We start from the raw sequence: 60,948 nt of genomic DNA, 5'->3' as shown, positions 1-60,948 counted from the left end.
AACGTACTCCGGACGTATATCAAATAGTACGCTTTTTGCAATAAAAATCGTCAGGAATGAAAAATGCAAAATGTTTTTTTAACGGGACCAATCGGGAGACATACTCTAGAAGATGCAAAAGGTTTCGGTCCGATTGTACCATTCGTCTCGGCGTAATCGGTTAACATACATAGAAAAAAGAAAATATACACATCGAATTGAGTGTCCTCCTCCTTTTCGAAGTCGGATAAAAAAACTACTGAGTGTCTGCCCCTATAATGGTATATATTCGTAAACAGGAGTAATCTATAAGTGTGTAAAGGTTCAACGAAATCGGTGAGACGAAGGCGTTGCACTTTCCTTGTCAGTCGCTTACCAGATCGGGACTATTATAGCGCCCACTACCCACTAAAAACAACCTCAACACTAGGCCACCGACAGCTTTTCGACCGGTATGATCATAACGTGCATCAAAGCGTGCCAACGTAGCTGTGATGATGCTTCTCGAAAGTACGCAACTTAATCTCAGATAACCTAAAGGCGTTCAGTTATCTGAGAGGCTGCGTATCCATATTATCGCGCATCCAATCAAGTAGTAGGATCATTTCAATTTCCGGCAATGCTTCTAATTTAGCCGCATTTTAATCACAGGTGACCTAAAGGCGTTCAGTCACCTGCGAGGGTTGTGCGTCCACACGAAAGTTCGGACATCGGTGGGTGGATTGATCAGATTACAGTCATTCCTCCGAAATTGCGATTGTGGTCAGAATCGAAATGTTGCAATGACAGAAGAGGAGACCAGTGATGCCAGAACCGTGAGTAGTGGGCCAAATCTTTACCCTCTCCACGACGTCCCAGTAACTCCCCTACTTTAGTTATTTCATCTAACACAAGCGTGTTGTCCCACGTGTCCGTGTGAGCTCTCCTTTCGGTTGCTCTCGTCATTTCTACGTTATCGGCTCGATGCTCAAGCCGCCTAAGCATCATCGGCGGTGGCAGCGGCATCAACGAGTCGATAAAATAATATAATCTCGTCCATAGCAATATGATAGAAGTGAGAATCCAGGTGATTCAGTTCGAATCCCGATTCTACGGTTTCAGATCTGATTCTTAATACATTAACATTTTTTTAATACATAACAATACATTTTTAATACATTAATATTTTGAAATACTGTATCATCTTTTTGTCGCTTTCTGAAGGTGTTCGTGTATCAGTGTTTCCAAGAATTCTCGATACGCGGAGACCTGCAGCAACTATTTCTCAAGAAGTGAGTTTGAGCTTTAGGAATTATCAAAGACGGAAAATGGGACGCTAGCAAGAATCCAAGGCATATTTAGAAAAATAAGAATTTATCACAGTATTTATTCAGTTGAACGGAGCATAGACATAACATTAATTCGGAATGATTTTAATCAGTTGCTAACAAGAAATTTCCAGAAATAGATCGTTCGAATTCGACTCGTAGAAGAAACAAAAATTTATTACAGACAGTTGTTGGAGATAGAAAAACCGCAGGTAAACACCTGACTGTGTCGCGATGTAGCACGGCGCGTGGTCTTAGAAAAACAAAGTCACAGCTCGCATATAAGATAGATTTTAACAATGACGGAATTTGAATTTGAAATTTATGATTTATAAAATACGCATGTAGACGGTGTCCTTTTGATTCCACTCGCTCGTGTATCTTATTGTTGGTACTTGTAAAAATAATTCGTGGATACGCGGTCCGGCCAATTATATACAATCCTTCAAATTAAGATGTAAGATCATGTAAAAATATAATTCAGGAGGCAATGACTCACAGGAATATTTCCACGTCTTGAACGTGTGATTCGTAAGGGCGCTGACTAGATCAGTAATAAATTGTTGTATAAATGAAACGGAGGAAAGACCTGTGTGGGGGGCTGTGTTCCGCTAACAGATTACACCGTTGTCATATACCAACAATTTTGATGAATAGTAAAAGGAACAATGAATAATATATATATATACAGTAATGCTTCGAAATAAGCAAGTGGTCTCTACTTCGAAATAAGCAACTCGCTATCCCCTCTTCTTTGTTTGAAGTCGCCCGCAAAGTGAGAGGTACGAGAAATGAGTGAGAGGTCCTTGAAAGCGCGAAGCCGATGTTTAGGGTAATAAATTTCACGCTTGACTGAGCAGTGACAGCGGTTAGTAAAAGAAGGATAGAATATATATAATGCTTTCTCAGTCGGGTATATTTGCTTCGAAATAAAGCATAGTGCGAGAATGAGAGGGCATGCTATATTCTATCCTTGTTCAAAAAATAACATCGCTGCTCGGCCGATCACTTTATGATTTGCCGCTACCTCGGATCTCTCACTCGTTTCTCGCGTTCTCTATCGTCCCGTTTCGAGAACAAAGTCAAGCCGAATAGCAACCTGCTTCGAAATAAGCAACGGTTCGGTCCCGAGTCACTTGCTTATTTCGAAGCATTACTGTATTTACAGATATATATAACGTAAATGATTTTAAATATAATACCGAATTCTTTATCCTTAAATTTGATTAAACTTTAACTTCATAAAACTTTAATTTGACGAATATATATATATTTATAATATCTTTACCAAAGTGACTTTGTCTTTCCGACTTTCAAGAATTCGTTAAAGGGTATAGCCGGATAAGATGGTCAAAAGTGCCCCCAAACCAAATTCGACTTGCTATGAACCATTCGATAGGTGATAAAAAAAAACCAGTCTGTGCCAAGTTTTAACCCTGTATCTCATTTGGGAGGGTAGTTACGGGTAAAAATGTAATTGCGAGGTTTTTGGCCAATTTCTCCCATTTAATGACATTCAAAAATTCTGAAAAAAATCAGAGACATTTCTATTTGTGAGGCACATATTACAGAATTTTTTCAGATTTGAAGATTGAAAACTGAAGCCGTGAAAAATCAAAAACTTCAAAAAATGCTGAAAAATGGCGATTTTATATTGAAGGAGATGAGGTCCTACGATCATATTTTTTTTATAAGTGTATATTATTGATACTATCATCCTCAATTTTTCTCAGATTTTTTGGAGAGGTGCGCCATAGTTAAAAAAATTAAAAACCGATTTTTTCGCTATTTTTTGCGTGTTAGAGTTACTTATTCGACGAATTTTCGTCTGTTATTTATCAAATACATGGTATATACACTGTTCAATGTTTTTACATGCAGTGGAATAGAATAGGAATTAAACTAAATAAACCTAATTGATAAAAGTACGTTACGTCCGGTATATTTCAAAAGATTAAAGGTATTTTCAACGGCGCACAGTGGCGAATTTGCCCGAATTCGTGGCCAAAAGTGAAAAAATTTTTTTTGCAAATTTGAAAAATCTTTGTAGCGTATTTCATTTATGAATTATCAGAGCATATTTCCCCCCTATTGCCAATCTTTTATATGTAATTCTGTTAGAGATATACGAGTTCAAAGTTGGCATTTTTGTAACGTCAGTTTTTTCGACCATAATTAAAAGTAGCTTAGTGATTTATTATCGGGCCATGATGCTAGTTTATCAGTATTGATGTAAACTAGCATGTTCTTAGTTAATATACATCCCAGTGTTATTACGTTTTCTTAATTATTAAAGGTACGATAGATAAGAATACAAGACCTATACATTTTTCTACTTGATTAATGAAAAAGTTGTCCATCGACCAAGATCGACCGGTAATTTTTTTTTAAAATGAAACCTTGAAGATTACTGAACAAGTATCTGCTTCATTTAGCTGCGACTTTTTGCGACCTTATGAGTTATTATCATTTGTTTACTGGCCGCACGGTTCGTGGAGCGGGTCGTTTATACCATAGGATGGCGAGTACGCTGCTTTACCTGCTTGATGTTCTTATTCCTACGGTTAAAAGGTCCTAGCAATTTGATGAGTAGGGCATGTTTATAACACAGGCGATGAATACAGTCTGTTACCTGTTTTGTATTTTCAATCCTACGGTTGCATAGTTCTGGCAATATGACGAAGGGTACATTTATGGCATTGGAGTTCTTTTCCACATTTAGCATTTCTTTTTGTACCTGTTTACAGAAAGTCCCTTTTTTCTCCTTTCACTGAAATTTTCAGTTTAGGAAAATTAGACACACCCCCATAAGCCAATTAGCACGTCAGTACACCACCTCCACAACATTAATTGAACCAATAGAAAAAAGTCAAAGTTACTGTAATATTATTTCATTCTGGAGACATAATTAAACACGCAATCCTTCCAATCGGACAACTAGGTGAAGAAGCTCAAGAGTCCCGGAATAAAGATATTAAGAAGTTTCGGGAGCATCATTCTAGAAAATTTTCTAGAATAAAAACTATGGAGGACATTTATCACAATTTATTGGTATCGTTAGATCCATATATAAGCAGCACGAGGAAAGTATGGCCGAAAAAAGGAAAAACATATCCTCCGGATGTTATTCATTTCTTCGACATTCCAAATATTCTAGAATTTGAAGAAGAAGAAGAAGAAATAGAAGAAGAAGAACGGGAATGATGTTTAGAACAATTTAGAATAAATTTTTTTAGAATATTTTGGAACAATCTATATATATATATATGTATGTTTATCTGTAAATATTATTTGTTTCATGTATATTAATGTATATATGTATTATATTGTACATTTTTCCTTCTTCTAATATTGAAATTTAACACTTCATCATGTGGAATGCACTAAAAAATCAATCCATGTAAAAAGAAAAGATATGCTACTCAATCTAATAATTTAAACATGATTTTAAAGTCATATTGTATAAGAAATTAATATTTTTTATTAAAAAAGTACATTATTATCATTCTAGAACCATAATACTGTAAGTTATTTCATTAATTTGCATCAGATACCAAAATATTAATTTTGGCCACGAATTCGGGCAAATTCGCCATTGTGCGGCGTCGGTGGTCCAGCGGTAAAGCGTCTGACTGCTAAACCGCTGGAAGCTTTTTATCGTACGTTCGAGTCCACTCAAGACTTAATCTTTTTTTTTTTTGGAAATACATTTTTTCAAACTTCTACCTACATGGTAATCGTTAATATACTTGTTTACAAATGTTTCAATAATATTTTTTAAATATTTTTATCTGTAATGTACATAAATACCATTTTGAAGTACTTTCTATTCTACCGTTCCTCTTGTCATGTATTTTGTCAGTTACAGTATTGTTTAATATTTTTCATTATCTTTAACAATTCTGGATAAGTAGTGTGAAAAAACTGGATAAGTTTGAAAAAATGTATCTCCAAAAAAAAAAAAAAAGATTCTGACTGGACTCGAACCTACGAAAAGAAGCCTCCAGCGGTTTAACAGTCAGACGCTTTACCGCTGGACCACCGACGCCGTTGAAAATACCTTTAATCTTTTGAAATATACCGGACGTAACGTACTTTTATCAATTAGGTTTATTTAGTTTAATTCCTATTCTATTCCACTGCATGTAAAAACATTGAACAGTGTATATACCATGTATTTGATAAATAACAGACGAAAATTCGTCGAATAAGTAACTCTAACACGCAAAAAATAGCGAAAAAATCGGTTTTTAATTTTTTTAACTATGGCGCACCTCTCCAAAAAATCTGAGAAAAATTGAGGATGATAGTATCAATAATATACACTTATAAAAAAAATATGATCGTAGGACCCCATCTCCTTCAATATAAAATCGCCATTTTTCAGCATTTTTTGAAGTTTTTGATTTTTCACGGCTTCAGTTTTCAATCTTCAAATCTGAAAAAATTCTGTAATATGTGCCTCACAAATAGAAATGTCTCTGATTTTTTTCAGAATTTTTGAATGTCATTAAATGGGAGAAATTGGCCAAAAACCTCGCAATTACATTTTTACCTGTAACTACCCTCCCAAATGAGATACAGGGTTAAAACTTGACACAGACTGGTTTTTTTTTATCACCTATCGAATGGTTCATAGCAAGTCGAATTTGGTTTGGGGGCATTTTTGACCATCTTATCCGGCTATACCCTTTCTATCTTCTCTCTTTCTTTTTAATCCGTTTGATCGCGTAATTTTCGTATTAAATTCATTCACATTAATTATTCTATTTTTCCGAAAATTGTAATCGTCTTGTGTTACGTCTTATTTAATTTCTTATTTGCACATTAACCAGTTCCATTATTTCTTTCGATAAACATACTTAAGAATCATTTTCCATTTTTAAATCCACGCACGCCAACACAACGTTTCAAGGAGGGACCCGTATGGGACTCAGAGCACTGACAAACCCAACGGAAATAAATTCTATCTAATGTTGCGTGTCCGTTCGCGGAAAATAGGGATATTTGGGGAATTAAAGGCGTAGGTACGATAATCCGTGGAGCGCGGAGGCGCTCCGCTCGCAAGGCGCGGAAATGAAAATAATAAACTGTTATTACTATTTACTGTGCTTTTATATTTCAACTCTTTATTTGGACGGATTTGTAACTTTGACTTTAAAATGCGTTGAATATAGCGCGTGAGAAGGATCTTTTTATTTTGACTGACAAAATCATTCTGAACGTTCTACGCTTGGCGGAGGAAATCTTCGCGCGTTGTCCGTCGATGCCCCTTCCTTCAAGGATCCTGGATCCTCCCTCAGGATCATCCCTCGTCCAATGGTGGAGGAGTCCACCCCGTCTCGTGTGGGCCCCTTCTCCTGGCTGTGGTCCACCCTCAGGCGCGTGGAAGTGGAGGCGCTCCGCCAAGACGCTAGAACGTTGCAGCGTACATGTGCTACGAGAAAGCGTGGGACCCAGAGAAATTAGGAAACAACAAGACCTTGTACTTGCCAAAGCAACTCTTGAGGAAATTTACGACCCTCTTACAGTGCATGAAAAAAACAGGATATCGAAAAAGACTTCGTAGCTTTTAAGGACCGTTCGTGACTTGGTCGAAAACAACGAATTGGCTATGGTCTATCATAAATTAGTCTTTTAGGAATTTTCGAAGTGAAACTATTCCATTCTCTGGACTTCCGGTCTTCCCTCAGCTCGATCACCCACGTCGAGGGGTTTACAATTTAATCTTTGTCTATTTATATAAGTGTACGCACAGATGATGTTTGAATTTCGCTCTTAATTTATGACCATCGATACAAAAGGTCCTCGAAGAACATTCAAGACATATCGATACAACAGACTATCGATAAATATTCCCATGGCAGTGTCGCCACACCACTTTGAACATATTCACGTGCTAACGTTTCACGTTACACTAAATTTCCGTCTTTTAATTTGTTCTGACCGTAGAGGACGCTTCCGCGTCATACGCGGTCAGAACTGGTGGCAGCGATACCTTTCTCATCGCCCAGAAATAAGAAGAATAAATTTATATTTTTAATTTAATTCTTTTTTTCTTTTCTCTTTCTTCTTTTTACGTTGTGCGCTCGCCTCGCGCGGCACATAGACCTCAAGAAACGGTATAATTTTTATTTCAACTATTTTTTGATATCTTTTGTTGTTTACGATTTATAAGCACGTATATAGAAAGGGCGGTTCGGATAAAAGGGTTGATATCTCCCTTAAGGGCACAGACTCCTTGTGCCATGACCAGTATGCGTGCACTCACACAATCAACGGAAAGCATGCACGTACACGCCATGTTTGTGAGAGACACTCGATTTCGTAAATTTTCGCGGGTACAGCACACATGGGTAGACTTCGCTACAGGTCGATCTGCTCGGCTTTAACGTGACAGTTTTCTCATCTCTTCTTTGACTTCCAGATTTCTAGACACCACCAGCGACTGTTAAGCGAATATAAAATTCTATCATATACGATAATACATCGAGCTTGGTAAGTTGTCCATTTCATTTCTATCCAATACGACGAATCTGGATTTAGTGAGGCAAAACGGGCGATCTACGGAACCGGGTGTTCTCGAAAATATCCCACTAGATCGTGCCGCTCAACACCGCGATTTAAGGTATCGAACATTAATATTCTCGAATAAGATTCCGATTCGCATTCAAAGGAGACGGTCCCACGAAACCGTCGTTTTGGTAATTTCCCCCTGGGACCGTTCTCTCTTTTTCTTTTCGCGTATAAGCGTTCACAGAACATCGTCGCTCTAATCGTCGAATCATCGAATCACCGAATCAAAATCTTAATTAACCAATAATCAATAGTTTTATTTTTTTTATATAACTTTATACTTCTCTTTGTAATGTAACGTCGCGGAGTTCTCTCTCTCACTGAGTCCTCGGCGTACTTTATGTAATTTAATCTGCGTTGTCGGGTAGATAGAGGTTCTCACTTACCTTTTGCTGGATGAGTAGAACCTATCTATGGACGGAACCTGTGGTAGTGTGTCGTCCAGGTGTTGGAACGGTAGGGTAGATGTTCGAATGAAGATCACGCACTTCCGATCACAATGTATGTTTATTCGTTTACTAGTACAGTTCTTGATTCGCGCACGTTTACAATTGAGTCTTACAGAATCTTGCTCTGTCGGAGCCCTGAGCTTCGTAGCAGAGTCATAAACGCTAGACGTGATTAATTTATTGATATTACCGAAATCTTGCTCTGTCGGAGTCCTGAGCTTCGTAGCAGAGTCGTGTAGATTCTAGAGTATCGAACTCTGAGCGGTACTTCGCGGATTATCTTCGCGGATTTAACGATTTACGGATGGTCGGAATGATCTAGTCTGATTGCGATACTTTCGGTTCCGTATTATATTGATAAGTCGATGAACCGTTTTGATGTACTGATAAGAACTGCGCCTGTTATACTAATGAGAACTGCCTATGAGAACTTCTTATGAGAACTACTGGTAAAAACTGACTGCGTGCAAGCGGGCCCGGTCGCGTTATTTTATATTGATGAGCGAGGTCGACATTTGATTTGGCAATTCGGGTGAACCACCTCGTTCGGATCGTCAGCGTTCTCGCCGTACGACGACCCGGCTGAGTTGCTCACTCAGAATTTGCGGAACGATGAATTTGGATGGTGCAATAGAAGTTTAAAGAATTTGGGTGATGAAATAGAAGTTTCAAGAATGCGTCACAGGATGTGACACCTGGCCGCCTAGATTGTTGCATATCGGTACGATATCAACAAATAGATTTGAAGAAAAAAAATTCTTTTTTGAGCAGTTATATTTGTCCAAATTCATAGTTTCTACCTTTATGAGTTAGATGAGGTTTTACAAATTTGAGATGAGTGTAATTACAATATTTTATTAGTTGGTGTGAATTTGTTGCGCTGGGTAATTTTGTTTGCTAGTGCTTCTTTGCGTTCGCGGATCGGTGTATTACAAAGAGTAAATGGTTTTCGGCTGACCATTTACTTCCCTCCCCGCTGAGATTGAGGCGGTAGGGGTGCGTAACGTAGCTATAGTGCTTGTACTGAATAATCTTGTAGACCGACACTTCTGGGCTTCTTTTATTAATTTTAAATTTACGGTTTCTAGAATGAAATTGGTAATTCTTGGATTTTCTATTGTGGCGGGTACGCGCTGAGACAGCAAGTGTCTTGCATGCGCTGATTCCTAGTATTATCGATGCTTAAATTCCTTTTATCGTACATTTATCGTATAGTGAATCATAAATTTTTATTTTATTCTGAATTTGCATGTGTTTATTTATGCGTATTCCCTGACTTCCTTATTTTTAGTTCGATTATTCCAACGTAAACACCTGTATCTGTTTCTGCGTTATTGGTTGCGGTACAGGTGGTTTAATTGCAGGTGGTCGTAGTGGAACGGGTGGTAGCGTTCTCCAATTGAAGGTGTTTGGTCGTTCTATTTTTATTTCGTTCAATTCGATGTCCTCGTTTCTAGCTAGGTTTCTTTTCTTTGGAAGCTTTTTGATGTTTTTGTTGTTTTTTAGTGTCACTAGTAAGTATGTAATTGAGCTGAAGATGGCTGCCAATAGATGTAGGGACCATCCATATAGTGTATGTAGTGTATATCCCCTTATGATCGTGTCAATTATTAGCTTGTAGATATGAATGATTATGAGAATCATTATTACTGCAGAGCTAATAGAGCCAAAGTTGATGAATTTTTCCACGAATTTATTCCACGTATTTTCTGCGATATGGGATAGCGTGTTCTCTGTAAAAAGATTGTTGATTAGTCCTCCTTGTACGCTTTCTTCTCCTAGCATACCCCTCGCTATTGTGTTCAGCAAGGCTGATTTTTCTAGGGGGAACATAATGTGCTGTTGGAGTTCTTGGAGGTCTTCTTGTGAATAAATTCCGCTTGATGCTAATGAATTTATTTCCTTATATTCCCAGGAAATGTTCGTATTTGGCTTTAGAATTCCTGGGTTTTGCACTTTCCTTGGTGTTGGTGTTAGTGCTATCCAATTGTTGTTCAATTTGTAATATTGTGGAATAATTGTATTGCATTCTATCTGCGTTCCTGATTTCATTAGTATGTGTGTTTTGGGTGTTAGAAATCGTGTTTGGTTCCTGGAGGTTACTGGTAACTGCGTGTAGCACTTGTCTGTGTGAAGTAGTTGTACTTCCTTTGGTGTGCATTTTATAATGTGCACCACTTATCCTGCAACCCTAGCAATGTATCCTGGTTTTTCCATTAAATTGTACGCGAATTCGTCTGGTGAAATAGAGGCTATGGATAGGGAATTATAGATTGTTCTTTTCTCTAGTTTGCATCTTTCGCTTAAAATGTCTAGGTATAAATTTTGTATTTGAGCCCTGAAGTGTTTTTCTACGTATACGAATTTTGAGTTAGTGTATGTAAGAATGTCTAGGTTTAATATTTCTTTTGACGGTTGTACGTCGTTATCGAATAGTATATTGTTTTGTGTTCTTTCGTATATAATTAATTTTGGGTGTTCGGTTTTCGTTAGTATTCTATTGCAAGTTTTGGTGTCTCCTTTCGCTGCTAGCGCGAATGAGGTGTCGGTTGTTTCTATTGTGTATAATGTTTCGCGATTGTTAGATGTTAGTTTTGTTACCGGACCTCGGTATAATACGTCGTATTTAGTTTTAAAACAGTCTTCTCTCGGTAGCGCTGACCAGAAGGTGTGTCCTCCTTCCATGTCGATACAATGTTCATCCGAAAATTTACAAACTGTTCCTGATGCTAAGCGTAATTTATCGTTGTTAAGACTAACTTGCGCGGTGTATTCTATTAACGTGATTTTTATGAGACCTTGTACATATACTTTATTCCATATTCCGTAGCTATCGAAATAGGACGCTCCTGTACATGAGCTTTCTATTGCGTTTCCCGCGAGACTTATTCCTACGGATTTTGTGGAGTTTACTTTTAAATTTGCGATTGTATGAAAGTTGTCGTATCTAAATATTCCGGTATTATGTATGGATTTACAGTTTTCATGGCTTATGTCTAAAAGGTATTCTTGTATCGCGTTTTCTACTGGTGCTAAGTGGCTGAACATTCCGCATCGAAAAATTGTGCGTTGAATTTCTATTTTGCATTGTATGATTGGGACCGTTCTGAATTCCGCTAATTGTAGTAGCCGTATTGTGGTGTTGGTTATGCTAACGTCTGCATGGTGGAAGTCGCATTCCCCAGTGTCCAGTAAAGAGTATGTCGATACGATCGGGTTGGTTGCGCCGCAATCGAATCCGATTATTGCTTGGCTAATTTTGAATGTACTGATATAAATTAATAGAATTAACTTCATTGTCGGCTCTTTTCCTAGAAAGAAGGCTTATGTTATTTCCTGTGCTGCTAAATGCTTAGTTTGTTCGCATGAACTGTTTTTGGCTTTCCTTTGTAATCGATTGTTATGTTATTGTTATCCCCTATTTTTAGTATTTCGTATGGCCCTAAATACCAATCTTTTTCTAATTTTCCCAGTTTGGGTTCCTTGAGTAACCATACTTTGTCTCCGGTTTTAAATTCTACCGATTTAATGAATCTATCGTAGTATTCTTTTGATTTCATTTTTGAGTCTATTAGATTTTCGCGTGCCATACTAGCTATATCTCGAATGTTTTTTATTAAGTTTTCCAAATAGTCGTTGAGTGTGGGTAATTGTTCTGATTTCTTTAGAGGTTCAGTCGAAGGTAGCCTAGCTGGATAAGCGAAAACCAGTTCATGTGGTGTGAATTTATGACTGGAATGAATGCTTGTGTTATAATTGAATTGTGCTAGCTCTAGAAGTTCATCCCATTCACATTTTTTTGTTGAAAAGTTTTTTAAATATTCACAAAGTGGATGATGTGCTCTTTCTAATGATCCATTTGATTGAGGTGAAAAAGCTGTTGTTTCGATTTTTGAGAATTTAAATCTTTTTGCAACTTGTTTCATAATTTTGCTAGTGAGATTTGTTCCTCTATCTGTAAGTACTATTTTAGGTGAGCCAAAAGTGCATATAAATTTTTTTACAAAAGCGTCTGCGACTAATTCTGCTGTCTGATCTTTTAAAGGTACTGCTACTAAAAATTTCGATAATTGGTCTTGTATGGTTAAGATGTATTTATTATTATTTCTTGTAACGTTGAGTGGACCGACTATGTCCATCGCGATTTTATCGAAAGTTTTCATTAGTGTGTCTGTTATAACCATCGGTTGTCTAGTTTTAACTCTTTTTAATTTATTTCTTTGACATTCCTCGCACTTTTTTATTTTGTTTTGAATGTCTTGTTTTAGATTTTCCCAAAAGAATTTGTCTTTTATTCTACTATATGTTCTATTTACGCCTGAATGATCTCCTAGTTTTGTAGAGTGGAATTGGTCAAATATTTTATCTCTGTTTTCAGGTTTTACGTATTCGATACTGTTTAAGCATATTATTATTTTAATGTTTGTTTTATTGAAGGTGTTTTTTAATATTTCCTTTATTTCGTGCCAGTTTATATTTAATATTTTAATGTCTTTTGAAATGCTGAAGATTTTTATATTTTTCCGTATAAGTAAGTCTTTTAATGTATTAAATAATTTTATCAAATTTTGTTTTATTATCTCCGATGATGCTGCTACGTTTAAGCATAAGATAAAGAGTTTTTTATTATTTACTTCTATTAATTCAATTTCGTTTTCGGACAGATTGGGGTTTATTTTTATATTCTTGATTTCCATTAACGCGTTGGTGTTTTTGTCTAGAGGTATGCCTTGTTGAGTAATTATTTTTACGATGTTATCGTTTCTAAATTGAATCGAGTTTTTCGTGTAAATTATGTTTCCTTGTTCTTGTTTTTCTACGTTGTCTTTTTTGTTTTTATTGTTTTCTTCATTGTGCCCAGGCGTTCTTTCATTAGTGCTGTTGTTTGGGGTTGTTTCTTGACCTGGTGGTTCTTGAACCTTTTTTCTTGGTCTACCTCTTTTCCTTTTGACCTTGATATGGTTGTCGTTTAATGCTTCTACTTTATTTTTACTTGGAATTTTTACGGGTGTCGAGGTTTCGCTGATTTCTTTTTTTCCTTGCGCTCTTGTTGTAACGGAAACATGTACGTTGTCCACAGGATTTCTCGATAATGCATCAGCGTTCACGTTTTGCTTACCCGATTTATATACTATATTGTATTCGTAATCCGATAATTTTAGTCTCCATTTTTGTACTCTGGTATTATTGTCAGCTGTTTTTAGCCAAAGTAATGGTTTATGATCTGTGACTATTGTAAATTTATTCCCGTAAATGTAGTTTCGGAATGTTTTTATCGCGAACATTATTGCCAGAGCTTCTTTTTCGTAGGCGTCGTATTTAATTTCGGCTTCAGCTTTCACTATACGTTGAGAAAAATGGAATTTTCGAAACTGTACGATTGAGACAGACGCTGTTGTAAGCAAACAACATGGCTGCCGAATGCTGCGTTCGGCTACATTTTAGCGAATATTGGACGATTTAATAGCTTTTTCACTGATAACAGAGCAGACCAACCTTCCTTGAACTAGCACAATATCACTGAAATTCGATTTTTCACAATTTATCACTTCTGGAAGATGTAAAATGGAATCTACGATTTGCATGCATCAGACGTAAAATAGACATAAGAATAGTTGACTGATTCTCCGTCAGTGGCATTGATGTTATATTTGATCACGTTATCATCAGGGTCGATAAAAACACAAATCAGTCTGTGACGGGTTACCGCCGGGGGTTTGCCGGCTCAGCCGGTAAGTCCGGGGTTCAGGCGAACGAATGAATAGAAGTCGGTGGTTAGTGGGTAAAAGAAGAAATATATTTCCTTAGCCTATGTACAAACTAACTTATAACTACGGCCCTGGGGTCCTATCAGTCTACGGTACTTAAGAGCTACGGCGGCGCGGTACTTACGGCTAGTATTTCTACGGTTACGGCGCGGTACTTAGTTCTATGGGCGCTTACATCTACGGTCGCGGGACGGTTACGGCGCGGTATGGTTGCGGTCGCGAGACGGTCACGGCGCGGCCCGGTCGCGGTCGCGAGACGGGATGTTGGCCGTCGGTTCTAGCGCAGCGTTGCGGAGCGGCGGAGATAGCGGGAATGTCGGGAGCAGCGGTTCGATGCCTTCATGGGCGGACGGCCGTAGACACAACCCGTCCTCACCCAGGCAGTAAGAAGACCGTGATCCGGTGGACGCCGTAGAGACGTATACGCCCGGTCCGGCGGTCGGGAAGCCGCCGAGAGAGAACTCTCTCGGCCGTGGCCAAGGAGACAGCGGACAGTATCGGAGGACGGCCGTAGACACAACCCGTCCTGCCGAACGCTGCTGGAGGAATTAGCAGGAGCCCAAAAATCGTAGTTGATCGCCTCTTTATCGCTCATCAAAGTGACTCGCTTCCGAGTGTCGATCTGCCGGCTGTTGCGTCGCGGCCCGGTATATCAATACTTCGCGGTGCGTGCGGACGCCACCTATCGGCGGCGTCGGCACTGGCGCGCCGGCGGGGCCCGCGGTTTCGCGGCCTCGTACTCCTTACAAGTCGATAAATGTAAATTCTAATTTGACACCACAAACGGCTACGCGAATATAGCCACAAGTAAGGCATAGCTGCCGAAACGTATTAAAACTTCTGTCACGCTGTTCACACCTGTTACAATTCTAATCATCAGCACTGTAAGATCAGATTAAACGGAGCGGATTGTGAGTTGGTGTGGAAATGAATATCAAATAAAACACTGTGGGCGTTAGCTAGAATTGACTCTGCTCTGCGATGCTCAGTACAAAGCAACGGTCAGAACAAGAATGCTCTGCCGTCCCAAAAATCCTCCGTCGTGAGAATGCCTTCGACAGTATGCCCTTTTTGTTTATGACACCCCCAAGTTAAAGGACTTCCCCTTAAGGAGGAGAAACGCGCTGACAGAACGCAGATGGCCTGCCTCAACCGTTCGTTTACTTCAAATTTTCTAACAGCACAATGAATCAGCTCGGGCCGATAAAGAGGTCTGAGAATGAAACAATACATGTGTGGCAAACCATAAAACTTTTTTATTCATATTTATAATCATGTTTTTTTATCAATGAAATTATAGAGATATGCCAGAGAAATGAATTATAAAACTTGCACATTTCGCAATATTTCGCATATTCTATATGCAAAAAGATATAGAAGGCGATATAAATGTGCTATTTGTGTTCCTATTTACATATGTATCTATCATTTACTGACAAGATTTTGATTCCTGCCGGACATACAAAAGGACAGCGCGAATGAAAGAGAGGTAGCAAGAACGAAATAATACACATAACATACGCGACCATTAAACTTATAGGAACGAAAACTACAAGACATTATTAATTTCAAGAAGGTGAATCGGAGGGAGTGAGGATGCAACAGTTTTATACTAATTTTAAACGCGTCTATAAATAGAAAACAAAGAATCGGCGGCCGATGCTCGCCGGCGACAGCTGATCACGCGGACGGCGTAATGCGTACGAGTGCGAGTGAGAAAGCAAGATGGCGATACCGATGGCTTTGCGAGACGGACTATGTTTTGTCGCACGGAGCAGCATTGGTTTTGTCATCTTGCTTCCTCACTCGCACTCGTACGAATTCCTCGTCGCGATTATTCGCCGGAGATTCGCAACAAAGGGAATAATAAATAAAGAAATACGTACTAATTTATCATATATTGTTTTTATTTTTCATTATTTTTCAATAATAATTCACCGTTACTGTCTTGATTTTCCTAAAGCTATTATAAATTTGTAACGGGGTCGGTCGGTTCGGTGCGCACGGCGTTGCGCACCGCGACGGTTTCCCCGTGCCAGGGTTCGCATGGGAACAGGGTCGAGAAATAACGAGGCAGTGTTACTAGAAAAATAGAAGTATTTTATTCAGGAACTTGTACAGCACGGCGTTACCCCCGCCGGGCTGGCTGGACGGCGGTGTTCTCCGGCCTCGGCAGCTACAAGCAGAATATCATCTGGTGGTTAGACGCGTGGAGCCAATCTTAAATCTACTGTACATGACTTAGGAACTACGGTCGGAACCCGGTCCGTCACAAAAAATACGCGGCCTTAATTCTAGCGCAGGTCGTAGCCGTCGCTACGCGGTCTTACAAGCTAACGGCGCGATGTCGGAGCGCGGAGTGCAAGCGCTGAGCGGAGTGCGAACGCAAACAAACGCAAACGTACGCAAATGCAAGAGGAGGTAAAGTTGGGATAGAATTGGCCCGGTTGGGCCGACGGTGTTTATTCAATCGCGCTGTGGTGGAGTTGCTGCCCGCTTGCCTCACGCGGCTCGTCTTCTCGTACGCCGAGGTAGAACCGAACAGCGAACGAGTCGACGACCAATCCTGGCCAGCCTGGGTAGCGCCACAAAGCTGAACGAAATCGGCTGCCAAAGGCAAATTGCGGTGCCGAGTAAGCTAGCGTTCGGAATCCCCGCGGAAGCACCAGCAGAGATTATGAACGCGCACTAGCTTGGTCACCCCGGGTCAACCACGGGACTGACGAGGCTAGGCGCCTACGGCCGCTGGACCTATGGGAGCTGCCAGGTCGTAGCGTAGTGCGATGCTACGGCCCGTTGGCCAGAGATCTCTTCGCCAGGTCAGCCATGGCGTCGAGAGCTCTGGTGCTCCGGTCCGGACCAGTGTTGCCAGAACCGTGGGACGTGGGACAAATCTTTACCCTCTCCACGACGTCCCACGACGTCCCAGTGACTCCCCTACCGCAGTTGTTTCATCTAACACAAGCGCGTTGTCCCACGTGTCCGTGTGAGCTCTCTGCGGGTTTGGCAGAGTTCGGCTGCTCTCGTCATTTCTACGTTATCGGCTCGATGCTCAAGCCGCTAAAGCACGAGGCAGCAGCATCGACGAATCGACAAAATAATATAATTTCGTGCATGGCAATATGGCTGAATTAAGAAACCAGGAGAATCAGTTCGAATCCCGAATTTACGGTTTCAGTTCTGATTCTTAATACATTAACGTTTTTCTAATACATAAAAATACATTTTTGATACATTAATACTATGAAATACATTAACTTGGAAAGCAGTTAAAAAAAGGAGTTGAACTGCATCTTTCTTTGATATTTTTTTTAATATTTAAGTTTTATATATATACATATGTATGTACGTACATATGATAAAAGTACGTGATACAGAAGTAATTTCTTCAATTAGATATTACTGTTATTCTAACTATTACAATACGTAAATTCGAAGACATACGAGGAAAATTGGTTAGGTTAAATTGTAAGGATATAAAGAAATTTCAATCTTTAACGGTTTGTCAGTTTTATTTCTTATTCCTTACAACTATTATAATTTTATTCTCTGAATGGTCATTACAATGAGAGATGGATTAGATACAATTTGATTCCTCATTTAATTTGTTATATACATATCAGGTTTCTTGCAACTGTTGCACCTGGTCCACGCTTACACGATATTGCATATTTTACTTTCCTATAATACAACAAGGAAACAAAATTATTATATAATGATTACCATAATACAATAGAAAATGTTAAGCTTGGTATAAACCTTCTTTTTTTTGTGTACTTAATCTGCAGTTACGCTTCGTTGCTTTATAATGACTGATTTTTCTTTTGAATGAAACTTCCACTAGCGTATTGATGAAATTTTTCGATTAAAACAAGATCGAACACGACGTAATTTGAATTATAGTTACTTTATATATTTGCATTAGGTTTTAAATAAATAAGTAAATATAATGCAAATTATGTCGTGTTTGGTCTTATTTTGATCAGAAGAACCTTCCAATTACATTGGTAAAAGTTTCATTTAGCAAAAATGAAAAATAAAAAAGTTATGGTTAAATTAATATTGTCTCACTCAAATGTTTTTTCTCGGGCCCTTTAATTCTCGGACCTCCTTCTCTTTCGCTATTTGTCTTTTTCTACGTTCGCCAGCATTCAAGAACTCGCTCGAGCTGTGTCGTTCTGCCAGCCTCGCACACTTTTAGGAGAATCGGGAAAATCCAGCATAATAACACGTTCTATGCTGAAAGAATATACTAACTTATCTGTTTAATAAAATTTTAATAAATCTGGCAATAGATTTATTTTCTGACTGCTTTTCTTAAGTAATCAGAATTTCACCATTCTCCTGTACAGATCGTGTGTAGCAGTTTGTAGCAAACTCAACATGTTTTCGATATTATGTCTAATATACAACCGATCGAAAAATATTAAAAATCCAGGATATTTTGTGCCGTTTTTTATATGTCAAGGGCCATCGAATTGAAATAAATGACCAACAATGAATAGTATAATAAAGGTGATCGCTGTTCATCTATTTCCTTTCTACGATGTACAGGATTGCCTCGAAATAAGCAAGTGGTCTCTGCTTCGAAATAAGCAACTGTTAGGTCTCGAGCCACTTGCTTATTTCGAGGCAATCCTGTACATCGTAGAAAGGAAATAGATGAACAGCGATCACCTTTATTATACTATTCATTGTTGGTCATTTATTTCAATTCGAAGGATTGCCTCGAAATAAGCAAGTGGCTCGAGACCTAACAGTTGCTTATTTCGAAGCAGAGACCACTTGCTTATTTCGAGGCAATCCTGTACATCGTAGAAAGGAAATAGATGAACAGCGATCACCTTTATTATACTATTCATTGTTGGTCATTTATTTCAATTCGATGGCCCTTGACATATAAAAAACGGCACAAAATATCCTGGATTTTTAATATTTTTCGATCGGTTGTATATTAGACATAATATCGAAAACATGTTGAGTTTGCTACAAACTGCTACACACGATCTGTACAGGAGAATGGTGAAATTCTGATTACTTAAGGGCACAGACTCCTTCTGCCATGACCTGTATGCGTGCGCTCACACAATCAACGGAAAGCATGCATGTATATGCCATGCGTGAGAGAGACACTCGATTTCGTAGATTTCGTTTTTCGTCTCGATAATTGCACAAATGAAATTTTCGCGGGTACAGCACCCACGGGTGGACTTCACCACAGGGTGGTCTGGTCCGTTTGAACGCTAATAAACACCATACGTTGAGAAAAATGATATTTTCGACACTGTAAGATTGAGACAGACGATGTTGTAGGCAAACAACATGGCTGCCGAATGCTGCGTTCGGCTGCATTTTAGCAAATATTGGACGATTTAACGGTTTTTTCACCCATAGCACACCAGACCACCCTTCCTTGAACTAGCACAATGTCACTGAAATTCGACTTTTCACAATTTATCACTTCTGGAAGACGTAAAACGAAATTTACGATTTGCACGCATCAGACGTCAAATAGACGGAAGAATAGTTCACTGATTTTCCGTCAGAGGCATTGATGGTATATTTGACCACGTTATCATCAGGGTCGATAAAAGCAGAAATCAGTCGATAAATGTAAATTCTAATTTACCATCACAAACGGCTACGTAAATATAGCCACAAGTAAGGCATAGTTGCCGCAACGTATTAGACTTCTGTCACGCTGTTCACACCTGTTACAATTGTAACCATCAACACAATGAATCGGCTCGAGCCGAGAAAGAAGTCCGAGAATAAAACAATACATATATTAATGTGTGCAACCATAAATCTTTTTTATTCATATGTATAATCATCTTTTTTTATCAATGAAATTACAGAGATATGCCAGATAAATGAATTATACAACTTGTACATTTTTTAATATTTAGCATATTCTATATGCGAAAAGACATAGAAGGCGATATAAATGTGCTGTTTGTATTCCTATTTATGTATCTATCATTTACTGACGAGATTTTGATTCCTGCCGGGCATACAAAAGAACAGCGCGAACGAAAGAGAGACAGCAAGAACGAAATAATACACATAACGTATAATGAAAACTACAGGACATTAATAATGTCAACAGTTTCACTTGAAACTAATTTATTGACTAACTCTTACAGTACACTTATACATTACAGTTATACCAACCCCAAACGCGTCTATAAATACAGAACAAAGAATCAGCGGCCGATGTTCGCCGGTGACAGCTGATCGCGCGGACGGCGTAATGCGTGCAAGTGCGAGTGAGAAAACAAGCTGACGATACCGATGGCTTGGCGAGACGGACTGTGTTTTGTCGCACGGAACATCGCTTTTGACTTTCGCGAATATTCTCGCCCGCGGGTTCATCGCGAACATTCGCCGAAGATTCGGTACAAAGGGAAAAAGAAATAAGCAGATATGTAATAATTTACATTGTTTATTATAGCAATAAATTAAATAATGAAAAATATAAAATATTTATTAAAAAATATTAAAAATCACAGGGCGATTGCCGCCTCTTCCGCCGCCCCGGCGTCCTCCTCTCCCGCCACGACGGCCGCCCCATCGCCCACCTCTTCCTCCGTGGCGGCCGCCACGGCGTCCTCCATATATCATTTTTTTTACCATTTTTTTAATCTGAAATATAATAAATTTTATTACAATTGTGACATTATTAAAAAACAAAAAATAATCGTGGAAATTCATTTGCTACTATTGTAGAAATGATTTCCGTTTCACGTGAATGTAATTGTGCGACATGTATTACATAGAAAAATTACGTTTTTACTTACTTTTGATGCCGATAATTGTTCCTCCTGTCGCTTCGGCACTTCTTCCTTCTTTGTGTTCTCTTGTTTGTTTTCTGCTTCTTTCTCCTCAACTTCTACTTTCTTTTCTCTTTCTTCTTTCTTTTCTTCGATTTGTTTATCTACATCCATCTGTAATGAAAGTAATATCTGTGTAAAGAACGTAATATTATGAAACATTCTGCTTGCCGATTATACGCACCTTGTCTTCAGCCATGTTGAAGCTCGACTGTCTTTTGTCATGGATGCTGAAAGCACTCGCATGGCATGGTGGTGGGGATCAGGACCGTGGTCACTGACTTATAACATAGACCCTTTTCTAATTTCTAATTTTACAGATTGAATTTTTATTTTCATGTTATATTTTTTCCTTACAATCTGAAATTATAATCTTATAAATGAATCCAACCTCAAAACTTTTTTTTTATAATAAATATCGACGTCATTGTTCTTTTTTTTTCGTAGTCCTTAGAAACACTCCCCACCGCGGTACCCTCTGTTTCTCGGTACTGTGTTTTACGTCTTCGCGACAGTTTTCACGATAGTTGCATTCGAAGCAAGGAATAGATTACATCATAGAATTTATTTCAAAGCTTTGAAAGTGTGAAGTGAAGTGAGAGGTGAATATTGTTGTGGGATAGTGACAATGAGTGATAGTGAAAATATTGTCATGGTTGAAGATATAAGAAATCAGTATGAAGATCAGTGTTTAATAAAAAATAAAAGTCGTCGGCCAAAATTACCAATTAGTACGAAAAGATATTCAAAAAAAAGAGCATGTCGCGAAAGAAGACGGCGTTTAGCCCTTCAGAATATTTCCGAGCCGTCAACATCCGATGGACAAACATACACTCCCGAGAAAATTTACTTGCCATTGGATGAAGAAACAGAACCGACAAATTGTACAGAAATGTTAGAAGAAACGACGGAAGAATTGTTTGAAATTGAAGAAACGGACAATACAGAAGATGGATTAAATATAGAAGGAACAACTTCCGAAAATGAAGAATTGATCATAGAGAAAACTGTAACGAACGAGCCTGAAGAACAATTCTGTCTACCCAGTGGCTTGAGTATCGTGGACATGCAGCACATCTTTGCCGAATTTCAAAAAATAGGTGACCATGCTAAAAACAGGGAAGACTGTGGAATTAGACACCTGAAAATAACCGGCATGAAACGGTCGGGTCTGAGGACCACCCTCAGTGTAATATGCGATATGTGCAAATATAAAGGTGAAATCCACGGTGAACCTGACAAAAGCAATAAAATGGAAACATACCAGTGTGCAGTTGCTGGAACAATTGTGAATGGAGGCAGTTATACCCAAATGGAGGAGTTCCTTGCAGCGATGAACATACCCTCCATGTCGAAAAAAGAATTTAGAAAGCATCACGATAAAATCGTGAAAGCACTAATTGTTGCTGCAGAAGAAGAGATGGTAGCAGCGGCAGAGGATGAAAAACGCGTGGCCATTGAAAGAGGCGATATTGTTCCTGCATTTGGAATCCCTCACATCCCCGTTATGGCCGATGGAAGCTGGATGAAACGATCATACCGAACTGGAACCTACGATTCCGCGTCTGGAGCCGGCGTTAAAATTGGATACCATACGAAGAAAGTTTTATTTATCGGCGTGAGAAACAAGGTGTGCAGGATTTGTCGATGTGCTGCGAAAAAGAAAGAAGAGCCACGAAGACACACCTGTTTCAAAAATTGAAGCGCAAGCCAAGCATCAACGGCTATGGAAAGTGACGCTATAGTCGAAGGCTTCAAGACCAGCGTAGAAAGACGTGGGCTGATTTATTCAACACTGATTGCTGATGGGGACAGCAGCGTTTATAAAAAAATTATAGATGCGGATCCATGTAGAACGCAGATTCGTGTAAAAAAAATTGAATACACGAATCATTTGTTGCGAAACTTTTGCAAAAAAATGATAGAAGTTGTAAAGATGAGAACACCTGGTCCATTGAGAAGAATCGTTGAAAGCAGCATTCGGCGAATGCGTGCGGACATAGTAAAAGCCGCAGAGTTCAGATACAATCAGCAAGTAACAATGGCTGAGAAAATTAAGAATTTGTATGCCGACATACACAATGTTCCTAGCCACGTTTTTGGTGAACACGCAGATTGTTCAAAACTACAATACTTCTGCTATGGAACGAGTAAAAAAGATGAAAAGAACATTGTTCCCGAATTGGTGAAGATGGGAGTGTACGAACACATCAAAGAAATACTTCGACCTCTGTTGGCGCATGCTGAGAGTTTGCTGTATAACGGCATCAATAATGCCGTCGAAAGTTTCAACGGAATCATCGCAAAATATACAGCAGGAAAAAGATTGAATTTCGGCGAGAGGGGATCTTACACGGGAAGATGTACTGCTGCTGTCCTACAGTATAACAGAAAACAAGTGTTGTCGCGTCTGAATACGGCGATGAACAAGAAACCGCCCGTTATTTTACGCAAAATAGAAAATAGAAGGAAGAAAGAAAATGGAACAAATACACTGAAAACACAAAGGAAAAAAAATTACGAAGCACGTGCGGAAACAATTCCATTCTGAAAAGGATTCCAATTACGGACCAAATGCTGAAAAGCCGGATATGGCTAACAATATTTATGAATTAGAGCAAAAAAAACATATGGAAATGTTACAGAATTGGCAAAATAGAAGAGATGCCATTGAAGAAGAAACCATCGGTCAAGCGAAAAGTCCGAGATGGTTGAATTATAAATCCAAATTATTGACGGCCTCTAATTTTGGACGAATATGCCGTCGTCGAATTGGCACGCTCTGTGGAAATTCAGTGAAGTCGTTAGTGTATCCACGACTGATTAGTGCACCTGCAGTACAATATGGACAGGAATGCGCGTAAACAACCAAGTGTGTGCATTGGTGTTGAAATTAAAGAATGTGGATTATTTATTGATACTGCCATTCCGTTCTTAGGAGCTTCGCCAGATGGACTTATAGACGAAGAGGGCATTGTGGAAATTAAATGTCCGAAAACGGCAGAGAATTTATTGCCGGAGGAGGCAATCAAAAGTGTTGCAGTTATTCGGCGAATATTTGCAGATGGAAATGCATTGATCAGGAAACCACTATTATTACTACCAAGTATAAGGACAATTACATGTCACAGGTAGAAAATATTGCTTATTTTGTATTTGGACCCGAAAAGGGTTAAAGTGTATTAGAGTTGATAGAGATGATAACTTTTGGCAAAACAATATGGAGCCAAAGTTAATTCAATTTTATTTATTTTGCATGTTACCGGAATTAATAGATAGCCGGTACAATAGGGGAATGCCCATTCGGGAGCCTCAATTTATAACAGAGGAGAGAGCAGGCTTAGAAAAGCGCAAAAGGTCTCTCTCAGAAAGTAGCACGAATACTGCTACTGTCCTGCGTCGCACTGCACTATAAGTGCAGCACCGCTAACTGTGTTGATGGTTCACAATTGCATGAAATAGCAATTGTACTCGCGGATCATACGACCTCGCGTTTTGCTCGACGCTGATATACACATTTCAAAATAGTGACCTTTGTAAAGTCAAAAAAGGTCTTATGCGGACAGTAATAAAAAATACTGCTACTGTCCGACGTCGCACTGCACTGTCAAGTGCAGCACCACTAATTCTGTTGGTGGTTCACAATTGCATGAAATAGTAATTGTTCTCGCGGATCATACGATCTTGTGAGTTACGCGACGCCATACTATATTTCTTTGTTTTGTTTAAAAAATTTGTTACAGATTTTCGAAGAAAGGAATCCCGAGAAGAGGTTTTTGGAGCAAAGCAAGCGTAGAACTCAAAATTTATTTTTTCAACTGAAATAATTTTTTTCTTATTCCCTTCTGGAAATTATTAATGTCCTGCAGTTTTCATTCCTATTGTTACGTGCGGAGTAGGCGTAATGGTAGGTGACTAGTCTGCGGATTGATATGATCCGACGCAACGCTTAAGGGCACAGACTCCTTCGAGGCCTCCTCCGAATCGATGTAAGCGCCATTGGAAAGAATCGGGCAATCGTGAAAACACATAATTGAGAAATTCGACATTTGACGGTGTGACATCTAACGGCATTATGCAGAATAAGAAACGAAAGTGAGGTGGCATAGTTGCCAAATCACATCATTTGAGAGTTCTATCGCGGTGTTGCCGCATCTGTGACCATCTAGCAAAATGAATTTGCTCGAGCCGAGCGAGATTTTGATTCCTGGCGGACATAGAAAAGGACAGCGCGAGAGAGAGAGAAGGAGTATCATGAATGAAACAACGTAGGGCCGATCGGCGTAAATATAGTCACACGCTACGACAGATTCGATGAGACTCTGTAATACACATAACGTACGCGACTATAAGACTTATAGGAATAAAAACTATATGGCATTAATAATTTCAGGAAAGGAATGAAAAATAAAGACATGTAAATTGATCTATAATATACAATATTTATTGATTGAAATATAATCAATAAATATAAAAAATGCCTCTTCTTTCTCCGCGCCGCACAGTAGGACAAAACGGCTTTCGGCGATCAAAAGTCGATTTTCGTGTATTCGAAAATTGAAAAACTATTTACATACATCGATAGAGAATAAACTGTAGTTTAACGTGGTGTAATCCGTTTTTTCATATTTGCTTTCGTTTTGCCGTGGTTCGCACTCAAAGTCAGTAGAAATTTGTCAAAACGAAACGCTGATGATATTATCCGTAACTTCAATGTACGATTCTAATAACTTTTACTCGGAAAGATAAAATTCTAATGAATTACAAAGTTTACTAGATTAGTATAGATTCTATTCAATGCATAAAATAAGTTAAAATGTTAACAACTTTTTAAATAATAGGATCTGATTGAAACGAAATACATTTAACTAAAATCTCCACTTTGCGTTTGATTTTAAAAAAATGTGCACATTTGTGCAGGGTGTGATTACTACTGTAGTAAAGAGTGAACCTTCCTCTATCAGAATCAGAAAAAAACGGCTGCCCCAACCTGCCACTGCTCAAAAAAATGGCGATTGAAATAAATTACACCCATCTTGGCCGCAGCGCACGATGATGGAAAAGCAGCACCAGATACGATTATTATCCAGTTAACTGCATTCAACGTGTATATTCGTCATCTAAAACTTTATTTCGGCCTTGCAATATGCTATAATAAATTTTCATAATTATCGAAACTATTTTCACGAATGATTTGGTATAGATCATAATAAATATAAATGAATATATTATAATAACACATGTCTTGTCATTTTTTAATTATTATATCCGTTTTCATTATAGTTATTAACAGTTTTAAGTTAAACTTTTGTTAAATTAACATAAACTATGTCTAACAAGTGAAGGATATTGAACACGTTACAGTTTATACGTGAATATCTTGACACCCTGTAGTTCAATATGATTTATATTAATACAACTCAAGTATTATAATGTAGGCAAAAACTTCCCAAAATTTCATTAAAATATTTCCAATAGAACCGAAGTTACAGAATTTTGATCGCCAAAAGCAGTTTTGTCCCACTGTGCGCCGTCTACATCGTCGATTCCCATGACAGCCACTCCAGCCACGTGTTATTGAAATCTTTTTCATTTGAATTATAATAATGAATTTTAATATAATTGTACCTGTCTAAATGTGACATTAAATGTTGACCGATTTATATTGTGTTTAGCTTCATTTTAATCAGAAAAATCTTCTCCACATGATAGTGAAATTTTTATTAACAAAAAGTACAAAATAAAAAACTTTATTCTGTGCATTAGTATGGTCACATTGACACGGGGCATTTAAATGAAGGCAATAAATCCCGGTTTTAGTCCCTCTTTCGTCTTTAGCTACTGACTCTTTCTAATCAGTGTTTACTGACTAGGCAATCAAATTTGAAAAATGATTCTCCTATTCCATAACAGTTGCGGAGTGGACCGGCAATAATTATGTACATTTATCGAGTTTTCACTGTATATGGTGCAAGTTTTATAATTCATTTTTCTGGCATACCATTTCAAGTAATTTAATTGATGAAAAAAACATGATTATAAATATGAATAAAAAAGTTTGATGGTTGCACACATTAGTACATGTATTGTTTCATTCTCGAACCTCTTTTTCTCTCGAGCGCCCTATTCTTTTCTATGTCTGGCAGGAATCAAAATCGGCTCGAGCCTGTTGCAATTGTAACAGATGTGGCAACAGCGTGACAGAAGTCTTAATACGTTGCGGCAACTATGCCATACTTCTGACTATATTCGCGTAGCTGTTTGTGGTGTCAAATTAGAATTAATTATATTTTTTTCTAAAAAAATTTATAAATATATATATTTAAATTTAATTATTCTATAAAAATATATAATTATATATAAATAATTGCTTTTCTATTTATATTCTAATCAACTATTTGATAGCATTTGATATTAATAAATTTATATTAAATTAAATTTTTAAATTAATAAAATAGATTTATTTATATATTATATTAAATAAAATATTTATTAATTAATAATTAAAATTAAATAAATGTATATTTATTATTTAAAATAAAGTTAAATAAATAATTATATAAAATTAATATTGAATGAATTTTATTCGTGCCCTTTCGGGATACAAAGGCCCTTTTTCCAGGAGCGTTCCCCAACCTGTCACAATTCTTTTCCTTGTCTCCTTTTACACTTGCCGTTGCTCCGCTGATTTCCCTTACCCCTCCCTCTTTTCCCTATACCTTCTCTTATTTCCTACGCACCAAATGGCCCTTAAAATTAATTATACAGTTTCCTTACACTAGATTATATAATATAATATAATAATATATAATAATAAAATAACCTACATAGCACAGAATATAACAAAAGGTATAACATAAAATATAAAACTTCTTACAGTCTTTCTTCACTGCTTCAATGGAACCATAATAATAATAATAATACTGCTGATAATAATACTTATGTACGAAAAAACCAAATCAATATCAAAATCTCCATGAGGGTACACTATGCGGAGCCCTATAAAATAACCCTATTTTCCTATTGTTATAAAATACAACTCAAACTCTCAACTGCTCCCATAGTCAGACCTCTATCCCTTCTAACTCCTATACAATATAAAAATTTTTTGCTTTTTGCCCTCCCTTCTACCTCCCTAACCACGTTGCTTGCGCCTCATTTAACCTACTATAATCAGTCTCTCTCCCCTTTGTTTTTGTTTTCTTCCCTTCTCTTCAGTCTTTTTTCTCTTCTCTCCCTTCTATCTTTGTCTTTTCTTCCTTTGGTCTTCTTCCCTGGTTTCCTTGTCTTTCTTCTCCCTCTTCCCTTCTTCCTCTCTGATCTTCTTCTACTTCGTTGCCCTTTCCAGCCTTTCCCTCAGTGTTATCCTTTGCCATCTTCTTTCATCCTCATTCCATTTTAGTTCTGCTCCCTCCACCCAAATTCTTCTACTATTGTACATCACGTTTCTGCCTGCCTCCCTTTCTTTTTTTGCTTTTTCTTTTATCAACCTCCTTTTTTCCTTGCTTAGGTCTTCGCCTACTTCCACCCTCCATCTTTCCCATACCCCATTTCTCATCCACACCATCTCTTTTCTATTATCTTCATCCCCCAACTCCGTGATTACTATTATCCTTCCCCCTTCTCCTTCTCTTTCCGTTGCACTTTTTATTGACACTCTTTCCCCTAATTCTTTTTCTAATATTATTTTAATGTGTTTTAGCCTCTCCTCTAGGCTCCCTCCCTCTACACCTTTCCATACTAGGCTTTTTCCTCTTCTTATACTTTTCCTTCTTTCTTCTTCTCTTATCCATCTCTCTCTTCTTTCTTCTATTTCCTTTGTCATCATGTTTGTGCCCCATCCTCCTCCCCTTTCTTTAGTTGCCTTCGCTCCTTCTTCTGTGACTTTTCTGCTTTCCCCCTTTTCTTCTATCTCCTTCTCTGGCTCTTCTTGCTCTTCTTCTTTTATGTTCTTTACCCTCCTTCCTTCCCTGTTTCCTTTTTCTTTGTTGTCCTGCTCCTCATTTTCTTTTTTCTTCCCGTCTGTCTTTTCCCCTGCTGCTTCTTCTTCATCATCCTCCCTTTCTTTGGCTCGCCTGTCTTTTTCCTTTTCCTTTGTTCTTTTCTCTTCTAACCTCCAACTCCTCAATTCTTCTCTCAGGTTTTCTATCTCCTCTCTCAGTCTCCTTATTTCTTTTCCCATTTCAATTATATTCTCCATTTCGCTTCTTTCTTTCCTTTTTCTAGAATTTCCATTTTGCTTTTTTATCACTTTTTCTCTCTTGCGTCCCTTCTCTCAATCCTAATAACGCCTTGTCCGTGCATGTGCTCACTAACCTTTCTCTTGCCTCGTGGCGTGTCTCTTCTGTGGCGCCCTCTGTCGCTGCTCTTCCTACTCTTACTCTATGTTCCCCCCTCCTCTTCTCCCCTGCATTTCTGTATCTCTTTCATCCATTCCTCTCCTTCCCCATCTCCCCCTAGCATCTTCCGTGCCTTCTCTTGCCATCCCCCCGTTCTTTTTTCATCTGCGGCGTATCTTTCCCAAATGTGTTCCCAAGTTTCTTCCTCCCATCCACATATCCTGCACTTCCTTTTTTCTTCCTTTTCCCAGTATTTTGCCTTTTTCACTTCATTTCCTAGCCTGAATCTGGCCACTCTTCTCCACCTTTCCTCCCTCCACCCTTTCTCTAGGTATTTCGGTATCCCCGGCTCCTTTATGACTTTGTACCATCTGTTGTACTTTGAGTCCACTATCTTTTCCCTTCTCTCTTCTTCCTGCATCTGTTTATCTCTCTCCTCAAACTCTTCGTATCCCATTTCGCCGCTGCTCCTTTTTTCTTCTAGCCTCCCTGTTCCCCCTCCCCTTTCCTCGAAAAACTTCTCTCTTTCCTCCTCCCATTTGCTTTTCTCTCCCCTCTCTGTTTCACCCCTTATTATCTGTTCCCAACAGATCCTGACCAGCTCCCCCCCTCTTCCTTCCCACAGTTTCCTCTCATACCCCCATGCCAACCTTCCCGTTCTTATTCTCATTTTCCATCTTTGTAGCTCTTCTCTCAGCAGGTATCCTGGTGTGCACCAGTCCACGCCTAGCGTCCACCTTAGGGCTCTCTCGTGCATTCCCTCTACTTCTCTCCATTCCCTCCATCCCCACACCTCTGCTCCGTATGATAGAACCGTCCATACTAACTTGTCCCATAACCATATTCTTCTCTTCCAGTTTTTCCCACATACCTGTCTCATCACTATCCCTGCCTTGTTGATCCTGTCTTTTATCTGCAATTCACTCCCTCCGTTTCTTTTAAACATATATCCTAGGTATTTAAACTGGTTTACCTCCTCTATTTTCTTCCCTTTCCACCACCAGTTCGTCTTTTTCCATCTTTCTGCTCCTTTTCTAAACCTCATTATTTTTGATTTGTCCTGGTTCAGCTCTAGCCTCTTCTCATCCAGGTATCTTTCTAGTCTTCCTAGCAATACCTTCATATCCTCTTCCTCCTCCGCTAGTACCACCACATCATCTGCGTAGGCCAGTGTGTAGATTTTCCTCCCTCCCACCTTTATCCCACCTCCCCCACCCTTACCCATCTTCTCCTCCATATCTGCTGTCAATAGGTTGTACAGCAGCGGGCTTAGCGGGCATCCTTGTCTTACCCCTCTCGCTGTCCAGAATGGTTCTGTTAACCCCTCACTTGTTCTTATCCTGCTTCTCGTCTCTCTTAGTATCTCTTTTATCCTACTCCTTAGCCCTTCTCTTACCCCTCTTTGCTTTAGCGTCTCCAACAACACTCCCCTATCCACTGAGTCGAAGGCTGCTCTCAAATCTATGAAAAATGCTATTACTTTTCCCTTTGTCCTCTTTATCTGTCTATTTACCAGGTAATTTAGCACATAGATATTATCAATTGTTCCCATTCCTCTTCTGAAGCCTGTCTGATTTGCCGGTATCATTCCCTTTTCTTCCACTTCCTCTCGCAGCCTTTCCGTCAGTACCGCTGCATATATCTTATAGAGGGTGGGCATTAGCGTCACCCCCCTGTAGTCCGCTGCCCTTGTCCCATCCCCTTTTTTCTTTATGGGCGCTATTATCCCTTCCTTCCACCCCTCCGGCCATCCCTCCCCTCTCCATATTCTATTGCATACCTCCCATGCCCAGTTCGTTACCTCTTCCCCTCCGTATTTCCAGACCTCGTTGGGTATTTCATCGCCCCCTGACGCCTTCCCATCCTTCAGCTTCGCCACCACTTTCCTTATTTCTTCCTTGCTTATGTCCGTTTCCTTGTCTCCTTCTCTCTCTTTCCCTCCCCCCAGCACTACTTTTCCCTCTGATCCCCCCAGTAGTTTTACGAAGTGCTTCCTCCACTCCTCTTCTTTTATTCTGGTTATTATCCTCCTTCTTCCCTTTCTCTCCTTGTTTATTATTCTCCATACGTCACTTTCTGTCCTTGCCTCTTCTACTTCCCTCTCGAATTTCTCATTTGCTTTTTCCTTCTTGTCTTTGCATAGTCTGTTGTATTCCCTTTTCTCCTCCCTATATCTCTCCCCCCCTACTCTTCCCTTCCTCCATTCTCTTAGTACTTTTCTCACTTCTTTCTTCCTCCCCCTGCACTCTTCATCCCACCATCCTTTCCTCCTACGTTTTTCATTTTCCTCCCCTCCTCTTTTCAGAGCTTTTCTGAATTCTTCTGCCATTCCTTCCATATCCTCTTCTATTTGTCCCCTCCTCCCCTCCCTCCACCTAATTCCCTTTTTAAACCTTTCTCTTCCTTGTTCTGACCAATCCCCTCTTGCATTTGGTTTTTTTCCTTCCCTGCCTTCTTCCTTCCCCACTCTCCCCCCTTCTAATTTCAGTATCATTGGATGGTGGTCCGAATCTATCCTATCCCCTATCTCCATCCTTTTAATCCTTCTCTTTCCCTCTTCCTCCGCCAGCACATAATCTATCACTGTGTTCCCTCTTGCTCCCGTATAAGTGTATTCTCCCTCCTCGTCCCCGCTGATGTTCCCATTCAGTATCTCCCACCCCGTTCCCCTTAGGGCCTCCAGCATCGCCCTCCCTTCCGTATTGCATTTTTTATCCTTCGATTTTCTTTTACCCTCTTCTTCTTCCCCCTCCCTCCGCTCTCCCCACCCGCCATCCTCCCCCGTCCTCGCGTTGAAGTCCCCTCCTATAATTGTTATTCTTTCATCTCTTATGTCCTCCATCCTTGTCCTGAGTTCCCTCATTTTTTCTTTTATGTCCGCGTTCACATACACCCCCACTATTCTCCACTTCTCTTCTCCCTTCGTAAATTCCGCCGTCATCATTCCCCCCTTTTCCTCTTCTTTTATTATCTTCCCTTCCTTCTCCATTAGGGCCTCCTTCACCCCCATCAGCATTCCTCCCATTGCCCTTCCTTTCTTGTTTTTTCTTTCTGCCATTTGTGCTTCCCACCTATACGCTTTTGGTAACCTTCCCACTATCTTCTCCCACCCTTTCTGCTCCAGCCACGTCTCCATTAGCACTATTACGTCCGATTGCGTAATCGTTCTCCAGAAGTCCTCATCCTTGTTTCTTACCCCGGCGCAGTTCCAGAACCCTATTTCCCACCCTTCCTTTTCTTCCTCGCTCCCGGTGCCCTTATCCTTTTCGCTCTCTTCTTTCTCCTCTCCTGTCCCCTCTCCTGCTTTCCCCTTTTTCTTCTTCTTCTGTTTTTCCTCTTTCTCTTTCTCCCCCTTCCTCCTTCTTCTCCACCATCTGTTTCTTTCTTCCCCTTCTTCTTGCCCTTCCACTCCTTCCCCTTTGTCCCTCACTTTTCTTCCCCCGACCCACTCGTATCTTTCTGTTTTTCGTGCCACTCTTTCCCTCCCTAGTCCTTCAGTGTCTCTCTCTCCTCGTCCCACCACCACCATTTTCCGTCTATTCTTAATCTCCCATAGTCCACCCAAACACTTCTTCCTTTTTCTCTTTCTTCTTTCGCTATCCTCCTTACCTTCCATTGCAACCGCCTCTCTTTCCATGTCAGGTCCTCCTCTATTCTTTCGTCTTTCCCCCTCAGCGCTTTCTTCTTCGTCATCACTTCTCTCTTTATTTCCATAGACTTAAGTTTTACTTGCACCATGTTCACTTCTTTTCCCCCTTCCGCCACCCCTACTACTTTCACCTCCTCTATCGCATCCCTCACTCCAATTGTTTCCATTATCTCTTCTGTCTTCTCCCTCGTCTCTTCTCTTTTCGCTTTCAGTCCTCTGATTATTATATTTCTCCTCTTTTCTTCCTTTTCCTTTCGCTCCCACTTGCTCTCTAACTCTCTCAGTTTTTCTTTTATTGCCTCGTCCTCATTCTTCGTCTTTCTTTTCTCTCTTATTCCCTGCTCCATACTTTGTATTTTCTCTTCTATTTTACTCCATTTGACCTTTTCTTTTTCCCCCCTTTCTAGCTCCTCTACCTTTTTCTTTAATAGCTCCATTTTCTCCTGTAATTCTCTCTTTTGCGCTATCCATTTGTCCTCTCTTTTTTTAATTTCTTCTTTTAGGTTTCCTATTTCTTTTTCTATTTCCTTTTTTACTCCCGCTATCTCCTCCCTTATCTCCTTCCCCTGGTTCTTTGCACTTATGTCTATTTTCTTACTCAAATCTTCTCCCAATTCTCTAATCATCCTCTTTATTTCCCCCAGCCCTTCCCCGTCTTCCATTCTCTCTTTTTTCTTTTCCGGCGACCTCTCCACTAGGCTGCTTCCTCTGAACATCCATCTCTCTGCTTGCGGGCTGTATCTTCCCCCACTCCCTCTCTCTCCTTCTTCTTCGGCCTCCGTATCTCTTTTTCTTTTCCATATTTCTTCTATACTTGTCATGTTTCCCATACTCTGGCTCTTTTCTTTTTTCAGCGCCTCCACGTTGGTCGGCCTTCCCCTTTTGGTCCCTTTGTCCCCTCTCCCCATGTCTTCTTTGCCTTCCCCCATTTTCTTTCTTCTCCTTTGCTTCCTCCACCTTGTCCGCCATGTTTCTCTCTTCTCGAACATCCTGCTCTTCTTTACCTGCCGGGGCTTCCTCTGTGCAAGAACTCCGTCTCCTCCTCCCAGGTGTCGCTTGCAACTCCCGGCTTCGCGCTCTTTCTGCCGCTTTGCGGACCTAACCTCACACCTTTGGGCCCACTTGTCTTCTATTTTCTTCTTATTTTCACTGCTTTGCTTTTCTCCAACTCTGTCCCTCCTTCCCTTCTTTAACCGTTCCCCTTTTCTATAACCCTTGCACCTTTCTCCCCCACTTTTCTATCTCCTTTACAACTCTATTGCTCCGTCTGACTCGACACACGTCCTTCTACGCCCGTTACCACAGCGGAACTCCTATAAAATTAATAAATGTATATATATTATAAAAATTAAATATTAATTTATAAATAAATATATATTTATAATAAATTTATAAATTACTATTTATTAATATAATTTTTTATATTATTAAATCCTTGTATATAAATTTATAAATAATTATATATAATATAAATATATATTATATATATATATAAATATATATTAATAATCAATATATAAATTAATATTTTTATATATAATTTTATATTTTATAAAATCCTTATATATAAATATAATATAAATAATTTATATATTATTAAATATTTATTAATATTATTTATTAATTTATAAATTATTAATTATATTTTTTTCTAAAAAAATTTATAAATATATATATTTAAATTTAATTATTCTATAAAAATATATAATTATATATAAATAATTGCTTTTCTATTTATATTCTAATCAACTATTTGATAGCTGTTGGGTTATATTGATTAATTTAGTAATCTGTAACTTTATATATATAACGTTTAATGTAAGTACATCTCTTCTCGCGACGCACACGTCTTGGCAACTGAAAACGTAAAGGGACGAACGATCTCGTGAAGCGCCGCAAAACAAAAAAAACGCAACCAGCCAAAATTAGCTGTCGATAACATCTGTAACCGTCGATAACGGAGGTGCCCATGTATATCGATTATCTATCAATAGCATTTGATATTAATAAATTTATATTAAATTAAATTTTTAAATTAATAAAATAGATTTATTTATATATTATATTAAATAAAATATTTATTAATTAATAATTAAAATTAAATAAATGTATATTTATTATTGGGAGCCGCCCTCACAAGTAGGCGTAATGGGCCCCGGCGGGGAACATAACACGCCTACTCCTACCAAGCGAGACCGAACCACGTCTGACACCAACAAGGTGTCAGATGGTACTAGGTTCTCGCAGATCAATTTGCAACATTGCAAGGCGGCAACAGACATTCTTCTGCGCCGCCTAGCGATGGGGCAGACAGATATAGCCCTCGTACAAGAACCTTGGATTCACAAGGAACGTGTAGGAGGGCTTAACACGGGGTGTGGCTCACTATATTATGACACCACATCCACAAGGCCTAGGGCCTGCATCTTTGTCAAGAAGAAGATAGCGGCCCTGAAACTTAACGAATTCTGTACAGCTGATCTTTCAGCGGTTAAGGTTAAACTTAACCTCGGTGGGAATACGTCAGAGCTGGTGGTGTGCTCGGCGTACCTGCCGTATGACTCCGAGGAACCTCCACCTACGAGGGAACTCAGGGCTCTGATAGATCACTGTGCTGTCAACGGTCTGCACCTGGTGATCGGTTGCGACGCTAACTCGCATCACACCGTATGGGGCAGCACAAACATCAACGGCAGAGGCACAGCTTTGCTGGAGTACCTCGCCACCACGGGCCTGGAGATCCTCAACAAAGGCTCCTCACCCACATTTGTTACCTCCCGCAGACAGGAGGTGATTGATATGACCCTGGGCTCCGCCAAGGTGACACAGGTCGTAAAACACTGGCAGGTACGGGACGAGAACACACTCTCGGACCACCGCCTTATTACCTTCGAATTAACAGGTGACAGGGACGGTGGTACTGGGGAGGCTTACAGGAACCCAAAGACCACCAACTGGGCACTCTATAAAGAGGGCCTAGAAGGGAGGCTGAAGGGGAACTGTCAGCGTCCCAGGACCATAGGAGAAATTGAGCAAGCGGTGGAGCATCTGAGCTCCGCCATCACTCAAGCCTATGAAGCAGCCTGCCCAGTCAGAATCAGAAACAGTAGTAAGAGGGTCCCCTGGTGGAACAAGAAATTGGACCAAGCCAGGAAAGTTACCCGTAAACTACTGAACAAAGCCATGAAGGCAAATACGGAGCCAGCTTGGGACAAATACAAAAAGTCCCAGCAAGCTTACAAAAAGTTGATAAGAAGTAGCAAGAGGACGGCCTGGAAGACCTTCTGCAAAGAAACCGAAGCACTACCTGTAGTTGCCAGGTTAAGGAAGGTCTTCACGATAGGCCCCTCACCGAAGTTGGATTGTCTTAGACTCCCAAACGGAGGGCTAACGAACAACCACAAGGAAACATTAGAGCACCTCATTCAGACACACTTCCCGGGCTCAGTAGCAGAGGATCGGGAGCAGCGCCGTAATGATACGGCGCGCACCGACCCCGCTCCAGCAGACTGGGGAATAGCTGAAAAGGTGATTAACACGGACAGGGTGAGGTGGGCCATCGGCTCCTTCAAAAGATTCAAGAGCCCAGGAACTGACGGGATCTTCCCAGCACTCCTACAAGAGGGCGGGGAGGACCTGTACAGGCGCCTGGGCCAGATCTTCAAATCCTGCCTAGCGAAGGGCCACGTGTCCAAAGCCTGGAGATACTGGAGTATCTTGGAAGGTAGTGTTCATCCCGAAGCCAGGGAAGGACAACTATGACCTTGCTAAGTCGTACAGACCCATCAGCCTCACCTCTTTCTTGCTCAAAACGCTGGAGAGGCTGGTTGATAGGTACATCAGAGATGAGGTTCTGGCCAGCAAACCGCTGCACCCCTCACAACACGCCTACCAAAATGGCAAATCCACCGAGACGGCACTTCACAACCTGGTAGGTTCCATCGAAGATGCTCTGTCGAACGGTGAATCTGCTCTCTGCGTCTTCCTCGACATCGAGGGGGCGTTTGATAACACCCCCCACGATGCTATACAGGAAGCCGCGGTGAGATACAATATTAAGGATTCCGTCGTAAGATGGATCCACAATATGCTGACGAATAGAACAGTCACAGCAAGCCTGGGAGAGGAGACGGTGAGGGCCGACGTTGCGAGGGGCTGCCCACAGGGAGGAGTCCTGTCCCCCCTGCTGTGGACCCTCGTGGTTGATGAACTCATACGTATACTCACCACAGAAGGATTTGCGGTTCAGGGGTATGCCGACGACCTTACGATCACGGTCAGAGGCAGACACCCGTTGGAATTAGCGAGGAGGTTGCAAAAGGCTATCACACTTGTGGAATCCTGGTGTCGATCACACTCGCTCTCGGCAAACCCGAGCAAAACGGAGTTGGTCCTATTCACAAGGAGAAGAAGATTCTATTTTAAGGCTCCTCATCTCTTTGGGACGCAACTACAACTTACAGATGAGGTAAAATATCTTGGTGTCACACTAGATAAAAAACTCACCTGGAAGAACCACGTAAACAGACAGACCCAGAAAGCAATCAGCACCTACTGGGCCTGCCGCAGGCTGTTTAGCCCCACATGGGGACTCAAACCAAGGATGGTCAGGTGGATATACCAGGCCATCCTTGAACCAATTATAACATACGCCTCAATTGTGTGGTGGACCTCCATGAAGAGGGGAGCACACAGAAGGACAATAGAAAGAATATACCGATTAGCGTTGCTGGGGATAACAGGTGCGCTTCCCACTACGCCCACTATGGCTCTGGGTGCGCTGCTCGACATCAAGCCACCCCACTTAACAGTAATGGCAACGGCTTGGAGAGCGGCCATCCGCCTATACCAAGCTGAAGAATGGTGCTCGGCGAGCGGCGGGCACACCGAGATCCTAAGGGATCGGGGATCGGAGCTAATTCTGGCCCACGGTGGTGACCGCTGCAAGACGGTGTACCTCTTCAGACGGGAATATGACGTGATTATCCCAGAAAGGGAGAAATGGCTAGAGGACCCTAGCGGCATCCTGACTCCGGGGGGGCTAGTCTGGTTTACAGACGGCTCCAAGACCGGGTCTGGCACCGGAGCCGGGATAGCGGGGGAGAGCCCAAAGGTTGAAATGACCTATAAACTGGGCCACCACGTTACGGTCTTCCAAGCAGAAGTGTTTGCCATATGGGCCTGCGCCAAATATAACTTGGAAAAAGACCATTCGGGCAAACACATCTACATTTGCAGTGACAGTATTGCTGCGCTTGGAGCCATCCATAAAGTGGAGGTAGGGTCTAAGCTAGTCAAGGACTGTATACTGACTTTGAGACAGCTATCTCTGAACAACAGAGTCAAGCTGCTATGGGTACCAGGTCACGCTGGCATCCCAGGTAACGAGAGGGCTAACGAATTGGCACGACAGGGGGCGACAAGCTCCCAGCCATGCCATGAGTACCCCATTGGTGTCTCAACCTATGCGTTGAAAGGCCTGGCTAAGGACTGGTTAAACCAGGAATTCACCAGGCTCTGGAATAACGCTAATGGCATGAGACACGCGAGGGCCCTTTTTGAGGGACCGTCACAGAAGCTGGGTGACACCCTAATTCACCTGGACAGGGCGCGACTGCGCATGCTCGTGGGCCTAGTGACAGGACACTGGTACACGAGGAAACACCTCGCACGCATGAGACTCACAGAAGAGACATTATGCCCGAGGTGTGAGGAAGAGGACGAAACACCTCTTCACACACTTCTAAGATGCAGAGAACTAAGGGCCCTAAGAGGATCAATCCTGGGGACCTTGGAACTCTCATCATTAAGCATCTCGGATGGCCTGGTGCCGGTGCTTCTAAACTTTGCTACAGAAGCCCAGCTGCCAAGGTACAGCCAGTAAAGAGGCTGCCTAACGGCCCGGGTACAATGGTCCCCAAGGACTGAGTGCCCGGCGAGCCTCAACTAGGTTAATAATAATAATAATAATAATAATATATAATAAATATATTAGTTTATGGGAAAGAATTTATATTGATTAATTAAAAATATTTCTATAGTTTAAAAAATTTCTATAGTTTATTTAAAACATTAAATTGCAAATTTAAAAATATTTTTTAAAATTAGAAATTTATAATTTAAATTTATTTACATTTATTTTATATATATATATATAATTTTATTCTCATCTTTAATTTTTATCAATATATAATTTATAAAAATTAAATTATTTAATTTATTATTCTTTATTATTAAATTAAAAATTTAATTTTTATAAAATATATAATTAATTTAAAAAATATTAAGATTATAATATATATATTATATTATAATCCTTTATTTCATTTTTAAATAATTTTAATTTTTTATTTTAATCAATTTATTAATAAAATCAAATTATTTAATTATTCCCTCTTTAATTATTAAATAAAAAATTTAATTTTAATAAACAAAAATTAAAGAACGTTTGGATTATATATTTAAAATATATAATCCTTTATTTCCTTATTTTAAAATTTAATTTTTATTTAAATATATAACTTAAAATCAAATTACTTAATTATTATCCTTTTTCAATTATAAAATTTAAAATAATTTTAATAAAAAATTAAAAAACATTAAGATTATATATATATATATACATATATTATATATATTAAATATATAATTCTTTATTTTCTAATTTAAAACAACTTTAATTTATATTTAAATATATAATTTTTAATAAAAATCAATTTAATATCTTTTTAATTTGTTACGTTGCGCGCGAGCAACGGCGCGCAACGCAAAAAGGAAAGAGAGAATTTTAGGTAGTTAAATTTCAATTAATTGGTTGGAATTCAACCCCCAATTCCTGCTTCCCTATTTTAGCGCGATGGTTGGTATCGCTGCCACCAGTCTCGAGCGTATTAACGCTCTCGACAATTTAAAAGACGAAAGACAAAATTGATAAGATATTAAAAGATTATAATTATTAGCCTTTCGTTGGGTTCGTTCAGCGCTTGGTCCCGTACGGGACCCTCCTTGAATCTGGGTATGTTGGTAGGCGTGTTTTAACTGAAACGTATGAGGTGTGTTCGAAATAAAAGGAAACTGTTTAACTGAATGAAACTGGTTTAATCGTGAATGAAAATCAGATAATTGCCAAAATTATGAGTTCAATAATTTAGAAATTTGATTAAATTGAAAATTACCAGTTCTGCAAAAATGTGAACAAATGTAAAGATGCTTAAGATTAGTTAACAAGGTATATATATATATATATATGAATATAAAACACTCTGATATCACATTTGAAACCGACGAGTATATTACCGGGCGCGTAAAAATGATTATAACAATTTCGCTCTCCGAATTTAACTATACGATTGGCGGTTTCCGCCTGCGGTGCACCCCAGCCTGAGAAATTCTCGTAACTCTTGAAAGAGCTGGACTAAGGTGCCCTTCGGATGATGGAAAGAGACTGGAATTGCGAAATTGTAATAACCGAAAATAGTATTTAATATTGGATGATATCAATACCTCGTACGGTGGAACGATCTGACCTGAGGAATTCTCGTAACCTTGAAGGGCTGGACCAGATCGCCCGTTTTGCCAATTGAATAAACGTCGTGATCGAAAAATGTAACTGAAACGACTTACCGTTACGGTGTACAATAAAATACAAGGTAATTCGCTTGCTAGTTTTGGTGTAATCGCTCGATGATCTGGAACACCAAAGAAACGGTAAGATCGTCGATCACTGCACTTGTCGCGGCGAGAAACGGATTATTACGGACGAGTACGTCGACGAGAGACAAACGAATAACGATTTACGATTAATTACGATTACAACGAATATAATTACGCGGGGTGAAGTTAGTACGAAGAACTACGCGAGCAAACGATTTAAAATCGGAAAGAAAAGATAGAAAATTTAGGTAGAAGGAAGATTTTACGTGCGCGTCTGTGAGTCCTTATTCAGAATACCGATTATTTTAACTCGCACGGCACTCTGCCTCGCTACGCGGAGGACTTTACCGCAGAGAAAATATCGCGAATTTCCGAATAACTCTGTCTCTCGGACACACGGGCTCCCGATCACGTACTTACGATTGATCGATCAAGAGTAACAAATTTCGTGCGCGATCGACGGCCGAAGGGCCCGTCGCGCGAACATCGTCCTTGGAGGGGACGGTTTGGCGAATCGTAGCCCGTTTTCGGAAGTGTCGCGTGCCCGGTGATTGGCTAAGACGCGCGAGCTAGACGAAGATCTTTCATCCCCTTTCTTTGGTGTTCCTTCCTTTTCTCATTCGTCGCCATGATAGTTTCAACGGTTTTCAGAAACTACGCAGTATTTCTCGTTATACATATAATTAATTAACGGCATTTATTCGAGATGTAACTATTAGTTCAATTGGTGTGCAATTTGAGATTTGATATTGAAATATAAATTAAAATTGAAATATCGGGTTTGATAGGAAACCGTCGTTCGTATATCGTGATTGAATTATTCATCCCGATTTGCAATAAAACAGTATGATTTTATATGTTTAACAGCGGATGATGCGCTTACGGTGGTTGTAACGCCGTGGCGTATTATGCAATCTATCGCGCATTAAAACTACCGCCTCGATATATTCGGTATTTCGCATTTTATAAATTTTAAACAATTCTAGATCTGGCGAACGTTTCCTCGAGAATGTTCCTTTGTTCAAAATTTGCCGTTATCGCTAGGCAGTTCTTAGAATTCCGATACAATAGTGTTTATTGCTTCGAACGACCCTTGATTTTCGAACGGCGGTCGAACGTTCGCGACGTTCGCTTTCGTAAGGGTTCTCAATTCTTACTTTCATTGTTTAAATTTGTTTCATCCATCCACTCCCTCATACTATTATTACAATCAGGTAGCGATGATCCTTGTTGGACCGGCTGACGCTTTGTGCAACAGAGTGAGAAAGAGGTTCCCAACAAAAGAGTTATTACGATTTTCCCGTTTCTACGCAGTTACCAAGGGAAATTCCCGAAATGCGAAGCACTGGCTAACTGCGTAGCGCTGGTGTTATTGCTACGGCTCTCTCTCTCTCTCACTCGAGCTAACCCGAGTTTTTGTGCGTATTAACTTCTTATTACAATGGCTGGCGACGATAGTTTCAAGGAGGGTCACGTAAACTATTGAAAAGTAGAAAATAGAAACGACCTTTTCGCGTGTACCTCGCATGAGGAATTCTCGTAACCCTCGAAAGAGCTTGACGAGATACACGGTTCCAGGGTAGAGCAGGTAAAGAAGAGAAAGCGATAGAGGAAGTCAAAAATAGAAAGGAATTAAACTCAAACTCTTCCCTGTACATCCCTGCATGAGAAATTCTCGTAACCTCGAAAGGCTTGACAAGAATGTACAAGGTCGAGGAGGAATGAAAAGGTTGGCGGAAAACCGAAACACCCGCCCATACGCCCCTCACATGAGAAATCCTCGTAACCCAAAAGGGCTTGATAAGGGACGCAAGGCGGATAAATTTCAAATTTTCCGCCGGGACGTAACAAATCCTCCCCCCTTAAAACCATCGCCGCCCTCGGTGATGCTTAGCCTAAAAATCACGAAGGATCGGTTGGTACACCCGATCATATAATACCCGGAGCACCAAACTGGGGCGAACGCGCACCCAACGATCCACACTCGTCCCGCCGACCGACAAGCTCAGCACCGTTGCCCTGCCCTGCCTCCTAACGATTTCAGTGGACTCGATGACGGTCTGGTTTGTCACCCCCAAGCATCCTTCCACGTCCAGGGCGACTAGGCGTGAACAGCCACGTACGATAGCCGTCGTGTCTTCATCGGTGATACCTTGGCTATCACGCGCTCTAACTTCCTCCAGGGTGGCTATCGTGGCTAAAGCTGGCGCCGATACGGTGGGGTGAAGGTTATTGATCGTGATCTTCTCCAATCTCGGGAGGTTCCCCAAGGATTCTAGGGCGAATTGCCCCCTCACATTGGAGCATCCCGAAATATCCAACTCCAATAACTGGTGTAAGTGTTCTCCCACACTTCTGATGAAAGTGACGTCTACCCATCCACAGAACAACACTCTCAAGATCGTAAGTTGCCGGAAGAGTTCCGGCAATGAGCGCGCTGCCTCCACTGGGCCTAGCTGGAGCTCGATGAAGACCGGATCCGGCACGTCAGCGGCGTCCGGGATTTCTTCTTCCTCTGCTCCGTCGATAATCGGGGCGAAGTCGATATCGATTACCACAAGTTCCTGTACTGAGCGATGGAGATCCTCGTTATTCATGAGGGCGTCCAATGGTTCGGCAGAGGACAGGGCACGACACTGAGCAAGCTCAACCGACGAGAGCGAGCGCTGGGCCGCCAGACACGCGGCCACCGATGCTGAGGACAGCGACGCGCAATCCCGAAGCCTTATCTCCTGAAGTGTCGGGGCCATCCGCGGCAACGCCGCCCCCGCGAACCCGGAACCTGTGGCCACGAAGCTCGCGAGACGCGGCGCAGCCACGAACACCCCCGACAATTCCGGTTCAACATTTCCGATGGTCCTACCCAAATAAAATCTTTGTAGGCGTTCCGCGTTCGACGCCAGATCGCGCAGCGCCGACGGACGTACCGTCGCTCCGGTCAAATCTATCGTGGTCAGCCTAGGACAACCGCGCGCCGCGATCCCCAACACCTGCGGCCGCAGCCTTTCGGCGACCCAACGATCGTCGAGGCGCAGCTCGCTTACGTAGGGCCCCAACCGCATGATCGCCCAACGAAGACCTTCGGTATCCACGCTCGGGTGCGCCCATCCTTGCGGCCAGCGTTGGTCCGTGGTTGAAAGGACCCGCTCCGATGCGTAGGATGCCAGGGCTCCAGCCCTCCAGGCTCGGCATACTCCCTCCATCCTGGCCCGGTCGGCGAAGTTTAGGAATCTGGCGATCCGCGCTAAGACTTCTTCTGGCAGTGGCGGTGACGTGCGGGGCTCCCACCCCGGAAACGGGTCGGGGCGTCCGCGTGGTCTCAATAAAGCCGCCTCATTCCAGGAATCGGCGATAGCTGCTTTAATCTTGCGCTTGTGGAAGATTGGCTTGGTCGCTTCCACCCATTGGACCGCTCTCAAGGCCAGCTCCGCTGTTGGGAAGGTGATGAACCCGTAAGTCCCGGTAGGCTTCCGTACGACCACGGCCTGGTCAGGGCTGAAGGCGCGGAACAGAGTCATCAGGCTCCCTTTCTGCGCAAAGGGCGGTATGCGGGTAACGAAAACTCGTCGCCCCGATTCTCCTGCCTGGTGTCACGGTAGGTGTTCGACGACGTCGATGCCATGACGAATGGTTGATTCCTAGATTGTTTAAATACAGTGTAAAAATCAAGTTATCGCACGCTAGATTTGATTTGAATACGGATGTTAACGCTCGGACTGCTCCTGAAAAAATTGTTTATTTCAGATAGAATGCACTGCGCCAGCCGGCCCTCCATGGAGCTATGTTGCCCCTTCATCGATCAATTCGAATTTTACGAGTAGACGGCCAACTGTGCAGTGATCAGACATTTCTAGGTTTCCAGAACTTTAGTTTGTCAACGTGTTTGCTGAAGACGTTTCCAATTTCATCCCTCAACACGACGTTTTTATTCGGAGTAAATTCAATTATTTCATACGGTCCATGGTATCTTTTGCCGAACTTGCCCTTGCGCGGCTCAACCAGGACATATGCCACGTCCCCCACGCGACCCTTAAACGGACGAGCTGTAGCGTCGTAATAGGTTTTTGAACGCCTTTTAGCTTTTACGAGATTCTGTCCCGCGATGCCTTGCATCTCGTGCAGACGATCGTTTAAATCGCGAACATATCCTTCGTAGGTAGGCAGGTCGTCGCTCGCAGGAAACGCGGTAGGTGCGCGCGCGCGTTTTCCATACACTAGTTCAAACGGTGTGAACTTGGTACCTTCGTGTACCGAGGTATTATAAGCGAACATTGCAAACGGCACTAATCTATCCCAGTCATCGAAATCTCCTAAATAATGAGTAATGTAGTCCACCAGTACTGCGTGGCTACGCTCTAACGAACCGTTTGTTTGAGGTCTGTAGCCAGACGTGGTAAGGTGATGTATACCAAACATTTTAGCTACAGCGGATATGACTCGGTTTAGGAAACTCGTGCCTCGGTCAGATAATATGACCTTTGGGGCACCGAATTGCAGGATAAGGTTTGTCACTAGCGCGTGGGCTATTGTTTCGGCTCGGATATTAGGTACCGGAACAGCTATGCAGAATTTCGTCAAATTATCTTGAACAGTCAGTATATGTTTATTCCCGTCAGGTGTTCTCGGGAATGGACCCACTGTGTCTAACGACACTTTCGCGAATGGTTCAACCGGTGTATCTGTTATGATCATCGGTTCGCGCGTACATTTTCTCGATACTTTTCGCGTCTGGCAACTGTGACAATTCTGTATGTAATCTTCAATCTGTTGTCGCATGTTTGGCCAGTAGAAACGTTCTCGAATTCGTTGGTACGTCTTTGTTACCCCTTTATGTCCACCCACTAAACTATTATGTAATTCCGCGATGATATCCGAACGAATCTCCGTGGGTGGTACTTGGACTCTACCATAGCATAACGTAATCTTGATACCTGATTGGCCGAAGATTTTCCGCAGGGTGCTTGATAATACATCCTGAGGCAAATTCTCGGTCAAATCATCGAACCTAGAGATTCTGAATGACTCAATTTTTAATTCAGACATCTTTTGTTTTAATTTGCTCAAAATTGATTCTAGTCTAGCTAATGGTAAATCGTCGTTGATGTTATCTTTAACCACGATTGAAAACACGTGGTTGCTACCGCGTTTTGTAACAAAAATCGTTCCAACTTTCAACTCTGGGCCTTTAAAGGTCTCAAAATCAATTATTCCTATTTCGACAAGCAATTTACTGATTGGTGTAAGCAATAAATCTTTACTTATGAAGTGAACATAGTTGTCACGATGGTACGTTAAGTTTTCACACGCAAAATGTACTGTTTTCGCGCCTACGATTGCTCTATCTTCCGGCGCGTCTAGATACGGCGAATCGAGGTCTACCAGTGAATCGCTAGTGGATCCCTCGATCGGTAAATCTGCAGGTATTATTATTTGATTCTCTTGCTGTCCCGAAACCTTTTCGGAGAGGCGGTTTCTGTTAGGTGTGGATAGAGCTATTGGTGGAGTTGATGGTAGGTTTGCTGGTAATTGTGATTGTTGTAGCGGTCTATGGATTACTGTGTCGGATAGGGTTTTGGTTAAATGCGATAATCCGTCAGGATGGTATATATGGTCAGCGTCTGCTTCGACTTGGTCTTTATCTGCCGCGTTTTCGTTCGGTGGTTCTTCGAAGTGCGTTTTCGATTCACTTGTGATCGGTGTTTTGAAACAATCCTGATCTGAATCGGAGGTAGCGCTGTCGGGTGCTGGAGTCCGGGACACTCCCGTAATTCGCTGACGCGAACTGAGCCCCAGGCCCGGCAACACGCTACGCCTACGCAAATAGATCGGTGTTCCCGCGTCAGAGTCGGTGTCTATGTCTGTCGGATTATCAGAGGTAACGTCAGTGTCTGTCGGAGTATTGGACGTTACTATGATAGTAGGGTTGGAAATGTCAGGTGAAGTTAACGAAACTGATTGTTTTGCGGACCTTAAACGTGTACGAGTAGCTATTCCTTCAGTGTCTATAATAGGTGTTGGTTTAGGTTTATTCTTCGTGCCGGGAGGCCTACCTCGCCCCCTACGAACGACGACTGCCGGTGTTTCAGAGTCAGAGGACCGCGGAGACTCCGATATCGGCAATAAGTTCGCGTAACCTGACCTTCGTCGCGCTTCCTTAACTTGCGCGGTAGTCGTTAAAAATCGATGGATTAATTTAACCACGGAAGACGGTTCTTCCTTTTCCCGCTCGGTTTCCGAACTTGAAGATAACGTGAAAGCGTCTGATTCATTCAGCTCCGCTTCATTAACCGGATTTCTCGAAAGCGCGTCCGCGTTGGTATTTAATTTACCGGGTTTATGTACGAATTCGTATTCGTAATCGCGTAGCTTTAGACGCCAACGGACTAAACGTTGCCCTGGATCCTTGATCGAATTGATCCATCTTAGAGGCTCATGATCGCTAACTAGCTTGAATTTACGCCCGTAAAGATAAGGTCGAAAATGCAATACGGCGTATAAAATCGCTAAACACTCTTTTTCGGTAGTGAAATAATTTCGCTCTGGTTTTGTGAGCGTACGCGAAAGGTATGCGACGGGTAGATCGTGTCCGTCGATCTCTTGACTAAGTACCGCCCCGATGGCGAAGTCCGACGCATCCGTAGTGAGCGTGAACGGCTTCTGAAAATCGGGGTATTGCAAGATCGGTGCGCTACAGAGTGCTTTTCTTAACGCGATAAAAGCTATTCGCTGTTCTTTTCCCCAAACAAAGGGTACATTTTTCTTTAGCAGATCAGAAAGCGGTTTTGATTTAGCAGCAAAATCTTTAATGAATCGGCGGTAGTATCCCGCTAGGCCTAGAAATTGACGAATGTTCTTGGCGTTTCTGGGTCGCGGAAAGTTCTTAACAGCGGATATTTTCTTTGGATCCGGTCGGACTCCGTTTCTACCGATCACGTGTCCGAGATACGCGACCTCAGTTCGCAAGAATTCGCATTTATCTGGTTGAAGGGTTAAACCGGCGTCGGCCAGGCGCGTAAACAGGCGTCGGACCTTCTTTCCGTGTTCCTCCAACGTTTTCGCGAAGATGACTATATCGTCTAAGTATACAAATAGTTCTATGCCTTGCAAACCGCGAAGCAATTGATTCATTAATCGTTGAAAGGTTGCTGGCGCGTTCTTCAATCCCTCGGGCATTCTAACGTACTCATAATGTCCCGTAGGTGTGCTAAACGCGGTCTTGTGACGGTCTTTTGGGTCCGTCTCTATTTGTTGAAACCCGCTCGCGAGATCGAAAACAGAAAAGTATTGCGCGTTTCCAATTAAATCGAGAATCTCAGTCATATTCGGTAGTGGATACGCGTCGCCTACGGTCTTCTCATTCAATTTCCGGAAGTCGATCACCATTCTCCACCTGGGATTGCCCTTAGAATCAGGTTTCTTCGGAACAATCCACAGGGGAGAATTATATGGCGAATTCGACGGAACAATTATCCCGCTAGCTAACTTGGTTAGAATCTGCCTCTCTATCTCATCCTTATGGACGGGAGGAAATCTATATTGCCTGGTATTTATTGGCACCTCGTCAACCGTTGGAATACTATGTTTAATAAAGGTAGTTGCCTTTAGCCTATCCGTCGGAAGGTGGAATCTTTCCGGAAATTCTTCCACTAGGTCGCACACGTGATCACGTTCTTCAGAATTTAAGTGTTCTAAACGCAACTTATTGAGGACCTCGGTAACTCGATCAGCTGTTACCGGATTTTCTCGATCGGTATCCGGGTCGTCTGACTCTTCCGGAAAGTTATGATAATCGAAGGGAATAAGTTCTTGTGGCGGAACCTCTAATTTTAAATCGCACTCTAGGGTGTTAATCGCGAGGACGTGGCATACCCCCTGGTCGTTTACCGCCACTGCGGCTCTGCCGACATACAAGCCGTCCACTGTGTCCAGCAGGGGTAAATAGCCCTCTCGCAAATTATTATTAACAACGTCAATACCGATCGATTGCCTACTGCGCGCTTTGATGACGTAAGTGCGCGGTTTCAAATCTCTACGTTCAGCATGGTTTAACGTATTGTAGTTGATAAAACGAAATGGCTTAATCGGTTCGGTACGCGTCACGAGTGTATTATGCGCGAACGATATCGCGGCCTCTTCCTGTTGTAGATACTCTTGTCCCAAAATTCCATCGGTTATCAAGGGAAAATCGGACCGAACTACGTGGAAGCGAACAGGCTGCCCTTGCACGTGCAGGGTCGTTGTGCCGATTGTACGATCTTTTTGCGGCGTTATGCCTGAGATAATCGTCGCCTCGTGAGTCGCGATGGGTAAGTCGGCTCTCAAAAGATTTAATTTGATTAGATTTATTTCCGCGCCGGTGTCTACAAGAAATAACGCGGTTCCCGGTTCTAAATCATCTGAAGGAATTTTCACGATTGGCGTGGCACGCTTTGCTTCTATTGCAAGAACCGTCTCTTTTGAAACTGAACCTTGGGTTGACGCTCCTGCGGGTTTAGGCTCGTCGTCGCGCCCGTCCGGCGAGTCGCATCCAAGTTTAAATTACCGCGTGGATCTGGTGACGGCGATCTTAGCCGTTCACGCGAGGGACCGGGTACCGGTTCCTCCGACGGTGGTGTACGCGGTCTACGATAATCATTACGCGAACGCGGTTCTGGAGATTCGCGCCTTGTGGGCGATCTTCTTCCACAGCGACAGTCTGGACAATAGTGCGGAGCCCTTCTAACTGCCGAATCTGCCCGGAAAGTTCGTATCGGGCTCGATGGTCGAAATTCCCGCGTTCTACCTGCGTCTCTGATCGGAGATCCAAAATTCGTGCGCTCCGGCGGTTCCTCACGTCTAGATGGTGAAAAACTGTTATATCGCGGAGGGTACGATCTATCACGATCCGGACTCTGATATCGCGGTCGATAGTCATCGTAATGTTCTCTACGCGACTCATAAGCTGGACGATAGTAATAATCACGCGATGCTAACGGACGTTGCCTTTGACGATTTTCTACCTGAACGGCGACTTCTACCGCGTCCCTTAGCGTTTTCGGATTGCGCGCTTCTACCGCTCTCGCAAGTTCATCGGGCAATCCATAGATGAACGCATCTATCGCGGTCGATTTTACCGGCTTAATCATCCCAGTAGCCTCTGACCCGTAATCCCTTCTGAGCACATCTTCGATACCCGTTAACACTCCTCTTATTCGGTCGTGGAACGCAAATACCGACTCGTCGCGTCGCATGCGTATTTCGGTTAATTGTCGATAATAGTCATTGAACGTTTTCTCCGGCGTGAAACGATATTTTAAGTGCCGGACTAATTCTCCTATGGTGAGAAAACGTAGACCGTCAACGCTGTCGCGCGCCTCCCCCCTTAGACGCGAAATTACGAGTCGAAGGAAAGTTCTTCTTCCCGTAGGTGGTAGACTATCGTAATGGTATTGTATTTCGCTTATAAAGTCCCGGAGACGGATATTCCGTCCATCAAAAATCGGAACGTGGTGGGCGGCTTGTTGCACGGCAAAGCTTTCCATAACCATAGTGGATAAATCGCCGTGGTCGCGATCATCGTTTTTACGCGTTTCAAAACCGACATTTCGGGTATCTCGCCAGGTATCAGAAAATTCACCGGCGTTCTCGGGCGATCGCGGTCTCTCTCCGCTCGGGCCTTCGCCAGCGTCAATCGGATTTTGCATTTTGAAATTTTTAATACGCGAAAAATGTATACGGATTCAAATTCAAATATATATCAAAACACAAACACAAAAATATAGAATATAACAACCAGTATTCAAATCAAATAGACCAAAATCAAAAATATCAAAAATATCAGAATACGGGAAAAATCGAAAATTTGGCGATAATTGTTCAATATATCAGAAAATATATCAGAATTAATTTCAATGAAACAGAAATTTCGACAAAACACAAAATAAATTAAATATAATTAAATAAATAATTAAATAGATGAATAAATAATTGAATGAATAAATAAATAAACAAATAAACAAATAATTTTGACTCGAACCAGATATTTGGAAACTTAAATTCACCTTGGATGAACAATTATCGCAACACACATATATGTATATAAATATGATATAAATAATAATTTCACAAATTACACAAATAATAATACACTTTCGCAGTGCGGCAAGTCTGGCAAAAGGGGGTATCTATAATGTCCCGGTTTTGCCTCAATTGTGATTTCAGAGATTGTAAAAGTGATTAATACGGAAATACGAAAAATTTTCAAACACCTTAAATTACACAAATTCAATGAGCCAGCACTTCGTATCCCACCGCTGCCACCAAAATTTTGTTACGTTGCGCGCGAGCAACGGCGCGCAACGCAAAAAGGAAAGAGAGAATTTTAGGTAGTTAAATTTCAATTAATTGGTTGGAATTCAACCCCCAATTCCTGCTTCCCTATTTTAGCGCGATGGTTGGTATCGCTGCCACCAGTCTCGAGCGTATTAACGCTCTCGACAATTTAAAAGACGAAAGACAAAATTGATAAGATATTAAAAGATTATAATTATTAGCCTTTCGTTGGGTTCGTTCAGCGCTTGGTCCCGTACGGGACCCTCCTTGAATCTGGGTATGTTGGTAGGCGTGTTTTAACTGAAACGTATGAGGTGTGTTCGAAATAAAAGGAAACTGTTTAACTGAATGAAACTGGTTTAATCGTGAATGAAAATCAGATAATTGCCAAAATTATGAGTTCAATAATTTAGAAATTTGATTAAATTGAAAATTACCAGTTCTGCAAAAATGTGAACAAATGTAAAGATGCTTAAGATTAGTTAACAAGGTATATATATATATATATATATGAATATAAAACACTCTGATATCACATTTGAAACCGACGAGTATATTACCGGGCGCGTAAAAATGATTATAACAATTTCGCTCTCCGAATTTAACTATACGATTGGCGGTTTCCGCCTGCGGTGCACCCCAGCCTGAGAAATTCTCGTAACTCTTGAAAGAGCTGGACTAAGGTGCCCTTCGGATGATGGAAAGAGACTGGAATTGCGAAATTGTAATAACCGAAAATAGTATTTAATATTGGATGATATCAATACCTCGTACGGTGGAACGATCTGACCTGAGGAATTCTCGTAACCTTGAAGGGCTGGACCAGATCGCCCGTTTTGCCAATTGAATAAACGTCGTGATCGAAAAATGTAACTGAAACGACTTACCGTTACGGTGTACAATAAAATACAAGGTAATTCGCTTGCTAGTTTTGGTGTAATCGCTCGATGATCTGGAACACCAAAGAAACGGTAAGATCGTCGATCACTGCACTTGTCGCGGCGAGAAACGGATTATTACGGACGAGTACGTCGACGAGAGACAAACGAATAACGATTTACGATTAATTACGATTACAACGAATATAATTACGCGGGGTGAAGTTAGTACGAAGAACTACGCGAGCAAACGATTTAAAATCGGAAAGAAAAGATAGAAAATTTAGGTAGAAGGAAGATTTTACGTGCGCGTCTGTGAGTCCTTATTCAGAATACCGATTATTTTAACTCGCACGGCACTCTGCCTCGCTACGCGGAGGACTTTACCGCAGAGAAAATATCGCGAATTTCCGAATAACTCTGTCTCTCGGACACACGGGCTCCCGATCACGTACTTACGATTGATCGATCAAGAGTAACAAATTTCGTGCGCGATCGACGGCCGAAGGGCCCGTCGCGCGAACATCGTCCTTGGAGGGGACGGTTTGGCGAATCGTAGCCCGTTTTCGGAAGTGTCGCGTGCCCGGTGATTGGCTAAGACGCGCGAGCTAGACGAAGATCTTTCATCCCCTTTCTTTGGTGTTCCTTCCTTTTCTCATTCGTCGCCATGATAGTTTCAACGGTTTTCAGAAACTACGCAGTATTTCTCGTTATACATATAATTAATTAACGGCATTTATTCGAGATGTAACTATTAGTTCAATTGGTGTGCAATTTGAGATTTGATATTGAAATATAAATTAAAATTGAAATATCGGGTTTGATAGGAAACCGTCGTTCGTATATCGTGATTGAATTATTCATCCCGATTTGCAATAAAACAGTATGATTTTATATGTTTAACAGCGGATGATGCGCTTACGGTGGTTGTAACGCCGTGGCGTATTATGCAATCTATCGCGCATTAAAACTACCGCCTCGATATATTCGGTATTTCGCATTTTATAAATTTTAAACAATTCTAGATCTGGCGAACGTTTCCTCGAGAACGTTCCTTTGTTCAAAATTTGCCGTTATCGCTAGGCAGTTCTTAGAATTCCGATACAATAGTGTTTATTGCTTCGAACGACCCTTGATTTTCGAACGGCGGTCGAACGTTCGCGACGTTCGCTTTCGTAAGGGTTCTCAATTCTTACTTTCATTGTTTAAATTTGTTTCATCCATCCACTCCCTCATACTATTATTACAATCAGGTAGCGATGATCCTTGTTGGACCGGCTGACGCTTTGTGCAACAGAGTGAGAAAGAGGTTCCCAACAAAAGAGTTATTACGATTTTCCCGTTTCTACGCAGTTACCAAGGGAAATTCCCGAAATGCGAAGCACTGGCTAACTGCGTAGCGCTGGTGTTATTGCTACGGCTCTCTCTCTCTCTCACTCGAGCTAACCCGAGTTTTTGTGCGTATTAACTTCTTATTACAATGGCTGGCGACGATAGTTTCAAGGAGGGTCACGTAAACTATTGAAAAGTAGAAAATAGAAACGACCTTTTCGCGTGTACCTCGCATGAGGAATTCTCGTAACCCTCGAAAGAGCTTGACGAGATACACGGTTCCAGGGTAGAGCAGGTAAAGAAGAGAAAGCGATAGAGGAAGTCAAAAATAGAAAGGAATTAAACTCAAACTCTTCCCTGTACATCCCTGCATGAGAAATTCTCGTAACCTCGAAAGGCTTGACAAGAATGTACAAGGTCGAGGAGGAATGAAAAGGTTGGCGGAAAACCGAAACACCCGCCCATACGCCCCTCACATGAGAAATCCTCGTAACCCAAAAGGGCTTGATAAGGGACGCAAGGCGGATAAATTTCAAATTTTCCGCCGGGACGTAACAAATTATTAAATTAAAAATTTAATTTTAACAAAATATTAAAATTAAAGAATACTATGTTACGTGGCCGACGGCTTGGCAGCGCGCGTGGCTATCAGAGGCTTTCTGATTGGCGGCCGCGTAACTTATTTTATTATCAATACAACCCGAGCGGTAAGATTGTATTGTGGTAGGAACTGTCACAAGGTTTCACTGGGTTTAAAGGAGAAAGCTAATGTGGGTTTGACACAGCAATGTATATATTCTACAATCTTGGTCTATTACAGATGTTGTTGTCGCGAATATAGGTGTATAATGTGATATATTACCTATTTCCACTATGCTCGGTGTTCACGCACTGGCAATGCGGGGGTGTTGTGTGTGGTTGATTGTAATGCCAAATAGAAACACGACTCGCGGATTCTATAAGGTGAATGTTGCTCGAAGGGGACTTCAACCCGATCTCACTAATAGTAACCAACTCACTACCGTACACGACGTGCTCGACACGAGATGAGCTCTGGTACTGCCCCCGATCGTTGGTACGAACGGGTTTATATACTAATTAAGAAGGGTGGTCTGGTTACTATTCGAGTGATCAGGCTGGGTCCACCTGCCTCTGCGACAGTTTAGAGTGGTTGCATCTGCTATTTGATTACGGCGGACCCATTGCTTTCCCAAGTGTTTGGTTCTGCTATCGGTGGGCCTTCTGTTTATTACGAGAGTAAATGGTCGGTTTGCCCGAGAGTTTTCCTTTCCAGATGTTTAAGCTTATTTGAAAGGAGACACGTTTGATAAAAACGGTCTGTCTACGTGACAACTAAAATTATATACTTCAAATTTATATAATCCTATATAAATTTAAAGTGTAATACGTTGCGGCAACTATGCCTTACTTGTGGCTATATTCACGTAGCCGTTTGTGATGTCAAATTAGAATTTACATTTATCGATTGATTTCTGTTTTTATCGACCGTGATGATAACGTGGTCAAATATACCAACAATGCCTCTGACGGAAAATCAGTGAACTATTCTTCCGTCTATTTGACGTCTGATGCGTGCAAATCGTAAATTTCGTTTTACGTCTTCCAGAAGTGATAAATTGTGAAAAATCGAATTTCAGTGATATTGTGCTAGTTCAAGGAAGGTTGGTCTGCTCTGTTATCAGTGAAAAAACTATTAAATCGTCCAATATTTGCTAAAATGCAGCCGAACGCAGCATTCGGCAGCCATGTTGTTTGCTTACAACAGCGTCTGTCTCAATCTTACAGTGTCGAAAATATCATTTTTCTCAACGTATGGTGTTTATTAGCGTTCAAACGGACCAGACCACCCTATGGTGAAGTCTACCCGTGGGTGCTATACCCGCGAAAATTTCATTTGTGCAATTATCGAGACGAAAAACGAAATCTACGAAATCGAGTGTCTCTCTCACGCATGGCGTATACGTGCATGCTTTCCGTTGATTGTGTGAGTGCACGCATACAGGTCATGGCACAAGGAGTCTGTGCCCTTAAACACCTTCTTTGTGAAGAAAAGATATTATAGGATTCGGATTCGGTCTAGACTTATACAAGCCTCTCGCTCGTTGGACACAAGGTTTGGAAAATACGCACTAAATAATTATCGAGATTGAATAAATAACTATTATATATTTTTGCCAAAAGAAATGAAGTATGAAAATATAATGGATATTCAAAAGATATTACAATTTTCCTTAATTTCTGAGGACAGAGTATCCAGATTTATAATCGCACTCACCGGATATTTAGATGAACTGAAACGGTTAACGAGTTCGATCCTTCGCTCCTTTCTCTCTCTCTTCCTCTCGACGCACGGATGATGATACAATGTTCTTGACAAGATGAAACTATGGCTCTACACTAACAATAAATCTAAATATTTTTACACTAACAATTTTAATTACAAATGGTTTGAAAAATTGAGTCTTTTTAACGAGAAAGCTGAGTCTTTTCGCGTGACACTTGATTCTCACGAAACTCTGCTCGACGTATTCTGCAATACTAGATGTTTCTCGGACAGAGAGACCGCGCACCTCGCGACTGTATGGCCGTCTGTGTGGCTATTGTCCGTAATTGGTTTTTTATTAAGGTCGAAAATGCTGATTTCGCATGATTGAGGAAAGAATTCAGTAGTATACTGACCTGTTGGAATGTCTATACGTTGCACATGATTTTTGACGCAGCATTTCGAGAAGAAGAGAGAATTTGTTGACGCTGGTGACTCTAAGGAGGTCAGTCAATGAACCGATTTCCTGATTGCTAACGCTTTTGCAACTTGAAATTGGAGAGAATGAAATTCTCTTTGTCGGGACGGAACACTATAATTATAAAAAATATTTCAAAGTACCTTCGACTTCTTCGAGATACCTTTATATATCACTACAAACTACAACATATCTAAATTTGAGTAAAATACGACAAAAAACTTTAAAAGGAATTTATTTAATCATCTATTTCCATTAACTTTTTCTTTTTTCAATATTTATCTTCATTCATCTTCGTTCATCTTTGCATGTCGTTGGGAAATTAAAGACAGCATTTTCCTTTTTTCGAAAAAAATTAAAAAATTATATATAGGTATATTCAAGAAAGCGTTACCAGGACAAATGGACTGCAAATATGCTGTCTAATCACGTATAATCGGCAAGCATAATCCTACATAATTAATATTACGTTATCTATACATAAATTACTTTCTTCACAGATAGAGAAGGAAGAAGAAGAAGAAAAGAAAGAGGAAATGAAAAAGAAAGAGAATAGAAGAAACAGGAGAAAGAGGTCTAAGGAACGAAGTCGGATAAAAGAGAAGAGAAAAGAGAATCCGAGGCCGTCGACGTCGCACGTAAGTAAAAGCGTTGATTCTTCTATGTAATAAATGTGGCAGAATTAGATTTTTCGTGAAATGGAAATTATGTCTACAAAAGTAGCCACTGAATTTCAATGATTCCTTTTTCTTCTTATAAAACATTCATTATTATATTTCAGATAAAAAAAAATTCAATACCACATGACTGAGATGGCTGTCATGGTAATCGACAATGCAGACGCCGCGGAGAAAGAAGAGGCCGAAGCGGGCGGCGGGCGACGGGCGGCCAATTATTGTTTATATATATTGATAATATTTCAATTAATAAATATTGTATGTATAGATCAATTTACATGTCTTTATTTTTCATTCCTTTCCTGAAATTATAAATGCCATGTAGTTTTTATTCGTATAAGTTTTATAGTCGCGCACGTTATGTGTATTACAGAGTCTCATCGAATCTGTCGTGGCGTGTGACTCGAACATATATATTTCCGCCGATCGGTACTACGTTGTTTCATTCATGATACTCCTTCTCTTTCTATCGCGCTGTCCTTTTCTATGTCCGCCTGAAATCAAAATCTCGTTCGGCTCGAGCGAATTCATTTTGCTAGAGGGTCAGGATTGTCACAGACGTGGCAACACCGCGACAGAACTCTCAAATTATGTGATTCGAAAACTACGCCACCTCACTTTCGTTTATTATTCTGCATAATGGCGTTAGATGTCACACCGTCAAATGTCAAATTTATCATGTTGCGTATCCGTTTCTAAGAAATAGGGATTTTCGGGATTGAAGCGCAGGTAAGGTGATTCGTGGAGCGCGGAGGCGCTCCGCTCGCAAGGCGCGAAAATAAAAATAATCAAACTATTATTTACTGTTCACTTTGACTTAATATCTCAACTCTTTATTTGGACAGACTTGAAAACTTTGACTTTATAATGCGTTAAATATAGCGCGTGAGAAAGATCTGTCTATTTTGACTGACAAAATCATTCTGCCGGTTCTACGCTTGGCGGAGGAGATCTCACGTGTCGTCGATCGATTCCCCTTCCTTGATGGATCCTGGATCCTCCCTCAGGATCATCCCTCGTCCAATGGTGGAGGAGTCCATTCCGTCCTGCGTAGGCCCCGTCTCCTGGCCATGGTCCATCCTCAGGCGCGTGGAAGTGGAGGCGCTCCGCCAAGACGCTAGAACGTTGCAGCACACATGTGCTACGAGAAAGCGTGGGACCCAGAGAAATTAGGAAACGACAAGACCTTGTACTTGCCAAAGCAACTCTTGAAGAAATTTACGACCCTCTTAGAGTGTATGAAAAGACAGGATATCGAAAAGACTTCGTAACTTTTAAGGACCGTTCGTGACTTGGTCGAAAACAATGAATTGGCTATGGTCTATCATAAATTAGTCTTTTAGGAATTTTCGAAATGAACTATTCCATTTTCTGGATTTCCGGCCTTCTCTCAGCTCGATCACCCACGTCGAGGGTTTACAATGTAATCTTTGTCTATTTATATAAGTGTACGAACAGATGATATTTGAATTTCGCTCGTAATTTATGGCCGTCGATACAAAAGGTCCTCGATTGATATTCGAGACATATCGATACTACAGACTATCGATAAGTATTCCCATGGCAGTGTCGCCATAACACTCTAAACATATTGTGACGGGTTACCGCCGGGGTGTTGCCGGCTCAGCCGGTAAGTCCGGGGTTCAGGTGAACGAATGAAGCAAAGTCGGTTGGATGTGGGTGAAAAGAATATGTATTTACTTCTAAGATTACAACTAGCTTAACCTACGGCCCTGGGTGTCCTACCAATCTAATGATCTTACAGCTACCGGTTCTTAAAACTAACGGTAGCGAGCGGTCGCGGCGCGGTTCTTAAGGGCACAGACTCCTTCGAGGCCTCCTCCGAATCGATGTAAGCGCCATTATAAAGAATCGGGCAATCGTGAAAACATATAATTGATAAATGTGACATTTGACGGTGTGACATCTAACGTCATTATGTAGAATAAGAAACGAAAGTGAGGTGGCGTAGTTGTCGAATCACATCATTTGAGAGTTCTGTCGCGGTGTTGCCACATCTGTGACAATCCTGACCATCTAGCAAAATGAATTCGCTCGACTCGAGCGAGATTTTGATTCCAGGCGGACATAGAAAAGGACAGCGCGATAGAAAGAGAAGGAGTATGATGAATCAAACAACGTAGTACCGATCGGCGGAAATACATATGTTCGAGTCACACGCCACGACAGATTCGATGAGACTGTAATACACATAATGTTTGCGACTATAAAACTTATACGAATAAAAACTACATGGCATTAATAATTTGAGAAAAGGAATGCAAAATAAACAGATGTAAATTGATCTATATATACAATTTATTCATTTAAATATTATCAATATAGGTATATAAATAATAATTAGACGGCCGCCCGTCGCCTGCCGCCCGCTGCTCGCTTCTGCCTCTTCTTTCTCCGCGACGTCTGTGTCACGTGGAAAGTTCACAGGTTTTTAAATGAATGGCACTTTTAAAGGTTTAGCACTTTATTTTTATAATATGATCCCGACTGACTGCGCTTATGTCCGGTAAGGTCTTTTATAATGTCGTTGGTGGTGGAGAAGGGGCCGATGATTGACAAGGTGGGATGTCCGTGAGAACGCGTCTTATCGAATACTTAAGTAGGTGGTCGCAATATGATGTTTAGGTGTCCGGTCGTGAGGAGTTCAATTGTTCGAATATCGATCGTTTAGGCGGGTGGCCGTAACACGATGTTTGTCCGATCGTGGGAAGAATTCGATTAACGTACGTTTAGGCGGCTCGTCGTAACATCTGCATCGTCGATTACCATGACAGCCATCCCAGTCATGGCTATGGTATCAAATTTTTTTAATCTGAAATATAATAATGGCTACTGTTGTAGACATAATTTCCATTTCATGAAAAATCTAATTCTGCCACATTTCTTACATAGAAGAATCAACGCTTTTACTTACGTGCGACGTCGACAGCCTCGGATTCTCTTTTCTCTTCTCTTTTATCCGACTTCGTTCCTTAGACCTGTTTCTCCTGTTTCTTCTATTCTCTTTCTGTTTCATTTCCTCTTTCTTTTCTTCTTCTTCTTCCTTGTCTATCTGTGAAGAAAGTAATTTATGTATAGATAACGTAATATTAATTATGTAAGATAATACTTGCCGATTATACGTGATTAGACAGCATATTTGCAGTCCATTTGTCCTGGTAGGTAATGCTTTCTTGAATATACCTATATATAATTTTTTAATTTATTTCGAGAAGAGGAAAATGCTGTTTTTAATTTCTCAACGACAAAAATGTTCATGCAAAGATGAATGAAGATGAATGAAGATAAATATTGAAAAAAGAAAAAGTTAATGGAAATAGATGATATAGGACATTAATAATTTCATGAAGGGAATAAGAAAAAAATTGTTTCAGCTGAAAAAATAAATTTTGAGTCCAACGCTCGCTTCGCTCCAAAAAACCTCTTCTCGGGAATCCTTTCTTCGAAAATCTGTAACAAATTAAGAAATATAGTATGGCATCGCGTAACTCACGAGATCGTATGATCCGCGAGTACAATTGCTATTTCATGCAATTGTGAACCACCAACAGAGTCAGTGTTACTACACTTTACAGTGCAGTGCGATGCCGGACAGTAACAGTATTTTTTATTACTGTCCGCATAAGAACTTTTTTGACTTTTCAAAGGTCACTATTTTAAAATGTGTATATCGGCGTCGAACAACTCGCGAGATCGTATGATCCGCGAGTACAATTGCTATTTCATGCAATTGTGAACCACCAACAGAGTCAGTGTTACTACACTTTACAGTGCAGTGCGACACCGAACAGTAACAGTATTTTTGTGTCGAGCAACTCACGAGATCGTATGATCCGCGAGTACAATTGCTATTTCATGCAACTGTGAACCACCAACAGAGTCAGTGTTACTGCACTTTACAGTGCAGTGCGACGCCGGACAGTAGCAATATTCGTGCTACTTTCTGAGAGAGACCTTTTGCGCTTTTCCAAGCTTGCTCTCTCCTCTGTTATAAATTGAGGCTCCCGAATGGGCATTCCCCTATTGTACCGGCTATCTATTAATTCGGGTAACATGCACAATAAATAAAATTGAATTAATTTTGGCTCCATATTCTTTTGCCAAAAATTATCGTCTCTATCGACTCTAATGTACTTTAACCCTTTTCGGGTCCAAATACAAAATAAGCAATATTTTCTACCTGTGACATGTAATTGTCCTTGTACTTGGTAGTAATAGTAGTGGTTCCTGTTCAATTCATTTCCTTCTGCGTCTGCAAATATACGCCGAATAACTGCAACACTTTTGATTGCCTCCTCCGGCAATAAATTCTCCGCCGTTTTCGGACATTTGATTTCCACAATGCCCTCTTCGTCTATAAGTCCATCTGGCGAAGCTCCTAAGAACGGGATGGCACTATCAATAAATAATCCAC

At 41.0% G+C, this 60,948-nt stretch overlaps 1 protein-coding gene across 1 annotated transcript; it reads right to left on the bottom strand.

Moving 5' to 3' along the window:
• Positions 1-20,508: 20,508 nt before the first annotated feature.
• On the bottom strand, positions 20,509-21,395 carry LOC117610880 (uncharacterized). Its single transcript, XM_034338717.2, has 3 exons — positions 21,097-21,395; positions 20,880-21,026; positions 20,509-20,724 (listed from the first exon to the last, which is right to left on the bottom strand). The coding sequence occupies exons 1-3, from the start codon at positions 21,109-21,111 to the stop codon at positions 20,569-20,571; spliced, it is 318 nt and encodes a 105-aa protein (XP_034194608.1). The 5' UTR covers positions 21,112-21,395; the 3' UTR covers positions 20,509-20,568.
• Between the last annotated feature and the right edge of the window lie 39,553 nt (positions 21,396-60,948).

Source organism: Osmia lignaria, chromosome 4 (genome assembly GCF_051020975.1).
Source record: "Osmia lignaria lignaria isolate PbOS001 chromosome 4, iyOsmLign1, whole genome shotgun sequence".
Lineage (NCBI taxonomy): Eukaryota > Metazoa > Arthropoda > Insecta > Hymenoptera > Megachilidae > Osmia > Osmia lignaria.
The sequence above is the reverse complement of the archived record's forward strand: the minus strand, read 5'-3'. Positions and strand labels throughout refer to the sequence as shown.

Bases quoted from the DNA above. Each gene is read 5' to 3' on its own strand.
- LOC117610880 (XM_034338717.2), bottom strand. The intron at 20,725-20,879 runs GTAAGTAAAAAC...ATTATATTTCAG, and splicing joins AACAATTATCGGCATCAAAA to ATTAAAAAAATGGTAAAAAA.